The following is a 72,089-nucleotide window of genomic DNA, read 5'->3' on the forward strand; positions in this document are numbered from 1 at the left end:
TAAATAAATAAATATAAATATATATAATAAGGCCATAGGCCAGTCCAAATAGACAAGTACAAATTGCACATATGGCAATTGTAAGTGCCCCAATTTGACTCCTGACTGTTGTGATTCGCTCACCTATCTGCTCCTTGTATTGTGAAATAAACTACCACTGGTTTGTTGGCTTGATCATGTTCAGTTGGGGTAGTTAAGTTAAGGTGTAATGTTTACAGTTATTTGGCCAAAGCTTGTTGCCTTGTAGATTGAAGAGCATGTACACTATGTTTTTACAAAGGCTTGTTTACCTAGTGTTGCTTGATTTTATCAAGGCTTGTTTACTCAACCTCCACAAGGCTTTTTGGACCATCTGCTGGGTTAATTAGAAACACCATTGTTGGACAGCTGCCTTCTTTTATTGTTAGGCAGCCCTTGTGTTTTCAAGAGCCAGTACTAATCATGACTCATCACTCATCACTCGGATTTCCAGAGCCATGTGCTAATCAGGACTCCTCACTCATGACTCATTACTGCAAAAAATATGAAAAGCCTCACAGGTATTAGTCAGTGCTGGGCTTTGTTCTGATTCTTCTTGAAGCTGACATTGAGAGCCTGCTCCTGGGAATTCCCGGCAAAACTTCTGTATCATTACTGGGAACAAAAAAAGGAAACATCTTCTTCAGCCTCTGCATGCTGGCAGTTGTTTACTTAAGCTAAGTGGAGGAAGCACGCTCTGTTGAGCGAATGTTTTTTGGGGGACTAAGAACTTCAGTGTGTAACTAAGTTACTTTATTTTCAAGAAAGAAAAAAAAGTTATGTGGTCGATTGGGAATGTGTCCGGAAATGGTTAAAGCTTTGACATTTATTGTGCATCTGTACCATGCTTTGTTGATTCCTTTTAAAGTAGGAAAAGATATCAGCACGCAAAGAGAGTGTTGTGAGATGAACAACCTTCATATGTGCGTGACTATGCTGATTACGTGTGTGTCGCTTCTTATGATAACGATCCTCATTTTGCAGGAACTCTTTTAGTATTGTTGAGAATTGATATTAGTGATTCCTCAAAACAGAAAAAGCAGACTTTCACTTGACTATATAAATCAGTAAACATTCATTCCTTTTTGGAAAGAGTTTTTGTTGTGTGTTCGTGTGCAATAAGTTTTCAGTGTGAACAACTACACCAAGAGTGATTACTCAAAGCAGTGTGAGACAGAGAGAAGATCCAGTCAATGATGGTGCATTCCTGTAAGCCCATTTGGGTGGACAGGAAGTGCGAGGAACGTGTTGAGTGACAGCTCAGGACGCTCAACAACTAATGTTGACAGCGATTACCTGCACCCCAAAGCATCGGGAGCCCGGCTGGACCAGGCAGCAGAGACAGTATCTTTCTTCTCTCTCTCTCATCCAATCTCCCCACCCTTTTGGGGACACTTGCTGGGACTCCTGTATTACGTCAACAGTGCTGAGAGGTGTCCTGGAAGGATGGGGATACAGATATAACTCCTGCAAATGATCTGTCTTTCAGGTGAGTGGTCAAACTCTTACACTGACTGTCATGTAACCTCCACAGGTCGGGGCATCAAGGAAGCAGGCAGGTACCTCAGGGATTGGGGGCTGGAGGAGGAGTTGGGGCTTAGGGTTGGAGGGGACCTTTGGGTGGCGGAAGGGCTGGACTTGGCGAGGGACACAGAGTGTTTGGGGTCACACAGGGTGGGAGAAGAGAAGGGAAAAGGTTCAACTCTGAGAGGAAACATTTTTTAGAAACATGGTAATGGCAAAAAGGTTTGGGTGTGGATGGAGAGGGAAGAGGTTGTCTGAGGTGGTTTGGAGGATGTCTTGGGTGCATGTGTGAGCAAAATATGGTTTTGGGTGCTGGGTGTCTGTTGGGTGGTTGAGTGTGGGTGTTTATGTGTCTTGGGAGGAGGGGTGGCATGCTGGGAGTTGCCACAGTGGATGGGTGACTGTCTGTTGGGGTGGTGACTGTAGGCATGGTGGATGTGCTGCATGTAGGTGTGTCTGTGGTAGATGCAGATGTGGTATCTGGGGTGGATGTCTGAGGGTTGGTGTAGTGACTGCAGGTGTGTGTGATGCTGGGGGTGGTAGGGGTGTCAGTGCAGGTAGTGACTGTTAATGTGTCTTCAGATGGATGTTGCTTGTGTGCATGCCAGTCGTGGGTCTTGTGGTGCTTGTGCTTTGGCTGGCTCGGGGAAGAGGGGTTTTGGATTGGGAAGAGGAAGGTAGAGGGGGGATGGAAGACAAAAGATGACTGTCTGCCATCAGTGTGGAGGGCAGAACCTGAAAGAATATCTATAGCCAGCCAGTTCCCTGTGAATGCCCTTCAAGAATGCATTACTCTGCTGGACTTGAGTTGCCAGTCCCTGGATGGCATTCATGATGGTCGACTGGCCCACAGAGATCGACCTCAATAGATCACTAGCTCCTCACTTAGGACAGCAGGGCTGACAGGGGCAGGGACAGAGTTGCCTATGGCAAAGGGGAGGCCTACCCTCTTGGGTGAGTGGGTACGGACAACTGGGATTGGTGCTACAGGGAGGGCAGTGATGGTAAGTGAGGTGATGGACAAAGATGGTGCTGGGGTGGTCCCAGATGTGTCCACCACTACCAGGGAGTGTCCACTGGAGGAGGATTCTGAAGATGATGTGCTGAATCCAGTCTCCCCCATAGCACTCCCCTCGCCCTCCAGGCCAGTGGGTCCCTCTTTGTCAGTGGTATCAGCTTTCCGGGTCCCGTGGCCAGCAGCATCCCCACTCACCTGTGCCCCGTCGCCTTTGCCTACCAATGCTGATGCACACAAACAGAGAGAGAGGGAGGAAGTGTTAGAGAGGGAGATAGTGGGTCATCACATTCTTCACCTACACACATTTCAACATGCACAACTGTAGGTATACTTCTCCTGGATAGGGAATCCCATATAGAAAACCACAGATCCTACATCATGTCAAAACATATTACTACTTTCCACCCCTTATTGTCATCTCCCTCACTAACATCATTACCCATGTAAGGTAGCACAACTGGAACATTCCAAAAAATCACCTGTAAACCTTTGTTAGCATGCTCATCATGCCCTGGCTAAAGCTGATATTCTGTCTAAATCCAGGTCCTTACTCTACATAATCTTATCACCTTTAAGAAATGCAGTTGACTGATAACACCATATAATGCATGCTCTGAATCAACACCTTACCAGTCCATGTCCATAAGTCATGTTCCATACAAGTAAAGACACCTCTATTCACACACGACACAGCACCCCTGCCATTGCAATCATATGACTAGCTGATCCCTCTGTACATATATGACACAATGGTTACAATCTCTGATGAAGACACAACATGTGGCAGTCCCATACAGGTGCCATCACATTTTTATATTCCATGTCTGGAGCACAGCTATGTCACAACATGCACTGAAGCTTAGAGGATTAGCTGCAGTCACTATTCACAGATACTCCATATCACACCATACATGCATGTACAGCTACAGTGGCCGACCTAGAACACATGAGACATCCACTGATTATCCTAGAGAGCAGGTTTACAACAACTAAACAAAGGACAGCCTACTAATTCCTAATAGGGCACATTACATTTCCCAAAAACAAAAAGAGGGACTGAGTAGTGGGAGGTTTTTGGGAAAAGAGAAAGAATGGTCTTGTGAATAATACTCCCATATACATTGCACAACACTGAATGCACAGTTACATACAAAATAGAATGAAAAATTATCCCAGTATGGGAGAGAAGAGCAGGTCCCAGTGAAGATCCTAAATCAGGAACTAGAGCCCTCACTCACGTAATGGTGACATGCTTCATCATCGGGCTTTGCTCCTCGTCAGGCCGGCGCTGCAATGCCCGACGGGCCCCTCAAGGGGGTTCTTTGCCAGAGATCTTTTATTAAGGATATTAGCCGGTGGGTGAATGCAATTATGTGGGATTGGTAAAAAATGCTGTTGAAAATGATTAGTCAGTCATGAGAGGCCCTTCGGGCATTGCAACGTGTACCAGGACAAAAGGAAACTAGGCCCTGTATCAAATATGTCAGGCACTATGTAGCAAATACAGCTGATCTTCATAGATGGGAGTGGTCAAACACCTTAGAGATACATATGTATGTACTCAGAATAACAGACTTGGAAATACTAGATGGGTAGGATGATACAGCTGCTTTATACATATGTATGGCTGGGTAGGGTCACACATGTGGCACTGTCAATTGTGCATCTCATAGAAATTCCTTGACAAAAGTACACATGCACAACCCTAAGGCCAGATCTCCATCTTTTAGTCAGGCAACTGGAGTACTATGTATTCCAAGTAGTCAACATACGTGTAGCACCTACTACAGTGTCACAGCAGCTGCTACAGTGTGACAGCAAACAACTAACTACTAGAGTGAAGTACATGCAGTCAGTCGGTACTTACCCCCTTGTGGCTGCTGTACTGCCCTCAAATGGCCATCCACCTTGGGGTATACCAAAATGCGGGCCATTAGTGGGGTCAGAGTCTAAGGGGTATCCTTGCCTCAGTGGAAGGATATTCGCACAGGACCTCAGCGATCTTCTGGGCCCAGCATCTCAGGTCCTCCCACTGCTTTCTGCAATGGGTGCTCCACTGGCTGTGGACCCCCAGGGTCCCCACTTGCTTGGTGATGGCACGCCAAATCCCCTTCTTCTCATGGGCGTTGACCTACATGGATGACACAGACAATAGGAGAAAGCCATGTACACATAAGCCATACCAATAGGAGTGGTCAGTACATATTAGTCACAGCAAGTAGGCACAAGTACCCAACGTCCCTGCACACACACCTTCACATTATGCCATCTACATGCATCCACTCTCTCAGAAGTTCACATGCCCGACGCAACATCACACAGAACACCTAACATACATGGCTAGGTCATTGGACTCACCTGCTCCTCTGGTGCCCCAATCTGCTGTTCATACAGGGGTAGGACCTCCTCCACCAGCCTCTCAAATACTCCTGGGGTGAAGGCAGGGGCCCTATCACCTGAAGGATGTGGCATGATGCTCCCAGAGGCAGTACACAGCAGCTCATATCTTGGAGGTCTTCATGGCATCAGTGTTAGGAATCAAGTAAGCAACAGTGCAGAAGATGGCAGTCACGGCCACCACGTACATGACCATCACAACTGGCGGACATCACCACTGGCCCAAGTCTGCCAAAGGCAGCAATGTTTACCAATGGCAAGTTACATGGTGGTTGCGACGCCCTACTGCCCTGACGACTTCGACCAGCGGATTTCCAACTGTCAAGTACAGTAGGTCAGGTGCCTGCCATTGTGTGCACTTTTCATAGATGGAAGTGTATACTAATCTGCGTCATTCACTTACTTCCCTAAAATGCTGTATTTCTGTATGTACTGCCATCGTGTTTGTGTAACATATTGTGCAAATGTGAAGTAAAAGTTGTGCTGAGTGAGTATATATGGTAATAACTTTGTACAGCTGCCTAGAAGTTCATATTCCACGGGAAGATATTGATCTATTCCAAGACATATGTGTGGTAACTGCAGGACAGCTAAGTCGTACACACATATCCTCGAACATTAGTATCATATGTATAATCCCAATCTTATATTTATCAGCGTGCACCAAGGAGGGTAAAATCAGTGCATATCTATGGGCTGTACTAAATATGTCAGGTGTGCTAGGCATCCTCTACAGATGTTAGGTGTGAGGTAATAAAGTGTACATGATGTGTGCATACTGCATAACTCATTGTATTTTCATTTCTCCCAACATAGTTATGCTGCAATGCGGAGAGTGAGACAACCACCAGTGAACCGTCCACTAGTAAACCTGGACACCATGGAGGAAAGTCATGTCATCCAAACATATGGTCTTAATTGTCATACCATCATGGATCTTTGTACTCAGTTGGAGCCAGATCTGATGCCTGCCATTCGCAATCCCTATAGCATACCTCCTATCATTCAGGTCTTGCCAGTGCCACACTTCCTGGCCACAGGCTCCTTTCAGAATACAGTGATTTTAACAGAAGGGATGTCTCAGCCCATGTTTAGTCCGGTTTTGAAGGTTGTACTGTGTGCATTGTTGAGACACCTTGACAGCTACATCAGGTTTCCCCACCGAGTGGATTTGGCCTATGTGAAGGCAGACATTTATGAGATGGGACACATTCCACATGTGGTAGGAGCCATTGATGGCACCCATGTAGCCTTGGTCCCTCCCAGTGCCAATGAACAGGTGTATAGGAACTGGAAGAACTACCACTCAATAAACGTTCATTTGGTGTGTCTGGCAGACCAGTACATTTCACAAGTCACAGCCAAGTATCCAGGATCTGTGCGTGATTCCTACATCATGTGAAAAAGCAATGTAGTACAGCTAAAGGCATGATTTCAAATAGAGAGGACTTGGCTCGTCTGCATGTTAACACTGTAGTGTGTATTTCTGAGTTATGTCTCCTGTCATCACAATATAGCCAGTACCACATATATTTTTGAGTTGTTCAACCATTGTGTTCACAAGGAACTCAGGCTATCCAAACAGTCCTTGGCTGTTGAGACCAGTGAGGTACCCAACCGCGCCTGGGGAACTCCGTTACAATGAGGCCCACAGTAGGACAAGGTATGTGATCGAGCGAACATTTGGGCTCCTCCAGGCCATATTCAGGTGTCCACAAGTTAAGCCAAATTTTTGTTGCCTGCTGCGTGCTCTACAATCTAGCCCTGAAACATCAGATACCATTGATAGCAGATGAAGGGGAGGCAGCAGGGCCAGTGGATGAAAATGCTGATATGGAAAGTGATGAAGAGGCTGAGGAAGAAGGAGCAGGTGACTCTAGGGCAGATCTCATCAATCAATATTTCAACTGACGTACAGGTATGTGAAGTTGTCCCTTTGTTGTGATGAATGTGCACAGCTTGAAGTAGATGGCTGCTATCACACCTCCTTTCTTGCCTCATCAGTGGGGGTGCCATGAATTGCAATGCCTATGTGTGCATTGTGGCTGCAGACTGATAGATTGTAATGTAAACAGGATAGCATGCTCTGCTCTTTCATGTACTGTTACAGAAGATGCTAACATACACTTCTGGTAAAGATTTCTTAGATTTGAGGTATGTTTTGTGCATTCACCTATCCTCTTTTCCTTCCACTTACTGATTTAGCTATGTCATGTTTGGCCCTGCAACCTAGGCTTGTGGTATTCATTGTCAGTAGCCAATGGTAATTGCTGACAGACATGAGCGCTGTACCTGACAGATAGCTGGTTAAATGAATGTAGTTTCAGTGGGGTGGTACCTTGGTAGTTTATCAAGTGGGGTGGTAAATGGGTAGTCCTTTTCTTTTACCTGTGGGATTCAGGAGAATGTAATATGGTGTATGACATGTCAAGTGAAGTTTGTGGCACATGTATGAGTTGAGCAATGGCCTCTCGCTTCACAATGGGTGGAGTACTTTGTGATGACCATGGAACCCAGCTGTGTTTGTGTTCTAACTTTGCTGTCCAAGGTGCATGTATCTGTATACTGACATAGGTGACTGACAATCCTACAGGTATGGGGCCTATGTTTGTGTATGTTTTGAGTACTGGGTTCCTCTGTCGTGCTTTTTGTGGGTTCCATGGGATATGTAAATTTGTAGCTATAGAATGGGTATGTGAATAGCCTCTACCTGGTGATATAGAGGACCTATCTGTGTGCCCCTGCTTTGCAGGTAGTATACCATGAGCCTGACTTCTATAACATGTATATGTGCATTGTATGACACAACAGAATATATTCTGATGGTACTCTGTGTCATGCTCTATTTGCAGATTGGAATACTGACTAGGCAATTGTGTTGTCCTGGATTTCAACCTCTCTGACATCTGTGCTGTGACATTTCTGTGGTGATGTGTCTCTTGCTTAGGGAGCCTCCATCTGATGACCATTACACTGGCTGTTAGACATGGGTGGCATGACCAGACCACAGTTGGCAAGCATAACTATTGTATATGTATTATAAAGGATGCATACACAGTAGCTGTGTTTAAGTGTGGTTTATTGTGCACATCGAAAGACTATCAGTAACAATTAAAGTGCATAAATGAAAGTAAAGGTGATGAGTGAAGTCATGGTTGATGTATTCATAAGGGTAGCTGCTACACCAGTTGGTTACACAAGTCCTGTGTCCTCCTACCATGGGAAAATAGAGTTTTCTTTTTGAACAGTCAACAGGATATCTCTTTGGCACACAAGGGTGACAAATCATGAGATGTTCACTTCCTGGCACTGGGTTTGGTCTTGGCATCTGCTCCAGCTGTATGTCTGGTTGGATGTCCACATTTGCTTTGGGGGGGGGGTGGATCTTCAGCTACAGAGGGAAGGGTAGGGTTCCTCAGGCAGGGGCTCCATTCCACTAGCTGCTGCTGATGTATAGGGTCAGATGTAACATTCCTAGTGGAAGGGGCCTGATGTTGTGTGGAGAAGGTCATCAGGGTGGTATTGATGTCCCTCAGCACCCCTGCAATGGTAGCCATGTGGACATTTTGTGCCTGCCACTGCTGCATGACTTCCTGGTGGTGTTCCCTCTGTAGCCTTTGATTTTGGTGAAGATTTGGCCCATCCTGTCTTGGGAACTTTCGTATGCTCCCAAGACTTGGTAGATGGGTTCCTGGTCAGTTGTGTCCCTTTGAGGCCCCATACTCTGGCCCACAGTGAAAGCTGCATTGTCTCTGCTAGGGGGCGGTGTCTCCTGGGCAACCTCTGCTGGAGGTGAAGTCTGCTGTGTCCCAGCTGGAGGTGAGGGCTTCTTGCCTGTCATTGGTGGTTGAGTGGGAACCTTTTCTTGCATTGGTGGTTGAGTGGAAACCTTTTCTTGCATTGGTGGTTGAGTGGGAACCTTTTCGTGCATTGGTGGTTGAGTGGGAACCTTTTATTGCATTGGTGGTTGAGTGGGAACCTTACCCCTCCTGCCTGGTGGAGTTGGATCTTTCCCTTTCCTGGCTGGTGGAGTGGGATCCTGCCCTTTCCTGAATGGTAGAGAGGGATCCTTCCCTTTCCTGGCTGGAGGAGTGGGATCCTTCCCTTTTCTGGCTAGTGGAGTGGAATCCTTCCCTTTCCTGGATGGTGGAGTGGGATCCTTCCCATTCCTGGCTGGTGGGGTGGGATCCTTCCCTTTCCTGGCTGGTGGAGTGGGATCCTTTCCTTTCCTGGCTGGTGTAGTGGGATCCAACACTGTCTTGCCTCCACAACTAGTAGGTGCCTCCATTGTCCCCGTGGACTGTTTGGCTGAGGTGCTGGGCTGGGTCATTGGGACCCTGCTCTTACGGGCTGGATGGGGAGGAGGGGCAGGGAAGAGGTCAAGACATGCAAGGAAAAGCTTCTTAGGGGTATTGGGGCGGGATGTGGGAGGAGGAATGGGAGGGGAGGTTGAGGGAGTGGTTGTTGGAAGAGTACGTCTGCTGGAATTGGGTGCAGGTGCATGGGCAGTGTGCTGATGTGAGGTGGATGGCTGTTGGGTGTCTGAGTGCCTGCGTTTGTGTCATTTAGGAGGGGGGACAGACAGGGTGGGAGAGGTCACAGGGGACACATGGATGGATGTTTTGGAGGTGTCTGCTAGTGAGGTGTGTGTGCTGCTTGGTGTGGTGATGCTGGTGGTGGCTATTGAAGCTGTGCATGCAGGTGTGAGTATGGATGTGACTGTGAGGGAGGTGGAGGAAGAGGAGGGGGAGACAGCGGAGGCAGTGGATGTAGATGTGTGTGCAACTGTCTGGTGTTTGTGTGAGTGCTTTTGTCCTTTTACAGATGTTAGTGATATGACAACAGTGTCCTGATGTGTTTACTGCAGACAGCTATAGGTCATTATTTATATGCTATCACAGTGTTCAGATCATTTGCACTAGATGTGACTATTCCCATAAATGCACATTTTCAACACATAAAACAGTGTCACTCAAATTGTGTTTAAGGGTGTTTATTATAGTGTAAATAATTGACTGAAAAGTGCAATTGAATGGGGTGATGGTAGAGGAAAGTCCAGGGTATTGTTCCAGTCTGTTTGTAGCACAGGTCCAGTGTCCAAGGGGCCACCGGAAGGGGAGCAAAGACAGTTTAAAGTGGACAGGGTGACAGGGTGGGACACAAGGGGGACAATTGGGAGAGTCTCATTTCCAGGTTGTGGTCTTGGTCTTGGCAAGTGTCTCTGGCTTCTTTCTGGGTCACAGGGAACGTTTGTGGGGTGGTTCACCTTCTGCAGGGGGAAGGGTGCTGGTGGCCTGTGGGTCCTGTGTTGGGGCCTCCTGCCCACTAGCTGCAGCGGAAGTGGAGGGCTGGTGAAGAGACTGGCTAGTAGAAGGGGCCCACTGGTGTGCTATCTGTTTCCTCATGAAGTTGGCCATGTCTGCCAGCACCCCTGCTATGAAGATCATGGTGGTTTTGAGAGCCTGCAAGTCCTCCCTGATCTCCTGATGGTGTTCCTCCTGCAACCGCTTAATCTCCTGCATGTTTTTAAGGATCTGACCCATCGTGTCCTGGGATTGTTGGTAGTCCCCAGGACATTGGTGAGTGCCTCCTGGAGAGTCGGTTCCCTGGGCCTGTCCTCCCCCTGGTGCAAAGCGGTCCTCCAAGTGTCCCTGTTGCCCTGTGCCTGTGTCCCCTGAATGGTCTGCCCACTGCCACTGACCCCAGGTCCCCGATTGTCTTGGGTGTGAGGTGTGGACTGGGGTCCCTGTAAAGGTGGGCACACTGCTGATTGACTTGTCCTGGGAACAGAGGTGTGGGTACGCTTAGTGGGTGCTGTGGTGTTGGATACTGATGGGGGAGGCTTTGTGGTTGACTGGGAGTGAGCTGGGGTGACCGACTGACCAGTGGTCCCTGATGGGCCAGGTAGTTCATCCAGAAGCTGGAGTCCAGAGTTACTGTCACTGGGCGCATCTTCTGTTGGGGGGCTGGTTAGTCGTGGCACCTCCTCTCCGCTGAGATTGGCTGGGTCACCTCTGGGGATGTAAGAGATGTATTATGCTTCATGTCTGTGATATATTGTACATCCCTAGCTTCCCCTCTATCGTTGCTGTTGCCCTGCCACCTTTGTTTGTGTATGGTGATGTATTATGGGATTGTAAGTTCTCCATGCTGTCCTCTGGCAATTCCAGTGAGTCCCTCAGGATGCAGTAATGCCAAGACTTGCTCCTTCCATGCTGTGAGCTGTGGAGGAGGAGGAGGTGTGGGTCCACAGCTAGTCGTCTGGATGGCAAGCTGGTGCCTTGCTGCCATGGAACGTACCTTCCCCTGTAGGTCGTTCCATCTCTTCCTGATGTCGTCCCTTGTTCTTGGATGCTGTCCCACGACATTCACCCTATCCACGATTCTCTGCCATAGCTCCATCTTCCTGCGAATGGATATTTGCTGTACCTGTGCTCCAAACAGCTGTGGCTCTACCCTGACTATTTCTTCCACCATGACCCGCAACTCCTCATCTGTGAAACAGGGGTGCCTTTGTGGAGACGTGGGTGCTGTGTGGTGTGTGTAAGTGTGTGGGTGTTGGGAACTGTGGTTGGGTGTGTGAAGAGGGGTGCGTGAGGGATATATGGGTGTATGTGATGTGTGTGTCTTTAATCGCAGTGGTCTTGGTGTCAGTCTGGTGGCAATAATTTGTATACATAAATGGTTGTGCTGTGGGTAGGTGGGTGTGGTGTGTGTATCAGTGCCAGGTGTGGTATTTGGTATTGGCCAATGCTGCGTAGTTTAGTATTTGGGTGGCCATTCTGAGCGTGCCAGTGTGTACCGCCAATGGTTTACCACCATTGAATATCTGCCATGCTGATTCGTGGGTCATGATGTGGTAGGCGTTGTTCTGTTGGCGTAACGGTATGGGTGTTGGTACTGCCACTTTAGCACTGACCTTTGGGCTGACAGATTTGTGTATGTGGCAGTATTCTGTCAGATTGGTGTGTTTGTGTGACAGAATATGGAGAACGAATATCTGCCACCAAGGCGGTATGTTGGCGGCAGTCACTGCAGTGGTAAGTGGGATTTACCGCCAATGTCGTAATGAGGGCCAAAATATCCACACATTTATCCAATAATAAATCTACACCTCAATTCAATTTTTTAAAAAAAATTAATTCATTAAATATAATAAATGCACATCCAAAAATAAACACTGATACATATATTTTTTAAAATACTCCTTACCCTTAAACCAAACATACCTCTCCCATTTTTAAAAACACACAAAAAAATAAACATGAACATATATACAATAATTTGTATTTTTAAAATACTTCCCACCCGCTTCTAAAAAATATAATTTTACTGAACAAAAAAAAACTAATAAATTACCAAAAAATCCTTAGGAAAAAAATACAAAAAATTTAAATAATTACTATAAATAAAACAAAACATAAAAATAAAAATACAATATATTATACACTATCACTACAAAAATTATATTACAAGCAACAATATTAACAACATCAATATTAAAAACATTTGATATTAAATTCAACACCTAAAATCGATATTTTTGACAATATTATAGACAACAATATTTACTTGTCACAATATTCTTGACTCATTGTTTATGTTACACAATATTTAATTCAATATTTTGTCTGAACACCGATGATATAGACGGATGGTTAGAGACCTATGAGATTGCTTTACAGATGCACAATGTTTCTGAGGAGGATTTGGGAGATAGCCTGTGGAGGCCCAGTCCTAGTCAGGGAAGGGACACTCTACTGGCTCTAGAAGGGAGGGACAAGATGAGGTATCCCCCCATAAATCTGACCCTAGAAAAGTACAAACAGATGTTCTGGTACATTCAGAAGTTACCCCAACAGACCTGGGTGGATTGTGTGGATTCCTTTTGCAAGGCACTGGATAGTTGGGTGAAGGTTAGTGAGGTTAAGGATTACCAGGGGTGTTATAACTTGATTGCAAAAGAGCACATGCTCAGTCTTAGTATTCCGGATCTGTGCAAACACCTTGTTGACAGTAAGCTCTCTGTCCCCAGGGAGCTTGCTAAGGAGGTGGACCAAAACTCATCTTGATAGTACTAATGTCAATTGCAGGTGTTCCAGTAACCCTGTATATAAGTTGAACAGATTATGGGAGCTAGTGGGCCTACTGTTGCACCACCTGAAGAAGTAACAGGATACTAAACTGTAGTTCCCACCTCTAAGGACCAGCTACCAATTGGTCACATATTAGAGTCATTTAAATAATAACAAGAGGCAACATAACACAGTGCATACAAAGACAGTTGTACAAAGCAGCAAACAAACACAAGACAAAAGGGTCCGTTGTTTTTTCTTTTTTAATCTTGTTCTGTCTTCAAAATATGTAAACAAGCATAGCCAATGTATGTCGCCTTGTGACAGGCTTCCTCAGGGCTGCAAACATAGAAGGAACACAGATGTAAGCATGTTCTTACTAAAATACACAAACTATCACATACATAATGGCATCTAGCCTTCTGACCTTCTGTTTGTTGACTTAGTTTTTGCTGGCTTTAGGACCCTGGGCACTTTACCACTGCTGACCAGTTCTAAAGTGCATGTGCTCTTTCCCTAAAACATGTTACCATTGGCTTATCCACAATTGGCATATTTAATTTGCTTATAAGTCCCTAGTAAACTGCACTAACTGTGCCCAGGGCCTGTACATTAAATGATTCTAGTAGGCCTGCAGCACTGGTTTTGCCACCCTCTTAAGTATCCCTTTAAACATAACTCAGGCCTACCATTGTATAGCTTGTGTGTGCAGTTTTAAACTACCATGTTGACCTGGCAACATAACCCTCTTGCCAAGCCCAAACCTTCCTTTTCAATACATATGTCACCCCTAAGGTAGTCCCTGGAGAGCCCCAAGGGCAGGGTGCAGTGCATTTAAGACGTTGGACATGTACTAAGTTTTACATGCCCAGGTAGGGAAAGGCTCTTAAATTCATTTTTCATTGTACTGCAAGGTCTATCTCTCCCATATGTTAACATTGGGATTGCCTTATTAGAAGTGCAATTTCCAATAGGGAAGAGATGGAATACCCAAGTTTGGTTCCTCTGGACTCACACTTTAAACACAACTGATTGTGAAGTCTGATTATAACTTGTAATTCTGAAAATGCCACTTTTAGAAAGTTGACATTTTCTTACTTTACATCATCTAAGGCCAGATGTACAAAGAGTAGGAATAGCGATTTCCAAATAGTAATTTTATCAGAATCGCTATGTGGAAATCGCTATTCCTTATTTATGAAACTTTTTGTTCCTTACATATGATTCCTAGTGGGTCGTAAATCAACCTACCTAATAAATATTAATTAGGCAGGTCGCAGTTGGTGACCCATTTGGAATGCCTGCCATCACATCGATGGTGGCCTGCTGAGGTCAGTAGACCACCATGTCTGTGATTGCCTTTGAAAAAAGGTTTTTGATTTTTGTTGAAATGCAACCCATTTTCCTAAAGTAACACAGGATGCGTTGCAATAATAAAAAATGAAACATTTTGTTTACATTCTTTAAGCGCAAGCAGGCGTCTATGCCTGCTCTTAAAAATTGTTTTTCCAAAATTCACAAAGGAGAAGGGGACCCATGGGCACCCCTCCCAAATTGCAAAGGCATTACCACCAACTTGGAGTTGGTGGTAAAATATCAAGGTTTGTGATCACATTTCAGTTGCATAAGCTTGATACATAACATTGGAAATTACTATTTGGAAAAATGCCCGAAACATCCCCCTTCCAAATAGTGATTTCTCCACTCAAACTGCAATTGTGGAGAATCAACGCATTTCCTGTATAGCATAGGGTTCCACACTGCACCCCTGCTTGAGGACATTGCATCGGCGACTGTGCAGCTTGATGACAGCGCTTTCCTGACTGCACAGATTGGAACCAAGGCATTGCCTTGTTCCCGCTGCTCCTTGCATCGGATCTTTGATATCAATGCAACCCTCCACACAAATAACTTATTCAGCGGACAAGGTTGGTCCCTGTAGCCAGTGCACGCTCCATTGTGTTCAGTCTGAACTTTTTGATTTACTCTGATCTAGCGCTACCAGTTTCTAAGCTCTACATTTGCCGATTTTCTTTAAAAATTAATATCTCAACTTCTACTTTTTGGATATTTGTAATTTTGGTCCTGTTTTATTCATTAAATTAAGCTCTGTTTTTCTAACCCAGTATGGATTACTTTGTGTAGTGTTTTCACTGTGTTACTGTTTTAAGTGTTGCAGAAATACTTTATACCTTTCCTGCTTAGTTAAGCCTGCCTGCACTGTGTCAAGCTGCCAGAGGGTGAGCACAGGAATTTATGGCGTATAACTATCTTGACTAGGATTGTGGTTGCTGCTTAGACAGGGTGCATACCTCTGCCAACCAGAAACCCAATTTCCAACAATGCAACTATAGCATGCCTGGCAATTTGGGGGTGACTCCTTCGAGTCAGTGGGACCATTTGCAGTCATATATTAGACCGTGAGGCATTTTATTGTAGCAAATAAAGGGGCCACTCATGTTGGGTAAATGCTGTTTTTCCCCACAAGGTCGTTAAAACAATACCAGAGAAAAAGGAATACAAGGACTAATAGTTGTTGTAAGCAGATTTTACTGTCCCTGTTTCATTCTGGGACATATGTCTTGATACTACAAACTAATTTGGTTTTACCCATTCAGAAGAGGCAAAACAATCATACTGGTTGAAAATCGAGCAGCAGTGATTCACCGAGTCACCATCAACTATGCGCCCATTTCAGATAACAAAAAGAGCGAGCGTAGGGCACTAGGTATGAATCTTTGAAGTGCAGGATTGACTAGTCTCTATATCACAGACAGGGTAGTGGGCTACATACTTTAATGGGAAAAATAGGCAATTGTGATAGGATCAGTACATAAAGTAGTATGATCGCAAACAAAAAGACCACAAACAATAGCATTCTGCAGCACACATAGAAAGAAGGAAAAAGGAGGAGAAATAAACATTTTTCTCCTTGTTACACCTCCTCATTGAAGGCATAGCCTTTTTATGCATTCCCAAGTTTGCCAATGTTGTAACTCTAGCAATGCGCCAAAATCCATGGGCCATTCCATGGGAAAACACCCATGCTCCTCCCATGGAACACCTCACCCGGGCAGAGTAAAACAGTGCAGCAATTTGCACAGCATTGCATTAGTCTGCATTTATCAAGCCAGACGGAGCTACGCAAGGGGGTGCAAGGGTGACTTAAAACCTTCATAAGAATGCGCCTAAGTTAATGGGCTGATATTATTATGGATATTAACAGGATATTGTCTAATAGGGTTCTTTTCATTTTTAACCAGTATGGCTGCATAGTGCTATTCTGACGTTAGCCAAAGAAAACTTTGTTTTAATAGGCAGGCTGATGGGCATGATTTGAAATCATTTACATTTACACATTACTGTTCATGTGTCTTAGGGCCTGCTTTAGAACTTGGTGAATGGGTTACTCTGTCACAAAGGTGATAGATATCCTGTCTAACGAAATCTAAATCCCTTTTATGTCCTATGAGATTTAGATTTCGTCAGACGGGATATCCTTCACTGTTGTGATGAAGTAACCGGCCTGCGGAGTTCTATATCAGGCCCTTAGTTTTTTCTGTTACATGCCGTTGTTTGACCCATTCAAGAAGACGTTATTAATTAGATCATTTAAAAATGTTTTTGGAAATCCTAATATGAACTGTGGCGACAACATAACTAATTATGTGTGGTATTATCATTTTAACTATTTCTACTCTTCCCCAACTTGAGAGAAACTTGGCAGACCAACTTTCCAGAAGTCCTGAACTTTTCTTTAGTGTTCTACTTTCAATTTTTGTGTCAGTTCAATTGAATTTTCAAGACTTAGGGCCTAATTACTACATTGGCGATCTAAGTACCTGCAATGGTGCAGTGGCGGTCGAACCACTGCGCTCCAGGTGGTCTGTCAGCCACATTACGACCCTGGGGGTCGAACCGCCAGGGGACCACTGTCCCCACCAGGAACTTGGTTCCTGATGAGCCGATGGCAGTCAGCGATGCTGAGTTCAGTGCTGCTGCACTGATCACAAGTCCAGCTTCTGCCAGCCTTTTGATGGTGGGGATGCCACCATGAAAAGGCTGGCAGAAACACAGTGAGGGGTCATGGTGGGCCTGCACTGATCATGACCATGATGTGTTTCCAGGGCAGTAATTTAATAAGAACCTTTCTCCAGAGAAAGAAAAGATTACTGATACATTAGTGTAATTTATTTCAATTTTTAATAGTTGAATCCCAAAGTTACTCAGCAGTAAATATTGAAAATAGGTGCTCCTATATAGTGATGGCACAGTGCAAACTGACAATGTGAATAGAAAGTGCACTGGTGTAATATACAAGTAACATGTAACTGTAAGGAATGGAATAATGTTATCCGTGGGAGACTCGCTCCTTGGGCATCCCAATTCATATTCAAACTTAAAAACAGTTCACATAGGTAATTTTTGTTGATGTTTTGACTTTAAATGTCAGATACAGATACAAGGAGACATCATATCATATTGTAATGGACTCCACATCTCCTCAAGGATAGTTCGAGATTATGCAAACGTTCATCGAGCAACAAAACAGGACCGCTATTCAATCTGCTTATGTCAAATAAAAAAATGATTTATTTATTGTGTCTCCTTGAAATTGGATGTCCTGATGATGACCCTATTATGATTTATGAGGGGGCCCATCATTGACTGGAGGAGGCTGGCCCACCTTCTTTGTCTCTGTCTACAGTCTTTGTGCTTCCATAGGGAGAGTGGTCTTCTCCAGATAGCTTCACACACATACAGGCGGTTATTATAACTTTGGCAGTAAAAACTGTCTACTGCTGCCGTTATGTCCGTCAACATACCGTGACGGCAGCTACCATCCATCTGCCAGATTATGAGCACTGCATGACTTATGCCACAATAAGGGTGGAAATCCGGCATTGCTCATGCTGGCGGACAGTGGTAAGCTGGCACTGCTACTACCTGCACCACCCAACCAGTAGAACTCCATCAGCTGTATTATGACCAAAAATACGGCCTGACAGTGTTCTGCTAGTGGGACGTTGCTGGCAGTAGCAGCGCCCCTTCCTGTTCCCTGCTGGATGACCTCCTCGCTGGATGACCTCCTCGCCGGACAAGGTAAGTCGGGTGTCCGACAGGGGAGGTGGGTGGGAGGGTGGGGGTGTTGTGGGGGTGTTTCTGAATGTGTGAGTGCATGTGTGAATGTGTATGTGTGTGTAGTTTTGTTTGCGTGTGAGTGAATGCATGTATGAATGGTGAAGTGAGTGTGTGTCTGCATGTCAGTGTGAATGTGTGAAAGAATGTGTGTGAGTATGTCTGGATGTATGCGTATTTGAATGCGTGTATGGCAGTGTGTGTATGAATGCTTGCATGCCAGTGTGTGTATGAATGCGTATATGCCAGTGTGTATGAATGTGTGTTTGCCAGTGTTAGTGAATGGGTGTATGCGTGGTGCGTGTGGGTGTCTGTGTGCGTGTCTGTGGGTGTGTGCGTGTACAGGGGTGGGTGTGTGTGTGAATGTATCGGAGGGTTGGGGTGAGTGGACCAGAGGGGTGTGGGGTGTTCGTTTGTGTATCGGGGGTGGGGGTGTTTGCATGTATCGGAGGATGTGGGGGGGTGTGTATTTGGATCGGGTGGGTGGGGGGGTGGATTTGAATGTGAGGGGGTAGGCGGGTTAATGTGTGTATGGGGGTGAGTGAGGGGTTGAGTTTGGATGGAGGCGGGGTGGGGGGCATCAGGTGAATGGTAGGGCCTACCGCCATGGTTTTCGTGGCGTTGCTAACACCACGAAAACCATGGCGGTAGGCTGGCTCATAATGCCGGTACTCTGTCGGCTGCCGGGTTGGTGATTGACATCTCCAGCCCGGCGGCTCATACCGCCATGGCAGTATGAGTGATAAATTGGTGCAGCCAACCCGCCAATCTCATAATGTGGCGGTATTTACCGCCAGCCTGTTGGTGGTACTAATGCCACATTAGCCCTGGCAGTCAGAAGACCACCAGGGTCATAATGGGGGACACAGTAATTTAAAACCATTTATCATAGACTGTAACTGTTTGGCAACACGCTTGCCCTCTAGTCTCATTGTCCTATTTTGTGTCCATAAGCAACTAAGCACCTATTTTCTGATTCTTCCATTTTTCTCTAAAAATGGTTAAAAGGAAGCACATGGGGGTTAAGGACACTGTTGGTCCCTCCCGGAGCCCACACAGTACTACCTTAGACTCTTTCTTGGCCAGGGCAGTTGGGGTGGTCACAAAAGATACGGACCTAGCCAAGGTGCCATTAGTTGCTTGAAGTTTGTGAGCATCAAATTAGCCCAACGTCAACTGCACCAATTGATTAGATTCTGGGGAGGATCCAGGAAATGGGGGCACCTAGAAGGGTCACAGACTCTGGCTTTATTTAGCTGGAAGATCAGTTGGAAGATCAGCCTCAGAGCCAGTTTAATGAAGGGACGTTTTTCACCAGAAAAAGCAGTTAAACCCCCTACCAAAAGAAAGCAACAATCTAAAAGGCCTTCTGTGAGGGACCCCTGTGCCCTGATTCTGATGGCCTACTGGAGCCATAAGCTAGAAGCAATATCTCCAGGATGGATCTTACTGAGCTTATAAAATCTGCCCTGTGTGACTTTTTAGTGCAAGTTAAAGAGACCGTTAAAGCCTGTCTGACCCTCCAAAAGACAAATTGCAGACCCTGGAGGCAAAGGTCACAGATTTAATTAACTTGCACACACCGGCCCCAGCAATTGGCCATGATGTGACATTGAGTTCTACCAAAAGGGATGCATGTAGTCAATCGACTGCAGACTCTAGGGCAAATGGACCCTTATCTCCTCAACCCTCTGGTGCTATCAGATGTACATGATGATCCAGGAAGAGACATGTGCCAAAATCACTCTTGGCTTTTTGTTGAGAGCAGAAATCATTGCAACCTCCTGCAAGATCCTTGTTCAGCCCCGGCAGGAAGGTTTGATCGCCATGAAAGGAAGGGGAGTATTACCCGTTTAAATCTTCCCCCTGAGCGCTGTCCATATGTTGTTATACTTATTAATGTTCCATGTTTGCCATTCCCTGTTGAGGAATCCACAGGCCAGCTTAAGAACAAGGTCTGCTATTGTTTATCTCGGAGTTTGTATTTTTGCTTAACAGAGTTTAATGAAATCTTATCTCAATGAGCCTGTTATGTGGTCTGCTGTTGGCGCCTTTTGAAAAAATGCACTATGATGGCGCACTTTTGCAAACTTTTTGTTTTAAAGATTTGAGGTTGTTCATTGTTGGTTTTGTGAAATGTGTGTTTTATTATCTTTTCTGATTAAAATTGTTTCATTCAAATAAAGGAAAGTTTGAATTATGTCTCCTTCTAGTCTGAATACATACTCATATATGTGCCTTGTCTATACTGGGTGGTTAATATCCGTAGCATTCTGAGAGATGATTTTAATAGTAGTATTCATTGCATTGCTATTATTTAATAATTCAAAATGGTCAATTGCATTGCAGCTGTAGTGATGAAAGGCCTTGGTAAAGATTCTCTGAGGTGACACCATTGTTAAAGGTGTTAAAGATTGGGGCTATCTAGGCAATATAGAACTGTGTATGACACACAAACTTTGAGAAATTAAGTAGCCATATTTAAGATGCTAGCAAAAGAAGAAACAGAAAAAAAGAACAAGGAACATCTTAAGCAATGAAAGTAGCTAAACTGGCAAACCTACAGTGGCCTCAAACCTCTCTCACTCACCCCCATTAAATGTTAAGTAGAGCATGTATAGTGCAAACATTGTAAAGCTACTACACACAGCAAATTATACAGCAAAACTGATTTAACAATAGGTGGTACTCTACTGGATCACCAATTCATTAGAACCACAACCTCTTATACCCAAAATACTCTCAATTGTAACCTGCGAGAATACTTAAGGCAACTTCAGTAGAGATACACTTACAATGGGATACATTCTGCAGCGTAGGTCCTTTTATTGTTGGGCCTGTATATAATATCAACAGTGGTGGTATTTCTGTAGAATCATAATCAGAACATAGAGAAAATAATTGACTTTGGTTTGTGTGAGCTTGTTTCCATTTCATATTTGTTTCCTAGAAAGGTAGAAAGGATGTTGTAATCCTGAAAGACCTGTAATTTCACTTTGAAAGTGATTTTAAATTTCCAGAGCCTACAAAAGAGACCAGTATGTTCATGCTATTGAGTTTTTCTATAAGGGCTAACAAACCTTTTGGAGTGTGGACCATATCTTTAAATCCTATGAAATATTGATAAGGGCTCTTCCCCACAGAATATTATTGTGAAGCCATATATAATCTAGAATGGCTTCACTGTGTTGGTATTGTAGTGGTTTGCAAACGCTGGGTTTTGGGTTCTTGAGTTTTTGATTTGCTTGGGTTGGTACTCTGTGAGCTCCTTCTAGTTCAAAGTCTTTTTTGAAGTTAAGCCCTAGTAATTTCTACAGGAAACCTTCTAGAAACTTTGTTCATGATCTGGTTCTATCATCAAGTCCTTCAGGGAGACTAAGGATCCTCCACTTTCCCCTAGGTCTATAATCTTCCAATTCAGCTATTTCCTTTTGGAGAGATATAGATTTTGATTTTATGTACAGAGACCTTTATTTAATTTTCACTTATGTATCTCCAAGGTGGTTGATTCTAAAGTCTGCTTCTGCGATTCTTTCTGTGATTTGTTTGAGGTTGTTGCAAATGCCTGCTATTTTAATTTGCATCATAACCATATTCATCTTGGTACTCTAGGCAAGAGCACATATTTCAGAAGCTTTGTAAGGATTGTTTGCATAGTGAAGTTGTTTTAACTTTTTATCATGGGGTTAAATTGAGAGGGTCTGCATTGTTAAATTTGGTATTTCTATTCTTTTTTAGCCATATTATAATTGTAGCTTCACTGCAATTTAGATGTACAATGACTGATTATCCTCCTTTTGAAGTCTTGCTTGTTATGAAGATCGGGTAGTTCACTGGTCATGCTAAGTGGTTTCTTCGTCGTCAGTGAGAAGGTTGTCCGAGCTAATGATGAGTTTGAATACACAGCTGAAGGATAATAGTATGATGGTGTATCCCTGGTCCAGTCATTCCAGATCTGATTTACCAGTTAAATATTATAATAATTGTTTGGATTGCAGTGTACAGTATTAATCCTGAAGCATACTTGTAGTGTCTAGCACTGATGTGGCCACAGGTTTCAGGGTGCATAGACCAGCCCATGCATATAGTGGCAAAGCTCTTGTAGTGATATCAGGTGTCCCTACAATTCAGACGAGGACCTAACAGCATACCCATAGATTGTAGCTGAATTTCTATGTGTTATTAGAAGTAGGAGATCTCCTTGTATCATATGTAGGCTTTCATATTTCAATATGGTATGTTATGTGTATTTTCATAGTGCACTTGTGAGGGTATCCTAGCACTTTTCAGATGAATGAGGCTAGCCATGTGCAACCTTACTCAAAAAGCCAAGCCTTCAGCTTCTTTTGGAATTCAAGAAGAGAGGAGGAGGCTCGAATGTGGTGTGGGAGGCCATTCCATGCTTTAGGAGAGATGTAGAAGAATGCTTTACCTCCTGATCTGTTTTTGTATATGCGTAGGACTGTGCGAGTCTGGCTGCATGGAGGTGCCTGTAGGTTTTGTGGTAGTGTTGTGGCTGTTCAGGTAGGCTGGACCTGTATTGTGCAGTGCTTTGTATGTATAGGTGATGAGCCTGAACCTTGTGTGCTTCTGAATGGGAAGCCAGTGGAGGTCCTTCAGGTGAGGTGTGATGTGGGACCAGTGTGGAAGTTGGAGGACAAGTCTGGCTGGTGCGGTCTGTATGGTCTGTAGTCGTAAGTTAGTTGCTTGGTGATTGCTGTGCAGAGCAAGTTCCTGTATGCTTGTCTGGTGGTGAGGGTTTGGGTGATGGTCTTTCTAGTGTTGGTTGGTAGCCAATTACAAATTTTGCTCAACATCCTCAGAGTGTAGAAGCAGGATGTGGTGACAAAGTTGACCTGGACTGACATATCTAGCTTGTTTTTGATGATGATCCTAAGGTTTCATGCTAGTGAACTGGGGGAGGGATTTGGTCCTAGGTCTGTAGACCACCAGACTGAGTCTCACAACAAGGCATCTTTAAAAAACATCACAACTCTATTTTGTCAGTGCTCAGCTTGAGGCAGTTGGACTTCATTCAGGTGGCCACTTCAGTCATGCAGATATTGAAGTCTTTGTGCTGGGTGGTTTATCCGAGAACAGTATCAGTTGCGTGAAATAGTCATAGGGGAGGATATTGATGTTGTTTGCTTAGATGTTGTTGGCCAGTGGGGTCATGTAGATGTTGAAAACAGTCAGGCAGAGCAAGGAGCTCGGAGGAGCTCCTCAAATTAGATCTTGGCTTTCAAAGAATAAGGTAGCATGTTTATTTGGGTTCATCTGGTAAGCAATGTGCAGATTCATTGGAGAATGGGTACTTGAATGCCAGTCTTGTGTAGTTGTTTTGTCAAGATAAGGTGGGAGATTGTGTTGAAGGCTGCTGAGGGATCAAGTAGGATGAGGGCCATTGTTTCTCCTTTATCCAGGATCATCCAGATGTCGACTGTTGCTGTGATGAATGCTGTCTTGAAACTGTGGTTGGATATAATCATGACTGTTTCCTTTTCTGTTTCTATTTGTTGTGATATTTGGTGGGTATTTTCAGCATTTTCCAGTGTTTCCAAAACTTGCAAATATCAGTGATTATCAGTGTTTACAGTTTCTTTCAGTGGAAATAATGCCAGAAACACTGTTTTTTCACTGTTTACATGTGTTTAATTTTATTGTTTCTTGCTTTCAGCAGTGACATTGCATGATATATACACTATAGATAGTGTATATGCATTTTTACAAATCAAACTTATTGGTATATCATACAGTACTTCAACAGTCACAAGCAAAGCAAGGCATGCCCCTTCCTCCCCAAGATCAGATTGTTGGTATCTTATGTATCATCCTTCGAACTGAAACATGGCACCTGCAGCTTCTACACATATCTGCATAGCAAGGTCATTAACATGCTAAACATAAGACCTATATATTTCTACACATATATCTACCATAGGTGCATCAGCCTACTGAGCAGCGTTATTAAACTGAAATGTTTGTGGCCTATATATTAGGCAGAACAGATCTCTAAAGCACAGTTTTAATAATATTAGCCTTTATGACATAACAACTTGATTTGTATTTAGTGCTGCATATCACGTCTACTGTTTTTAAATGCCATAAAGAGAAATTACTTTAACCAAATTTATGGTACCCATATGTGAAAACTCTGGAGATTAGAGAATCTCACGTGTAATCATACCCACCTATTGCTCCTAGCCTACTTCCTCACTCTGTTTGAATCTCTCTTTTTCTTCATCTTCCTGTCCCTCCTCACTCTCTGCCCTTCTAGATGCTTGTCATTTTTTTAAATTCAAAATCACATCTTTAGTTTCCTTTCCCCTGTATTTTTCCTCCAAAACTTTTATTTCTTCTATTTCTCTTTTTCTATCTTCTCTTTTCTTGATTTTTGCTTCCCTGCCTCTTTCTTTCTACCTCCTTCTCCTCTTTCCCATTCTCTTGCTTGAGCTCCTCTGCTTCCTTGCCTTTTCTCCTACACTTTGCTGTCAGCAGCATGTCTTTCAACCTATCTGTTTTCTTCACTCTTTCCTGGTGATTTTTCCTTCTCTCTCATATCTTCAGCTTCTGCATTCCTCTATCCATCAATCAGTTTTCTTCCTTACTTACCCTTTCGGTGTCAATGAGCATGATTACTGCTTTCAGCCAGGAACCACAGTGATCTGTGATCATCGGGCTGAGGAAATAAAGGGTTTTACATTTTTTCTTTTTCTATCAAGAAATGTGTTGTTACCTATGGGTCATGTCTAGCTATTAAGAAGACTGCATAACACACTCACCATTGCTTATGTTCATTTTAGACTGGTAATGTCCATAGATGAGCCCTCTACTGGGTAAATGATGATTGCAAGTGGTTATTTGTTGGTCAAGTGCAGGCAGAGAAACAGTTTTTACTAGGCAGAACCCCAAATGTTCTCAGAATCAAAAGTAAAGTAAAAGCTTCCCGTCTAGTATCACAGATTTTTTTCTATTTTCATACATAAACATGGAGTATCTTTTGCAAGTAAATGTCATGGTGTTGGTCACAGTTGCGGCTGGCGACTGGGCAAAGTGGCGGGACGGCGGCAGGGGGAATACAGTAAAAAAATTTAAAAAAATAAAACGTACTTTAAGTGGATGTCTGTGCTGCTGCTCTCTGCCCAGTGCAGGCACAGGGTCCCAGCCTGCCCTGCGGCCAATCATGTTGCTGCTCAGAGCAGCGTTATGACTGTCTGGAGCGCACAGGCTGGGCACTCCAAGGCAGACTAGAGGCCTGGGCCTGCTCTCTCCAATCCGGCAACACAGTGCTGGGCTGGAGAGAGCCCTTGTGCGCATGTGTGTTTGGCCGGCCCAAGACGGCTGGCCAAACATACATGCACTCTGAGGGGAGTTTTCTGTACATTCCCCTCAGTGCTCATCACCCCCATGGCCCGCCACTTTAAAAATAAAATGATTGTTTATTATTGTTTTATTTTTAAAGGTTTGCAGCTGATGCTGGCGGGAGAGAAATGCTCCTCTGCCATATGCGAGGAGTCACTCCTGGTTGGTCATTTATGTACTATAGACCACACATATGTCTCCTGCTAATTCAATAACATCTGTTGTTATTGCCCAACTCAATTAGAATGATTTAATGAACAGCAGACAGGTAACATGCTGACCCACTCTTGCCAGAAGTTGCATATGTGGCCTACAGACTGCAGATAGATCTCCGGAGTGGAGGGTAAAACCTATGGCCTATCTCAGTGCTATATGACCACATATAATAAAAGGTTTGCATCATATTTATTTGTTTTTGTAGCCCAAATATTATTCCAGACCGGTTGCCTCCGAAAACATTAGAACACTTCTCACATAGGGAGTTGTACATTAACATACGTTTTACACGAAGACTAGTATATATTCATATATCAAGGTGGATTACTGTTCACATCAGTTGGATTGATAAAGAATAAGAGCATGCTATGCTCCTGTGTTTTTGACCTGCATTATTGCAATGTTTTATTAGTGTTTTGTATGCTGATTGTTATACTGTGTTCAGCTTTGGATGTTTTGTTGTGTAGTGTCCTAATATGTTTTTGTGTTTTTTGTATTAGTATATATGATGTTATAGCGTTTTATTGTGTTCTGTGATTACTTTAGCAATGTCAACAAATGCTGCTATAGCTCCAGGAATAAAGGCCTTATTTAAATTCCAGTGACAAACTGTAATTTACACTGTCTAAAATGGTAAAATTACCTTCAGCTCTTCAACCATTTAAGACACCAGTCAACCCAAATCTGTTTGAGAGCATGTGTTAACTTAGCTCTCCTAGCACTTTCTTCAAGTGGTATGGCGCTGTATCTATCATCCATTTCATGTACCTTCCTTAGGACACCACCTTCTGCTTCACCCTCATGGACGTCTTTTAGGGGTTACCAGAGGTCGCAGCTGCTGCCTCTGGATTGTCCCTTGTGAACCCTAGCACTACTTTTGTGACCCCCTGCCCTCACAGGTGGCAAAATCAGTGTCTGGAACACAGGGGCAGCTCGATGAACATTGGTTGGGGCTTCACTTTCACAGTTTTCTGTCATTTTTTCTATTACACAAACAGCGTATTATAGTAGTAATTATTAGTGTAATAGAAATGGAGTACAATTAGCTGGGATATGACACTATCTGGATGATAAGAGAGGTAAAAATTATTTTAAATGTATGTTGTATGCCTGCTTGCGGTTGAGAGTGTGATCATGTGAGAAGGAATATATGAATGTGTGTGTATGTGTAACCATGTGTATGGGAGTCAAAGTAAAAGTCAAATGGCGTTTGATGTCACTTCCTGCTACTCATGGCATTTTGGTGAATTATTGTCGATGGTCCCATGGCCTGTTTCTGAAGCACATAGACATGGAAGAACTGAGAGTGTGTGTAATATACTTGGATTAAATAAATTATGGACCTTAAGGCGTTCCGACTTCAACAGGAAATAATCAATTTAGATGATTTAAAATAAACAATGTTGAATAGCTTAGCATGTCCGTTATTTTCTGTTGGCATTCAATACTAGAGTCATGTAAATACATTTTCTGAAGGCCAAATTGTGAAATATGCACGATCTCCGAACCGTTTTTCCCAATGACATTCTTTGTCCTATGAAAAGTTACTCAGCTAAGTAGCTTGCATTGCAGGAAGAAAATATTTATTTGAACAGAAAGGACTTCGCCCCCCTCAAAAGCCATATTGTGAATTTGAAGGTAACTGGCTTTTCAAAGATTCATTTCAGCCAAAGCAATAATCATTATTTACCAGTGTTTGACATTTTTATTACTCATCATATTACCAGATTTCCATTGAAAATGCTAAAATGGTTTGTCATATGGCACATAACTGCTTTAGCTGTAAAAATGACCAACACAAGTGCCTGTACTCAAACATTAAATTATACTGTAATTAATAAAGACAGTTAAACTGTCTACTTGCAACAGCAATTTAGGTAGCCACATTTGATCGGCTATAAATTGTAACTACATTAAAATTCCAGAAATATTAGCAATATGGATTTTCTGATGGAAATAGGTGCTGATCACCAACACTCCTTTTTTTATTCGTACAGCGGAAACCCGGGTCATGTTGGCCACAAAACCGTGGGCGAAGATCACGCTTGAGCACTTTTAATCTTGTGAAACAAGCAATTACAAATAGTTGCATCGATTTGTTAAAAAGCTTTGGGTGACATAAATTGCTTCCTGTTTAGCTTATTGGTCTGATGCATAAATGTCACTGCGTGTAACATTCATCCGGGTCATGGAACAACAAGGGTTACGTAATAAAGCAGGCGATCAAGGATATGTCATTGGTTATGTGTGTAATATGGAGGGGCAGAACCTACCTGTAAGAGCACGCTTGGCTTCACTATGATCTGACAAAGGGAACAAGGGAAGATGGCTGAGGTGGCAAATGATGTTTTCAAAAATGTCCATTCACAAGATAAATTGCATAGCAAAATAATTGCATACCAAATGTTTTGTTTAATCTGTTTCATGGCTTTGTAGAGCTATGTTGCAGTTGTAGACACGTGCAAGAGGGACAAGTGAGTTGATTTTCTGAAAGGCCTGAAGAATACTCCCAAGGGAGTGTAAAACGAAGTACACGTTCTCCCGTGGGTTGAGATGGAGTTATGCTGGTCTGTTTGTGGATCAGTGGAGATCAGTCACTCTTCCCTCTGTTATTGGCTCTGCATTTCTTAAGGTAACCTTTGTAAGGCTTGAGATGTTCCCTCATTGTGCCATATTGTGGATCACATTCAACAGACAACGGGCCTGATTACGATCTTGGCAAATGGGGTTACTCCATGATGGATATTCCGTCCCCCGTATTCCGATTCCATTATATCCTATGGAGATTGTAATAGAGTGGACGGAATATCTGTCACGTTTGTGATGAAATATTCCATCCGCCAAGATCGTAATCAGGCCCAATATTCTACACTTTGGGCCTGATTAGGAATCTGGCGGTTGGACTGCCAGACCTCTGATAAGGTGGTGGGGAGTCCGCCACCAAGCCGGATGTTGCCACTGGCCCAGCTAACTGAAACAGGGAGACGGCATTGGCCTCAGCTCTCAGGGAGAGTTGTGGCCAATACCACTGCACAGACAGCGGCCCCAACACCCTTGGTATGTACACTGTCTGCCATGGGCCCAAGGGGGCCCATGCAGTGCCCATGACATGGTCATGGGCAGTGCAGGAATCCCTCTGTGGCCCCGTCTCTGCCTTTCTGCAAGCCTTTTCATGGCAGTACCACCATCATGAAAAGGTTTGCAGAAAGGCAAGTCGTGATCAGCACGGCGGTGCTGACAGCAACACTGCCATGCTTGACCATTACTTGCACCACAGCCAACCCATCAGGATCCTTGATCCTGGTGGTGGCAGCAGTCTCCTGGCGGTCCGACCGTCAGCATCCTGGTCTATCGGTCGGAGTTCCAAGGATGCGGCGGTCGGACAAGCACAGCAGGTACAACAGTCCTATGGACTGCTGTACTCGTAATCAGTCCCTTTATGGCTGCTTTTCAAAAGATTCCTCTTTTAAAGCAGTTCACCATAATGTTGTTTCTACCAAAAACAAGCTCACTAGCATGAACCCTTCCTGCACTGGTGGTGAGGCTAAGTAGTGGCAGAGTTTTGCAATGAGTGAGAGGGAGAATGCCAAGCATCCCCGTCAGTCTGCGTGCATGAGTATAATATCTTCCTTTTGGTATGTAGGATGAGCTGCTCGCTTCTTATTGCTTTGTGTCTATAAATATATCAATGTTTCAGTGTGTCAGTGCAGAGGATGTCAGCTGTCCTGAATTAATTGTTTGATATTTTGCTGAGGTTGACAGGATAAATGAGCCTCATTCGTTAGAACATTTTTGGATGGAGAAATCAAGTGCAATAGTACGTAATTTGAGATTTTCAAAATGACTTTGCTATTTGTCTTCATCATCAAAACCTGTTTTAACTTACAAAATAATGTGCACACCTATGCACAGTTATGACCTTTGAGTGGTAATGTGCCTTCCGGTAAGACACTCCTGAAGGACAATACTCTCTTTAAAGACACCAGAAGCACTAGTGATAAATGATACTTTAAAGACTGATATTGTTATACACCTGCAGAAATAGATAAACCATCTTTTAAAGAATTTGTATCATTTGGCAGTAGGAGAATTCCTTATAGTTGCTGAAAAAGAAATATTGATGATGCCTTAAGTGGCATCCAGATAGAGGGTGGGCCTCAAGTAGAAGATGCACCCAATCTGTGGGTGAAGTAGAAGTGGGATAATGGTTGGTGTGGGAGGAACATAGAAGGTGGAGCATCATATGGAGTGTGGTGGCAAGGGAGATAAAATGCCATGCTGAGAAATCTATTTCAAGCATGTAGAATGTTATAAGATTTGAAAGGAAGTATGTTTGATTTATTGCTTAAGTGTATAGGATAATGATAATATGATATGTAAAGTGGCTATATTACATGTGCAAGAGGACCAGTGTAATGAGTTGGGTAGGTGAAAATTAGCCAGCCCATATTCTGCCCACATTTTACACAGGGTAGCTACTGAAAGCTGGATGAGAAGTGGTAGGGTTTACATATTTGACCTCAGCTCATCAATGCAGTGTTCCAGTCCTGTTTAGTAGTCATTATAAAAGACCAGATATCTGGAAGGCCACTGGGTAAAACTCTTATTTAGTGTTAGTGTTCAAAATTATTTTAGCTAGCAGCCTTTACTAACCTGCAGCCATTACATGCATCAGTTTGGCAGCTAAATGCACCAGTTGGCTCTATAATATTGAGAGATGGATTTTACAATTCTCTAATCAATCATGTTAGTTTCATGAGATCTTCATCACCCTCAAAATAAATCCATGTCAGCAAAAGCATTGACACAAGGAAGCACAGCAACAATGGTTACTTTGCTGCACTTAATCAAATATTAGTTAATTTCGGGTGTGATATCTCATTTGGGCTAATTCATATTTATTTTCAATCCAATGCTTTGCTTTGCTTGATTTTATGTTGCAATTGCAGAAAGTGGATTTATGATCCATGATTCTTGTTTTCAGTTTACGCATTGGTCGTCTTTGAGCAGGGCCATTTTTTAAAGTATATTATGGCTTCTATATCACATGTGTGTGCATAGGCTTAGCATAGTTTTCCTGACATTGGATGATGAACATTTGGACTTTTTATTACTTCATTGTAATTTGTAGAGTGTAAGAATGTTTTCTATAATCATTTTGGGTCCTTTCTTTCTCTTTTTTGAATGTAAGCTCTAATTAGATAATGCCTCAAGTTCATCTTGCACCTATATGCAAACAGTGGTCTTTGAGAACTAATAGTTCACAACATTGGATCATTTATCAATATTTTCCAATTGTTTTCAATGCGTTTTTTAAATACAACTCACTTATGGTGTTGATTAAATATTACATTTCTTTCAAATATTAGTTTTTTGTTTTTTTAGGCATTTCTTTTTTTGCTTGTTGTAAGACTTCTGAACATTCTCGATCCAAACGTTTTTGGCATGTTCCATCCCCTCTTTTTTATTTATCATTTCAACATATACTAGTCTATGTGTGCATAATAATTGGCTGTCTGGCAAACTTTTGAATTAAGCTCTTGGGTGGATAGTAAACTGTTTTGATTGGTGTTTTTCACATCCTTTCTCTTGCCACAAAACGGCATCCAAGAAGCTAAGAGAAGATTGCTACATAGATTAATTATACACCATATTCTCCTTAAGAAGCACGTAGCTTGAAAACATTGCAAATGTTCCAAGGTATGTTGAAGATTGATGATTTACCGAAAGAATGATGAATAATAAACAAAATGAAACGTGATAATTTTAAAATTCCATTGTATGAAATAGAGTTGATCTCCCTTTATTAAGTGCATACCAGTACCATGAAAGAATACCTTGGATTTTGAGACTTAAGGGATAAAGTACCCCCTGCCATACATTAGAAGGATAGTGCAGATTATCAGGGAGTTCCATAACATGCAGAGGAGCAAGGCTGAAGGCTAAGTTCCTTTATAAGATTATGGAACTCTGATGTGACTCTCAATTTCCTTGTACAACAGGTGTTACTTTATCCCATATAATACATGGTCACACCATCACATTTCCCACAAACCACTTACATCCTTGGTGTGTAACTATTTCATATGAAAGAGAGAGCATGTTTGCAAATATGAATAACATTTGAACATCCAGTGTCAAGTTAAACACATCAAAAACCAGTTATAAAACCTGTTAGATAGTTGTTGCAATTAGATATTAAAAACAGTTCAACACAAATCATTTTTTTTTAAACTGCAGTAACCCAGAATGTGTAGAGACAAGCAGAAATATTCTAATCTTTCTATAATTACCTAAGGGGTTCAAAAAGTAACGACAATCTTTCTGCTTGTCACTTTAAGCTAGAAAACTACAGCAGAGGAAACAAATTCAATGTTTCATTTTCATTGCTTTAAAGAGCTGCTCCACTTCGGCTGCTGTCTTTGACAGCTGGCAGTGTGATATCAGAACTTGACCGCAATTACTTACTACAGTTGAGTTCTGATGTCTTTTCTTTACAATGAAAGACTGGGTGCATAACAAATCGCTGATTATAAATGAATTGGAGATGGACATTTATACAGAGATTGCAGAATCCCATGTATTATAGAGTGTTTACAACCTGAGCAATAGAAGGTCACTAGTGGTAGCACATTAATAGTGTTGAAGAATCAGAGTGCAGCTTCATAAACAAAATAGAACTTAGAATCCAGATTCTTGCCATCATTCCTGATTTCAAAAGACCTTATTATAAGATCCTATTGCACTCACTAGTCCCATTTAAAGCATACACAGAAAACCGAGGCACAAGGAGAACTTGAAGGAAGTGAAGCAGCATATTACAGCATTGAAGTTGATACACTGTGACTGCATTGAAAGAAGGCCACACCTGATCTAGCCAACTGATACCTCTAATGTGAGGTGGTTAAGTCCAACATAATAAGCCAAAAGTTATTTGAAGTTAGTGAGTGGGTAGGATCCCTTCTTGCTCAGTTTGCTAAAAAGAAGACTATTTCAAGGTTAATTTAAAGCATTAGGGACAGTAAAAAGACATTGACCTGATAATTATTTTTAACTGGCAAAGTATCTGTGATGCATTACCCAAAGAAATATCAAGTTAGCAGCTTGTTTTGTGAATGTAACCTTTAGGAGGTTTTATATAACCTACTGATACCAATGCTTGTTAACACTCTAGCTTCAATCTTAGCCTGTCCCTTCTCAGCATGCACTGTTAATAATTCAGTTATACACCCATCTTGCTCCAAAACAATTGGAAAAGACAGTCTTGCAGCTGAGCCATCTATTGCTTTGAAAGCTGTATTAGGAGCTTGGTTAGTAATATTGTTTAACAATATCTTAGAAAGTAATAAAATACCTCTGCCTTTCTATATTGGAGCTTTAAATATTGTTATGGAACCAGGAAAGCCTCCAGCCGAACCAGGACCATGCAGGCTGCTAACTTTACAGAATGTAAAATCTTGGTCCAGCTAAATTAATCAAGATCATAATGATTTTATTCTTTGTTTTCAACTATTAACAAACATTATGGGCCTTATTACGAATTTGGCAGTCTGACCATTGGACCTCCAATACAGCAGTCAGGAGGGCGCCACTGACCTGGCAGTCTCCTGACCACCATATTAGGATGTTCCAGTGGGGACGGATGGCGGAGACAGTGTGGCGGCATTAGCTCCAGCTCTAAGGGAGAGCCGAGGCCAACGCCGCCACACTGTCTGCACCGCCAGCACAGTCGGAATGCACACTGTTGCCATGCAGACAGTGCACATTCCTACTGTGTTGACAGAGGGCCTCTGCACTGCCCACAAAATGGGCATGGGGGAGTAGGCTCCCTGTGGCCCCGTCTCTGTCTTTCCACCAGACTTTTCATGGTGGTGTCCTTGCCATAAGGCTTGCAGAAGGGCAGGTTGTGATCAGCACGGCAGTGCCAACATCAGCAACGCCATGCTTGACCATGGCTTTTCCCACCACCGCTGCTGCAGGATCCAAGATCCTTGCAGTGGCAGCTGTGTTGTGGTCATCTGATGACCAGTTTCGTAATCTGGCAGTTGGACCGCCACGAATGTGGCCATTGAACCACCTCCATGGATACAGTGGTCCAAGGACCAGTGTACCTGTAATCAAACCCTATGTTCTGGAAGCTATGGACTTGTTACCTACATTGCAACTCCCACCTGCAGTAGTACTATTAGGTGCAGAGAATTCATCCAACCACAAAAGCTGGGGTTTTGTATTGTAATAATTATAAGTCCCCCAATAGCTATGACTTGGTTCACCCTAACCCTTCTTAAAAATAGCTGCATCCCCAATTATTGAATACATTTTTGGAGAACACATTTTTAGACATTGCTTCTGTAAATTTTACTTTCTAATGGAGCAATTTGGATTTATATGTTAGGTAAAATGTGGTGGTCAAACTGCCAGAGCCACAAGAGCTACCAGCTAACAATGCTTCAATTTCATTTATTATTTGGTTCAAAGTAACTCTTTGAGCTTGAGTATTTGGAGTCTGCATAAAGATCAGAACTGACAAATTTCTTTTTTTATACACATTCAATAGCATAGTCTTTTTGGATTCATTTTGAGGAAATGTATCACTGTACTAATGCTGGAACGTGTTAACATTAGTAATTTGTAGTGAAACTGTTATATTGTCCCTAATATGATTAGAAGACTGAGGCCCATATTTATACTTTTTTTGCGTCACATTTGCGTCACTTTTTGACATAAAAGCGGTGAAAACTTACACAATACAATTGTATTTTGTAAGTTAGTGCTGCTTTTGCGTCAAAAAATGATGCAAATGCGGCGCAAAAAAAGTATAAATATGGGCCTGAGTGCTTAGGGCGACACCACCACCGAGTGTGGGAGACTAGGTTGACTCCACACCGTTTGGAAGCTGTCGGTCTGATTCCTGGCCAACCCACAGTGCCTCACCCTACGCTAGAAAAGAGAGGGTGATGTGTGGAAACCTAAACCTGACACAGATTCGTCAGGGAAGTTGTGGAAACAGATCAAACCCCTTTTGCTCAGTTTCTCATTGATTCACACATGCCAAGGCAGAACAAAAGAAGCAAACTGGATTTCAGTACATTTATTGAAGGAATTGCATCCTAGTATAAAAAGCATGTGATGAAATAATGAGGCAGATGAAAGATAATACAGGATATCATTATTGCAGCCAGTGTAAAGGACATAAATGACCCATCCATTATGTATCATTCTAGAGAGCATAGAGAGCCTAGAGATTCATTCCTACCGCCTAAATCTAGATATGAGAGCATAGCGGTGGTAACCCTTCTGCCTGTCCTGATCTAAGAGAGTAACCCCTACCCTATACCTGAGTAGTATGGCAAGGGTCTGTCTGTTGTCTGGATGGCAATCCTCTTGAGGAACTGAAGAATCAGCATCAAGATCAGCAAAGCTGTCTGTGGGTTGGTGTGCGTCCCAAAACCGCCATTACTGCAATGCCCTCTGCTCCCCTTAGGCCTATGTGTTGTTTATATAATAACCCATACAGAGTTCTAAGAAATTGTTTGGTGTACTGATGTGTCTAGAAAATGGGAAGTGACTGCTAAGCTCCTGGAGTGGCAATATGAGTTTGTATATCATGTACCAAACATAACAGCCTTGAACCGGGCACAAAGTGCATTGTGTACAAATGGCTGATAAAATGTGCAGCGCAAACAACTATGGGCTCAAGACCGCCAGACTCGCATTGAGGGTCTGACTACCACATTACAAGTTTGGCAGTTGGACCGCCAAAAGACTGCCGTCTCTGCCAGGATCTCTGTTGGAAAATGGGTTATTGGTAAGGGCAGGTAAGTACCTACACTTAGCAATCGGCCACTAACCTCCACTTAGGTCCAGTTAGGTCTCAGTAAATTAAACTCAGCTCAACCCTTGTTAGCTTGGCAACGAGCGACGAGGCTTAACTTAGGAGACAGAGTGTAAAGCATTCAAATATCACAAAACAATTATTAAATAAAACACAGGAAACAGTTTAAAAATCCTAAATCAATTTATAAAAATAGATTATATTTTTATCTTTAAAATTACACCAAAATGAATAAAATCGGATAAGGGGAAGCGGAGATATGAATTCTTAAAGAATTAATGTTTTCTAGTGCCTAGAAGCAACAAGCGCTCAAAGGGTTAAAAAAGGTCACACTGGAAAGGAACAAAGTCCAGAGTTCAGGCCACCGATGAGGTAACACTGTCACACTTACTTTCTGAAGTGTTTGATTCAGGAAAGTGGTCTGTCGCACCAGCCAAGGGTTCTGAGTCTCTGGTGTGCCTCTTGGGGTCTGGGACTACAACTCCTACAATGCACCTCTTCAACTTATGGAGTTGCTCCAAACATCTGCAAACTTATGGATCTTCTTCCAAAGGTCCTTTTTGTGTCCTTGAAGTGTCCACAACTTGATCCAAGGTTCCAGAAGCTCTGAGTTGCTCCTTGGGAGTTGGGACTACAATTCCCAGAATGCACCTGGTCAGAATCCTCAAATGGCCACTGGACGCTGGTCAGCTGGGCTCTGCTTGCAGGACTTGATGCAATGGACTCTGGGCAGCTCCTTTGTACCTGTAGCAAACAGGGAGTCCCTTCTTGAAGCAGTAGAAGACAGGTAAAGTCCTTTTAGTGGTGAAGCCCAATTGTGCAGCTGGTGTACTTCTCCAGAGTGCAGTGTCCAGGTGCAGGTCAGGGGTCCAGCAAGGCAGTCCTTCTTCTCCTGTAGTTCTTCCTTGTTGGAATCTGATAGGGATCTGGTAGGGAACTGAGGTGTGGGTGCATGTCTGCCAGTTTTATCCCTGCTCCTGGGTGAAAAACAGGGGGGTCCTGGTTCTCCAGTCAGGTGCAGGGTCCTTTCCCCTGTGATGACGACTTCCTGGGAAGTGTGGCAAAAATCAATCCCAGGGAGCAACACTCCTCAAAAATCCATCATGGCTGAAAGTGATTTTTGGAGGCTACATCTGGCTGAGCCCGCCCACTGGTGTGGCTAAAAATCCTAAACACACCCCTCTCCTGCCCTCTCCTAATCTAATCAAGGGGGCACCTAATTGTCAGGGTTTGCAGGATGGGGGGGTGTTGCTCCAAATGTCCTTCTCTGCCTTTGAAGACCAGTTTGGCAGCCCTCCCCCTTGCTGCCTCACCATCTGCTGAGGGGAGATCTCCTCCCAAAGGCACATCTTTTTTTGTGAAGCCAGGCCACTTCATACCTCATTAAGGCAGCCTGGCCAGGCTGCCATAGGCTGGCCAATCAGAGCACAGCAGCAGAAACACTGCAGGGCTGAAGTTGGCAACTTTTCAGGTAAAGTTTAAAACTCTTTACCTGAACAAGGTATATTAAATCCAACAACTGGATGTTGTGGGATTTATTATAACAATTAATTTGATACCAAACTTCTGGTATCTGTTACTCAAGGGGACATTGAAAATTAAAATAAAGTCTCCCCATTCTAGCCTATGGAGGCCAGTCACTACAATGAGGGAAAAACTAATTTGACTGTTTTTACCTCACCAGGGCTTATAAAACGATTTTTATAAGGGCCCTGCTTACAGTTACATGGCACCCAGCCCTAGGGGCACATAGGGCACACCTTAGCGGTACTTATATGTAAAAATAAGGTAGTTTAAGACTTTGGAACTACTTTTAATTCCAAAGTCGAATTTGCATATAACTTTAATTTAAAAGCAGCCAGCAAGGCAGGCCTGCCTTTAAAATGACACTGGGCACCTCAGCAGTGCACCTATGGGCGCGCTACCTATGCTGGGGTCCCTAAACCTACATACCCTACCATATACTAGGGACTTATAGGTAGGTTGACTTAGCCAGTTATAATTACCTTAATTTGCATACTGATTTTACACAGAGCACAGGCCCTGGGACTGGTTAGTAGCACCCAGGGCACCATCAGAGTCAGGAAAACACCAGCAAAAAGTGGAAAATGGGGGCAAAAAGTTAGGGGGCCTCTGCAATCAGTCCTGTTCTCTCACACAAGCCCCCCCCCCACCAGCCCGCATGCCCAGGAGACTCAGCCCAACCCTGGGAGATTCTTCCTGGCCTGTCAGGCGAGGAAGACAGTGAAGAGAACAGGCTGTCCCTTTGCAGGGCCTACTCTGCCTTACATCCTCCTGCCATGGTCACTCCCTCTGGGTAGTGAATCCATCCCAACAGTGAAAGGACCCATCTCAAACTGAAACTTCCCTCCAGGGGGGTCTTCCTCCTCTCTCTCTGCCAACTTGGGTAGCGAGGTGCCCACCTCCCCTACTCCTAACTTTGCTAGGGCAACACCTAGCTTACCCAAAGAGGTCACCCAACACTTGAGCAACCTCACCATGACCAACAGGGTCAGGGGGCCTACTTTGCTTTTGGCCCTGGGGTCTGCCTCCCAGGCCAAGTACAGTGCTGCCAGGAAGGCTAGCACCCAGCAGAGGCTTCTGACAGCTGTTAGTACCCAGAACCACATCCTAAGCTATCCACTGACAGGTGGCTGAGCTGCTTTAGGGGCAACTGTGGGGTCCTGTCACCCTTCTTGCTGTCTAGAGTGGGGGGCTACCACCTCCTGTGGCAGACACCCTCCTTCCACTCTCCCTTCTGTCAGTGCAGGGGCAACACCCTGCATCTGGACAGCTGCCTGACTACTCAGGACTTCCTTGGGGTGAGGTGAGGCCTCACCAGTGCCAACTCTGGGCTCCCCCTCTACTGGGACAGAAGGCCTTTTTCTCCCTGGAACTCTCTTTAAGAGTGGCCCACCCTTCCTTTTCTTCTTTCCTTTTCTTGGGGACCCCTGTCTCCTAACTGTAGGGACTGACTCCCCAGGACTTTGGGTTGGGGAGGCGCCCTGGGCGACCGCCCCATCTGGGACCAGACTCACCTCTGGGAGGTCATTGCCCAGGATACAATCTAGGGGGAGGTCAGCACTGACTACCACCCTAAACCAGCCAAGGATACCCTCCCTCTCTAGGGGCACTATGGCTACAGGTTTGGAGGTGACCTCCCCTGTGGCTATCCTGACTTTCCTGGTCTCTCCTGGGACATACATGTCTGGGGTCACTAACCGGTCACACACTATAGTGTGACTGGCACAAGTGTCTCTCAGGCCAGTGGTAGTGATCCCATTCACCTGAATGGGGTGAAAGTGCCTACTCCCACCATTAAGGATCACCAGCTTACCATCTGGTCCTGTCTCCTAGACCAATGCTAGGAAGACTTCCTCATCTGAGGAGTCCTCCTCCGTGGCTACACTGGACAGCCCAGTGCTAACCACCTTCTTTGGACAGGCTGCATCTCCTCTGAAACGACCTGTCTGCTGACAGTCAAAGCAAGCCTTACTGTCCAAGAGCTTTTTTAACCCTGGGTCTCCCTGTCTCTGCTTGTCAGAGGGGGAGTGGGATTTACTCTCCTCCTTCTTAGGGTTCTGGGGTACAGAGGGAGTCTCTGTGGTGGGCTTACCACCTCCCTCCTTAGGTTTTTGGGGACCTGACCCCCCCCCCCCTTGGAGTCTCCCTCCTGGGACTTGACAACCACCATGGTTCTCAACCACTCATCAGCTGCCTCCCCCAGCTCTCTAGGGTTGGTCTGCTTAGAGTCCACTAGATGCTGGCGTAACCTTTCTTGGATACAATTGGTCAAGATGTGCTCTCTCATGATCAGATTTTATAACCCCTCATAAGTATTTACTTTGTTACCATGAATCCAGCCCTCTAGTGCCTTAAGTGAGGCATCTACAAAGTCAACCCAAGACTGGGTGTTGACCTTCTGGGTGTCCCCGAGCTTCATCCTATACTGCTCTGGGGTCAGACCAAACTTCTTGGTTAAGCACTTCTTCATACTAGGGTATGAATCTGCCTCTTCCCCACTTAAAGTCAGTAGCCTATCCCTTCCTGAGTTGGGGACCAACTCCCATAAAAGTGAACCCCAGTGTTGAGGCCTAACCCTTCTCATTTGGAGTGCCCTCTCAAAGGCCTCCAACCACTTGTCTATGTCATCCCCCTCTACATAAGCAGGAACCACCCCCTTGGGTAATCTGGGGCAAAAAAAAACACCCGCGGACACCTCAGCTTCTCTGTCGCTGCCACCATCTCTTTTCTCTTTCTTTGCCCACTTTTTCTTTTCTAGGGCGAGCTTCTCTGCCTCTTAGCTATAAATGCTAGCTGGGCCTCCAGCTCTCTTTCCCTGAGGGACAGGTTGTCTCCTCCTGAAGGGACCCCCTTTCCCCAACTTGCTTTGGGAATGACCCTAGTGACTGTGTGTAGTGAGGACCGGTCTTCCTCATCCTCACTTAGGCTCAGATGCCCTCCCTCCCCTGAGTGGTTGGAGCTAGCATCCTCCCCTACTTCTTCCTCCTCTGGAGCTTCCTCTGGGCCTACTTCTTGGGCCTCAGCCCATGCTGTCAGGGATTTAATCAGGACATGCTTTCTGAGGTCAGTGGTTGCAGGCAACCCCCTTGCAGTACACAACCCCCTAAGCTGGACTACTGTCAGTGTGGGTAGGCTAGCCAGATCAAGCTCCATGGTTCCCTAGTTTTGTGTCAACAAAACATTTTGCAAAAATTGGAAACAAGAATTTAGAAAAATCACAAAAATTCAATAATTGACATTAATCCAAATTAAAAATTAAAAACCATTTTTGCACTAGGACAATTTGAAGGATTTTTAATTTGTTTTACTTAAAACTATAATGTGATACTGAACACAAGTACAGGATCCCACCGCTGCCGCCAAAAATGTTGGAAAATAGGTTATTGGTAGGGGCAGGTGAGTACCTATACTTAGCAATAGGCCACAAACCTCTACTTAGGTCCAATTAGGTCTCAGTAAATTAAACCCAGCTCAACCCTTGGTGGCTTGGCAACGAGCGACAAGGCTTAACTTAGGAAACAGAGTGTAAAGCATTCAAATATCACAAAACAATAATTAAATAAAACACAGGAAACAGTTTAAAAATCCTAAATCAATTTATAAAAACTGATTATATTTTTATCTTTAAAATGACACCAAAACTAATAGAATCGGATAAGGGGAACCGGAGATATGAATTTCTTAAGAATTAATGCTTTCTAGCGCCTAGAAGCAACTAGCGCTCAAAGGGTTAAAAAAGGTCACACTGGAAAGGAACAAAGTCCAGAGTTCAGGCCACCCACGTGGTGACACTGTCACACTTACTTCCAGAAGTGTTTGATTCAGAAAAGTGGTCCACAGCACCAGCCAAGGGTTCTGAGGCTCTGGTGTGCCTCTTGGGGTCTGGGACTACAACTCCTACAATGCACCTCTTCAACTTATGGAGTTGCTCCATACATCTGCAAACTTCTGGATCTTCTTCCAGAGGTCCTTTTTGTGTCCTTGAAGTGTCCACACTTTGATCCAAGGTTCCAGAAGCTCTGAGTTGCTCCTTGGGAGTTGGGACTACAATTCCCAGAATGCACCTGGTCAGAATCCTCAAATGGCCACTGGACGCTGGTCAGCTGGGCTCTGGTTGCAGAACTTGATGCAGGGGACTCTGGGCAGCTCCTTTGTACCTGTAGCAAACAGGGAGTCCCTTCTTGAAGCAGTAGAAGACAGGTAAAGTCCTTTTAGTGGTGAAGCCCAATTGTGCAGCTGGTGCAGTCCTCCAGAGTGCAGTGTCCAGGTGCAGGTCAGGGGTCCAGCAGGGCAGTCCTTCTTCTCATGTAGTTCTTCCTTGTTGGAATCTGATAGGGATCTGGTAGGGAACTGAGGTGTGGGTGCATGTCTGCCAGTTTTATCCCTGCTCCTGGGTGAAAAACAGGGGGGTCCTGGTTCTCCAATTAGGTGCAGGGTCCTTCCCCCTGTGATGACCACTTCCTGGGAAGTGTGGCAAAAATCAGTCTCAGGGAGCAACATTCCTCAAAAATCCATCATGGCTGAAAGTGATTTATGGAGGTTACATCTGGCTGAGCCCACCCACTGGTGTGGCTAAAAATCCTAAACACACCCCTCTCCTGCCCTCTCCTAATCTAATCAAGGGGGCACCTAATTGTCAGGGTTTGCAGGATGTGGGGGTGTTGCTGGGTTGCTCCAAATATCCTTCTCTGCCTTTGAAGACCAGTTTGGCAGCCCTCCCCCTTCCTGCCTCACCATCTGCTGAGGGGAGATCTCCTCCCACAGGCACATCTCTTTGTGTGAAGCCAGAGGCTGGCCAATCAGAGCACAGCAGCAAAAACACTGCAGGGCTGAAGTTGGCAACTTTTAAAAAAACTCTTTACCTGAACAAGTTATGTTAAATCCCACAACTGGAAGTTGTGGGATTTATTATAACAATTAATTTGATACCAAACTTCTTGTATCTGTTACTCAAGGGGACTTTTAAAATTAAAATAAAGTCTCCCCATTCTAGCCTATGGAGGCCAGTCACTACAATGAGGGAAAAGGGAGTTTGGCTGTTTTTACCTCACCAGGGCTTATAAAACTATTTTTATAAGGGCCCTGCTTATAGTTACATAGCACCCAGCCCTAGGGGCACATAGAGCACACCTTAGGGGTGACTTATATGTAAAGATAAGGTTGTTTAAGACTTTGGAACTACTTTTAATTCCAAAGTCAAATTTGCATATAACTTTAATTTAAAAGCAGCCAGCAAGGCAGGCCTGCCTTTAAAATGACACTGGGCACCTCAGCACTGCACCTATGGGTGCACTATCTATGCTGGGGTCCCTAGACCTACATACCCTACCATATACTAGGGACTTATAGGTAGGTTGACTTAGCCAATTATAATTAACCTAATATGCATACTGATTTTACACAGAGCACAGGCCCTGGGACTGGTTAGCAGTACCCAGGGCACCATCAGAGTCAGGAAAACACCAGCAAAAAGTGGAAAATGGGGGCAAAAAGTTAGGGGGCCTCTGCAATCAGCCCTGTTCTCTCACAATCTCTGATCCAGACGGGCTGGTGGCAGTCTTGGTTGTGATCAGCGAGGGCAGTGCTGAAGTCAGTGCTGCCCTGCTAATTACAACCATGTTCTCTGCCAGCCTTTTCATGGTAGTTCAATTTGCAATGAAAAGGCTGGAAGAGAACAAGTGCTGGGGGCCACAATGCCCATGACATTGTTGTGTGCAGTGCAGGAGCCCTCCTCCCCAGCACAGTTGGAAGGGCACTGTCGGCTCTGCAGACAGTGCACATTGCAGGAGTGCTGGGGGAGGGGCAACTGTTCAACAGCATTGGCCTCGGCCGCATGTGGACCCGAGTCCAATGCCTCTGCACATTTTCCACTGGGCGACTGGTGGAAACCTTAGTTTCCACCAGTTGCCCGTGGAAAACTCCTAATAGGGTAGGTGGGAAGGCTGCCAGGTCCGTGGCAGTCTCCTCATTACGGGTCTGGTGGTCGGGTTTTCCGACCTTCAAACTTGTAATCAGGCCCTATGTATTCTAGGAAAGAAGAAGTTGATTAAAATATAGAAACAACGCGCTAAAAGCTGGCTGTACTAAAAAATATGAAATTAATAAAATGCATACAAATATAAAAAAGACACAGGCTCCAGGCCAAATGCAAAAAAAAGGATGCCCATTCTAGGTGCCAGGGGTGACCCACAAAAAAACAATAGTACTTTATTCATCCCAAAAACTAGAACTTAATTTAACTTCTGTTGAGTATGGAGTTTCCGTACAAGTCGCTTCTGATCTGTATATAATGTAAACATTTTCAGGAAGGGAGCAACATGTCTGAAATTCTTGTTTGAACAACCGTAGTATTGCAGTTTAACATGATCACCCCCATTTTTCGCTAACTGGTATTGTTGTTTTTTTGACTCAGTGGGAGGCAGCTGTCAGGGGGGTGTTCTCTGTATGGAAAAGTATAGGAAAATAAAAAAGCTTATTAAATTTGGAAAAATTAGAAAATAGATTTATGTTCAATATCATTTCAAATTAGCTTTATATATTTGTTTTATATGTAGAACAAAAGATAAAAATGCTACTAACAATTTAAAATTAAATTTATAATTAATTGTAATATATCAGACTAAATAAACATTATTTTGCTGATGTTGAAATTAAAACGAATTTCTCATCTGAAGTAAAACAATTAAACATTTTTTACAATGCATTAATGATTATTAAACGTGATGTATAGAATTAATTAAAATTAATTTAACTATATTTTGATAAATGTTGTTACATTCACTTTTATATTCAAAAAGATTGTTGGAATATTTTATAAATAAACAATAAATATGTTTTATTTTTATATATTCCCTACATTAAGTTACATGTATTCATAGGTTTAACAACTTCGAAGAATCTAATGTAATTTAATATAACATTCTTTCTGATAGGGTTTTATTTAGGGCCTTAGTATGAGTTTGGCGGTCTTGCAACCGCCAAACTCATGGTTGTGGTTGGACCACTACACTCCTGGCAGTCCGACCACCAGATTATGTCCCTGGTGGTTGGACCGCCAGGGGACTGCCACCAGCACCAGGATCATGGATCCCTATGGGTTGGTGATGGTCGAAGTCATGGTCAGCCATGGCAACACGGAGTTGAGCACCGCCGAGCTGATCATGACTCCCTTTCTGCCAGCCTTTTCATGTTGGGGTCTCTGCCATGAAAAGGGTGGCAGAAAGGCAGTGCTGGGGGCCACAGGGGGCCCCTGTACTGCCCACAACCATGTCATGGGCAGTGCAGGGACCCCCCTGCCCAGCACCCTCGGAATGCACACTGTCTGCTACAGCAAACATTGAACATTCCCAGGATGCTGATGGCACCCTATGTGTGATGGCATTGGCCTTGCTCCCTTAATGCCGCCACACAGTTTCTACCGAGCTGAACGGTGGAATCCTCCTAATTCAGAGGTGTTCGCCAGTCAGCCAGGTAGAAACATTGTAATTGGGCTGGGGGTGAAAACTCCAGCTCCGCGACGGTGTCCTCCCAAGGGTCTGGCAGGCCAACGGCCGACCCACGAAACTCATGATGGGGCCCTTAATAGCCCTTTCTTTATGTTTTTTGCTATGGTAAGTATTATTGGCTGGCTATCAGTGGGGCTGGACTGACTACTAGTCCTTTTTGCCAGTAGTAACATACATTTATAAATTTTGCTCCACCATCTTTTAGATGGCTGGATAAAGCTTGATAAGATGCATAAACAAACAGAATCATCAGAGCAGCGTGAAGGACAAACACTTTCTCTGTGGAAGCAAATAGGGGGTGATTTTAACCTTGGCGGACGGCGGAGGCCGTCCGCCAAGGTACTGCCGTGAAATGACCGCACCGCGGTCAAAAGACCGCGGCGGCCATTTAAACATTTCCGCTGGGCCGGCGGGCGCTCTCCGAAAGAGCGCCCGCCGGCCCAGCAGAAATGCCCCTGCAACGAGGACGCCGGCTCAGAATGGAGCCGGCGTAGTTGCAGGGGTGCGACGGGTGCAGTTGCACCCGTCGCGTATTTCAGTGTCTGCAAAGCAGACACTGAAATACTTTGCGGGGCCCTCTTACGGGGGCCCCTGCAGTGCCCATGCCATAGGCATGGGCACTGCAGGGGCCCCCAGGTGCCCCGCGGCACCCCCTACCGCCATCCTGTTCATGGCGGGTTTCCCGCCATGAACAGGATGGCGGTAGGGGGTGTCTGAATCCCCATGGCGGCGGAGCGCGCTCCGCCGCCATGGAGGATTCAATGGGGCAGCGGTAAACCGGCGGGAGACCGCTGGTTTACCCTTTCTGACCGCGGCTGAACCGCAGCGGTCAGAATGCCCTCGGTAGCACCGCCAGCCTGTTGGCGGTGCTCCCGTGGTCGGTGACCCTGGCGGTCACCGGCCGCCAGGGTCAGAATGACCCCCAAAATTTCTGCCCAATCAAAACATGTAGTAAAACCCCGTTTTTTGTAGTACTCCTGAAATCTATTTTCTTAGGTTAATCCCATAATGCATGGCAACAGCTCCACTGTCATGCCAGATCTAAAAAGTGGGATCTTCCAGGCAAGCATTTACCATGGAACAACAAAAGAGGATGGGAAAAACCTCAGGCAGGATGGTAGAACTTATGTATACACACATGTTTGCAGCACACTACATGAGACAAACAACTCTGAGTGATAATGTGAACTGCCAGTCCACCGACAGAAATCTTTTTAATGATCAGGCTTCTGAACCATTCTACTATTTATGGAGAAAAGATGTTTCTAAATCTAAGATGGTTTTATTGGTGCTCATGAAATCATAAAGCACATTCCGTAATTTGGACCTTCTATCGTAATTCTTGTGCCCTCCTTTAATATTAGATTCTTCTAGGTAGGTCACACAAAAAAGAGTTCTACATCAGTGGTTCTTAGACTGTGGTGCGGGGACCTCTCAGGGTCCATGAAGCCTCCTCAGTGGGTTCATGACTGCTTAGAAAATGAAATATTATTAACAGATTAATAAAGTGTATATAAATAAAGTGGCTCAGTGTACAATTAAAATGTTAAAACATACTGTACTGTCAAGGAATTTGAAATCGAAGGAGAAAAATAAAATTTGTATCCTCAGATTGATTCGTGGGAGCAGTGCAGGTGCATGAAACAGAACAGAATATAATGTGGATGATGTGTGGCTTTAGCTGAATTTAGAAAAGCTCCAGCTTTGTTCATTTTTTTACCTCATTTTTTTCAAATTAAATAAAATGTGTTATTATTTCTGTATGTGTTTGATGAATGCTTGTCTCTGTATTTTTGTGTGTATTGTTTTGCAGTTCAAATCATCAACAATGTTTAGGCCGGGGTCCCCGGGTTCCAGTAATGACTCAATGGGGGGTTCCCGGATTCCAATAATGATCTAGTGGGGGAACCCCAGGTTCCAGTGTTGATAAAGTGGGGGTCCACAGGAGTACAAAGGTCAAAAACCACTGTTGTAAATTTTAAACTCACCTTTAACAGAAAAGGGGGTGCATGGGCTCAGAAGAAATTCCCTTTTCTAAGGCCAACAAACAGTTGCAGCCCAGTAGTCTGCTCCTTTTGTTGTGTGCTATATGCCTTATTGAAAGACCTAGGTACAAAATATTGTTGAAGTGCAAACTACAGTTTACTACTATGCCCACCAATATTCTGTGTATTGTTTTAGGAACAGAGAAAAAAATCAGAAAGAAATATTATTTTTTAACCTTAGCATATTTTTTTTTAAGGTAAGGATAAAATACTTTTTCTGTCATAACTATTCCCAAGGAAAGTACATTTTTTAGGGCTTAAAAATGGGTTTGAAGATGTGGGCAAATGAGCGCAACAAGTTAGAATTCTGTCTTAGTCTTACTGGCTCAACACTTGCCATCCGGTGTCCGATTAGAGAAAAGCAGTTGTAGAAGTCACATTTTGTCTAGGTACTGTCCTTAGACAGATATATTTGGATTGGATTATTACTTCTGTTATGTTGTATGCTGGATGAAAGGATGCTTTTAAATGTAGTTAGGTAAATAAAATGTCCATTTAGATTGTATGCATGCCATGAAGTTACATGAGAATTTAACCACAATAAATATTGAAGAGTGTGAAAAATCATTACTACTTCAATCAATTTGCACCCTCTTTTCCTCATTCCTCGATCCCAATCAAATTACTTTCTAGTACTAACATAATATTTAGGATTTGTTAATGAAGTTCAATAAGTAATTAAAACACAGACAAATCATTCTCCAGACCAAGTCAAAGTATATTTTATTAAATAGAGACAGGGGTTCTGCTTGCACCTCCTATTGATATTTAACAATATTTAGAGAGGTGTGGGGTTATGCCTAAGGTAACCTATACATGTGAGTAAGTTAGAGTGTGCACATTTTGAGTACCTTTACTACTTTTGGCTGTTCACAAAACAGAATGTAAAGTTACCCAAAAGTGGGGATTAAATTTATCCACTCCCTGAAGAGGGGGAGGAGACAGAATTAAAATTGTAAATTATTACTGTTGACAAAGAAACAGTAGTAAGTTTAGCACCACACACGGCCAACACTAAAACCCACCCATAGAAAATAATGAAGGTAAGGACCCCAATAATAATAGTGTTACAAATAAGTTTATTTTAAATAGTTACAAATATAAGTAAATATAGTTTAACGTTAAACAGATCTAAAATAGAACATAATTAGTATTCAATTATAAAAATGTAAGTAATTGTTTTCACTTACATATGTAATGTACCAATAATGATTATTATCATTTAATTAAATTACTTTTAATAAATTCTATATATCACTTTCAATTACTATTAATGCATACAGTAAATACCTCTTGTGGGAGTTTGCTTTTTAATTTACACTTTAGATAATTACTTTTTTTAATGTAATTTATTCAAATTAATTAAATACTATGATCAGAATTAGGTTAAGAATGGTGTAGGAATTGTTCTTTTGGTCTACATTTACAAAATATGTAAAATTAATTTACAATAATATTTGACAAAATATTTTTACTTACCATTTTTTACATAAAAGTAAATATTTTTATTTAACTAAAAAAATGTAAAACTATTTTTTTATGTTGTGATGATATAAATTAACTTTATGTATATATTTTAAATGGAGAACACAAAAATACTAAAGCACTATTAATTTAATTTAGAATTCAATTTTGCATCAATTTAACTATATTAAGTTTTTTTCTGAAGCTCAAATTAAAAAAATTAATTTCCACCAGACCTATTTTTTATTATTAATTCATATTTAATAAAAGTGATGTATAGAATTAATTAAAATTAATTTAATTATATTTGAGTACAAACTAATTTTACATTACTTTATACATTTATGAAAGATTGTTAAAATATGATATAATTAATTAGGAGTTTGGTGGTGGAACAAGCCGACGACCAAACTTGCGGGGAGAACGTCACTGTCATACCGGTGGCACCCCTCCCCCAATTGTATTACAATGTTCCCACCGGGCTGACTGGTTGTAACATTGTATTGCACATTCCCACCAGGCTGGCAGTGTAAACAGTGCTACGATATTGGCTTAAGGGAGCCCAGGCCAATACCACAGCACACCAGCACCATTGGAATGTGCAGTCTGCATTGCAGACAGTGTGCATATCAATGGTGCTGGGAATGGGGCCCCTACACTGCCCATGCCCGTGCCCCCTGTGGCCCCCTGCACTGGCTTTCCACCAGCCTTTTCATAGCACGGTCACCACGAAGGAAAGGCTGGAGGAAAGTTGAGTTGTAATCAGCCGTGCTGCGCTGAGTTCAGCGTTGCCCTGCATGACTACAACTCCGTCCATCGTCACCCCGTTGGGAACCATGTTCCTGGCAGGGATGCCCACCAGCGTTGTGATGTGGTGGTCGGACCACCACAGTTGCGGTGGTCAGAACTGGCAGCCTCGTAATAGGGCCCTCAAACTATATTTATTTATACTTTTTAACTATTTTAAATAATGTAATTAATTTTATTAATGTAACATTAATTCCTGTGCGATCATATTTTAAGCACCTGCTTCCATCATTTTCTATTAGATGGTATTGCAGTACCAGTCGTGCTGGACTTACTCCGGTTCTGAGCTGGAGTAATTTACTAATATTGTGGGTCCCATTTTGACTGCGGTGACTTTGGAAGTGCAGTTTGTGAATAGCATTGACCTTACTCTTTGTGGGTGGATGCATGTCCCAGCCTAAACCTCTCCCATTTAGTAGTAAGAATGTTCCTTTATTCATCCACTCCTTCTGATCTCTTCCACATTTACTACTAAGTAGTAGTCTTACATATGTGAGGATCTCCCCATAGAAAAGGTGAGAGAGGAGGAGATTTACACTCCTGGGTTTGTGAATAGCATAATGTAGTACCTTAGCAAAGCTATTGAAATACTATAAATGAAGTATGTGAATAGGCCCCTGTGACTGGCATTAAAAGTTTTCAAAAATCACTTTGATTATGTTTTCTTAACTCACATTCTTAGTTCCAACAGTTCTTTAAGCATATTTTTCATATTTGAATTTGTACTTAATTGCCGTTCACATAACAATCTCATGGGCACTGTTTCATTTCTAGAGCTGTTGCTTAGATTTTAATTTCGTATTCCAATTTAACTGCTAGTTACTGTTACATCAGTCGTGTTGTGGCAGACTGGAAGATGGTTCAGTTATCGTGCTTTTCAAGTTTATCTATTTATTTATTTGTTTTATGCTCATTTTAACCATACAATAGTTGCCTTGATATGCAAAAACATCTCAAAACAAAGAATATCTAACAAAAAAAAACCATCTTATAAATAAAAAACAATCCCTTTAAACAAACCCTATTAAAAACAATATCCCCACAATTCATTATAAAAGATATAGGCCCTCATCACAACGTATTTCGGTATCCGCGGCTTCGACGATCTTTGGAAAAGACCGCAAAGCTGCGGATGCCGAACTACCGCCAGTGCTGGCGGTCTTAAGACTGCCCTAATATGACTGATCTCTGACATCCCCCGAAATTGGGTGGAATTCCGAGACCATTCATGCTGGCAGTCGACGGTGCAGAGGCTGTACTGCAATGGCAAAAATATGACCCCACACCATATTACAACCCGTAATATGATGTGGCGGTGTCCAGATAGTGAGGCCCTACTGGCGGTGGAAGTGCCAGGGCCAGTCCCCTCGCGACTACCTTCTCGACAAACGAGGTAAGTGGATCGTCTGACAGGGGAGGGTGTGTGTGGGTGTGTGTGTGTGTGAGAGTGTGTGAGTGTGTGTGTGAATGTCATGAATGCAGGGGGAGTGTTTGTGGGTGCATGTCTGCAAGTGTGAGTGATTGTGTGTCGACGGGGGAGGGGATGAGTATGTGAGTGGATGGGGGAGAGCGGTGAGTGTGTGTATGCGGTACAAGTGTGTGTGTGAATGTATGTATGTGCATGGGGAAGAGGAGTAAATGTGTGTGTGAGTGTGGTGTTTGTGTATGTTTGTCAAAGTGAATGGGTGTGTATCTCATATTTGTGTGGGTGAGTGGGGGTGTGTTTGTGTGTATAAGTTTGTGAGTGCAGGTATGTGGACGCATGTGCGAGTGTATCCTGGTGACAGGAATGCTTTATCCTGTCACCAGGGTGCAAGACTGCGAGCTTTTTCTGGCGATGCAACAGCCAGAAAAATGCTGGTGGTCTCCCGCCTCGTAATACCGCTAGTGGTATCACTCCATCCGCTGTGCTGGAGGTGCTCACCTCCAGCCCGGCAGAACGCAGTAATGTGCAGGGACGGGTGGAGGCTCAGTGGTTTGGCTTCGGCCAAACTCCTAATTTGGCTGTATTCACTGCCGGCCCGTCAGCAGTGACCCTGCCACAGCGGCCCTGGCGTTCTTCAGGCCACCAGGGTCGTGATGAGGGCCAAAGCCTCCTAAAACTTTCAAATATATAATTAACATTGATATTAGCAGGATTATTTGGTGTTCTGTCAAAGATTCACATAGTAAAATCATTTAAGTCATACTAACCAAACCATAACAGTTTGTTCCACTTTCAGCAACGTTTAACAGGTATCCCAGAATTTCCAATGCAGACAGTTCGAGTTTTGTTACTCAGAGCCCTTTCAAACTGAAAATTAAAATTTGGAAAAAATACATTGATGGTAATGTCCTCACATGGGAAGGCAACAATCTAAAAGCCCATAGTTTTATTAACTGAATCAAATTGAATGATCCATATCTACAGTTCAATTGTCACCTGAGCTCAATGCAATTGTCCTTCTTGGATTGACTTATCATAGCTAAAGAGGGAAAACAAATCACAGAACATTTCATAATTCAACAGACTGCAATCTCCTCTTAAGATATAGGGGATCATGATGAGTTTGGTGGATGGAAAAGGCCGTCTGCCAAACTCCTGAGGTCAGGTTGCCACCAGTGCAGCCGCCTTCCTGCGGGCCCCATTACAAGTTTTCTGCTGGGTCAGCAAGCATAAATGGTGTTCCTACCCACCGGCCCATCAGGGAATAGCCCACAACATTGACACCGGCTCATAATTGAGTCGGTGGCAATGCTGCAATGCGTAGGTACACCAGCACCCGTTGCGCTGTTCACTGTCTGCAATGCAGACAGTGTCCAGCGTGACTGGATTGGCCTTGGGGGCCCCTGCACTGCCCAAGCCAAGTGTATGGGAGGTGCAGGGGCCCCCTGGGGCCCCCGGCCCTGTGTCCACCAGCCTTTACATGGCAGTGCTACTGCCATGTAAAAGCTGACGGAGAGGGGGGGGTCGTAATTCCCAGAGTGGCGCTGCTTGCAGTGCTGCCTAGAGAATTAGGACTGCCAGCACCGCCAGTCCTTCCTGTGGAGGAGAACTGGCAGTGCTGGCGGTCTGACCCTTGCACAACCGCTAGGCTCGTAATGTGGCAGTCAGACCGCCAACAAAGTGGTCACACCACCGCTTTGGCAGCGGTCATACCTACACTGTGACCCTGGCGGTCTTTGCCAGGGTAGTAATGACCCCATAATATTCAGCCCTGAGGTCTCCCAGAGATAATTTACAACATGGTCAGTTCCTAAGAATCAGAAGGAACTGCACAGGCACTACCAGAAACTATGAACAAGCGAAGGTGTTGTTTGAAAAACTGACCCATGGGGCTATTTCTTGCACTTGATATGTTTTTACAAAAAACAAGCTCTCAACAACAACAGAGACTCTGCTGCAAATTCATGAAAAACCTGAAAGTAAGAGAACCAAAGGTGTCACCACTTTTTCTTCTCTATTAAATATTAAAATAAATTAACAAAGATTATTAATACCTACTGGGACAAGTGCAATATAGGGGAAACTCAATATGCAAAACATCTGTTTCTGTTCAAGAAGGGCCAGAGTTTACGTGACACTCTGATGCATACATGCCTTGGATTACACAGCTGTGTTAACCAACCATGGCTTTGGAACCTTCCAGCAGTTAAAAGACATTGTTCATGTGGAAATTATGACACAGGCTAAAAGGACTCCACAAACTGGATTTGGCTCTTCGTATCCTTGGTAGTTACTTGTACACAACTATTGAACTAGTGAAAATGTATCCATCAAATCTCATGTCCATATAATCTACAATGCATAATCATGACATGGACAAAAATAAGAACACTGACACTGGATCACAAGAGCAACTGACTGCACAGTTTGTTGAAATAGGGTACTCACAGAATGACATACGTTGGGTCATACTAAAGAAAGTAATACCTGATCCTGAACCAACAAGAGCACATATGCACTTTTTAATAAGGAAAAAAATGTATTTACAGGCTGAGAACACCTCTTACAAGTTCGAACAATGACATTCTGTGTGACCAGATTGACTAGAGTAGAGCACAAAATATTGCATTTAGTCCAGAAAAGGCTATCACTGCTTTAAAATGCTTGAACCCACTCAACATACCCAAGATATTGACTGTATTGAGCTTTGTCATTGGTCTATTTTTTATAGATACTGTGCACTCACATCTACACACTTAAAGCAACATGACCACTCTTTTACATGCTAAGGGGTAAATTGTGTCCTTTTTTTATAACTTGCAGGCTGCTGGTCCTTTGCTACCAACCAGGAGAGTAGTAATTTGAAGTGAGAGTGCATTTTCTACCACCAGGACGGCTAGACTACTTTCCTCTCAATTCTTTAAATTAATTCCAAGAAATGTTTTCATTTTACAGTACTCTTAATGCAAGGAGAAAACTGTTCCACCTTGGACTCTAACAGGATAAGCTATGGTACTTTTGTCACTAAATAATGTGCAATGAGAAGTGTGACCATTATTGGCATAGTTAAAAGGATACATTTGAGAACTCCACATTTGGTGAACCACATTGCACATTTAAGGGCATATTCACAAAATTACATTTACACATGAATACATCTCTATGTATACATTTAATCTGACATTTTGTTGTAATCTTACTATTTTCAGCTATTCACCATTTCCCAGTTTAGGGGGTAGTCTTAATAAATGTAATTTGCGACCATAGGTTTACTATTAGTAATGTCACAAATGTATTTTACATTCTGCACTTTTAGCAGAGACTTTGCAACTGGGGTGGAAAACTCTTCATGGAAAGCAATGGAATTATATACACCTAAACCAAATCATACACACCTGATACACACACTGCCCACACAGAGTATCTACTTTTTTCCTCTTCAACTTTTAACTCCTGCAGTCACCACATTCTCCCTGACCAATGCAGACCCAACTTCTCTAGAAGAAAAGAAATTCCACTGAGGAGACAGCCCTTCTTGTTAAATTTGTGGTAAACATTACAAAAACCTACACAGGCGGCCTCCATTCTCACTCAGTGAAACATGGAAGGCAAAATTATAGCAGGGGTTGAAGGATAGACTCTGTTAATGCTTTTTGAATGAGGCATGCACTGCGAGGTATATTAAAAGAATGGCAAGTTAAGAGGAGATTGGTGCAGGAGAAGTTCTCCAGGATTCAACTGGCACAAGCTATGCCTGAAAGGGGCCCCTGGGTCCTGTCTCTGTCTCACCCCCCAAGGCGCTTGTCCTTAGTAATGCACCCTAACCTGCCATATGGGCCGCCTCTTTCAGACAACATTACTGTGGTGCATGGATAAGGCTCTAAACCCCTCACTCTCTCACTCAAAACAAACCTAGAATCACCTCCATATCTGTCCTTCCCTCATACCTATTTTGCTAGGCACACATCACATACATAACCCTAAAAATAAAGCTGTAACACACACCCTACAAACCCATACATGTTTTGATTACATTTCTCATATTTGTATTCTTTTCATACAGAGTCTCTTCTGTGTAGATTGGTTGCTTCAACTGGAGTAGTAGCAGGAGTCGTTGCAGGTGTGATAGTACAACACGCAGAGCAGGTCTCGAAACACAACACATCTAGATACACAGGTATGTCCTGATGCTAAGAATGTCATAAAGACACTATAGGAGGGTTTACATCACTTGCTTGGTGAAACCCTAACACCGTATTTTACAATATGCTTTATAATGGCTTACACAAATAGTCCAACACCACCTTGACATTTGTACTTGTATCCTATTTCATACACATAAACATTTAAAAAATCATTAAGGCCCTCTGTTATTGTCCTATCCACCATCTGCCATGTCGACTTCTGTTCCTAGCACTGACTAAAACCTGGACTGGCATCATACAGTACTTCGATGGTAGACACTGCTATGACAAATATCTTCTCTTTTGGTTTTGGGTCTAACCTTTTTATTTGTTACTGACAGAGTAGCTGTATGTCTTTTGTGACACATCTGTAATAGCACCCCGGACCATATGTACTGCAGTTGTTTAATGAATTGTATATAGTTTTATACAATTGACCTTATATTTGGCATTGTAAGGGAGGCACTTTAAGATAACTTTGAGACTGTGATATAACGCACCATAACATGCCATGATGGGCTAGAGAGGAATCTTTGGGGTTTTAAAGTGAGTATTAAAACCATCTAAATTGAATCTTCTTGTATGATTTAAGGTGGCTTACTTCCCAAGTTTCTCTCTCTACTCTCAGCTTCTTTCACTTAACAGCTACTCATGTCCACCTTATGAACATCACCACCAATTACACTAGGGACATCCTGGCAGCAGCTATTATATCCTCTACCATCTGAAAATTCGGGGCAGTCTGGGAACTTGTGATCTTGACTTCTGAATGTCATCATTAGTCCTTTCAATAACCTATTTATGTTGTTTTTTTCTGAAAGTCTTTATTGGTGAGTCAAGACTGATTTGTACAGGGCTGGGTACAAACCTAGGTGGCATGGTGCGGAAAATGATGGACTGGGATGTGTGACCTAGTAATTACCAGGGGCTGAGATTGATTCAAGCATTTCATCCATCACTTTTTATGTATACTTAACTGTCATGAAGTCATAAAATATAAAACTTTAGAAGCATTTACATTGTGTCAAGATTAGAGCAGTATTCAGACAACCAAAACTTCAAAAGCCAAAACTATTGCTAGGAGCACAGAACTAATAACAGGGATTGTTTTTGTACCTAATGTAAAGAAAGGGTTTTAGAATGTTTGTGAAAAAAACGTGAGGCCACTAGATGGTCCTTAACTATTGTTAATGGAAAGTGTTTGAATATTACAAAAAATAAAGATGCAATTTATTTTTTGCCAGACCATAGCATATTTGTTTTTAACATTATGTTAATTAAACAGAATTGACTCAGAATATTATATATATAGATAGTGTGGTAGAAGTCCATCATTCATCATTGACAAGATTGTCCTGCCACATAAATTCAGCAACCAAGCTAGCAGCCCAAGAAAAAATAAGTTAACAGTTGATCCCACATCTGAATAGCCTGAAGTCTATTCTATACCCCACACCAAGTGTCTGAATGTGGGCATAGATCAGGGACAAGATCTATATGTGAGCCCCATCTCAAGGTGATGTGCATCACACAAATGATACAACAATCTTGCACACAGCTTCTGAGGAGCACGCCAGTATCCCCCTCTGTATAGTCAAGATATCTAAAGCACGACTTAAGGATCCTAAATATGTATTCAATAATGACTCAAGTCCATTTGTGGCCCTATTGTAGCTCTGTTGAGGTGGTGTGTTTGGATGTTTGTTCGTGTTGGCAGATGTGGAGACAGAGCATACACTGCATCATCTGCTAGTCTACTGTATATGTTATACATCATACCCACATACATGCAGTAGGTGTAAGGTTAGTGTGTATAATATGTTGTAGGGGTTAATGAGTGTGAGTGAGATGCCACCCCCACAATGCACATGTAGCCAAGTGTGTGCTTCAAGAAAGGCAGTATCCATCAGTTAAACAGCCCTTGACATTGCAGGCAGCTTGCACGTTGAGGAAGTATCAGGGGTGTCTGTTAAGGAAAAGGTGTGATGTTTGGCGAGTTGGCTGAAGTGCTATGTGGGTACAATAAATTGTACCTACCACATGAGGGAAATAGACAAAGGCATACAATTCCCTTGCCACTCTTTGCCTATCCACCAATGACTGGTGCATAGCAATAAACGGGTGCACGCTTCTGTTCATGCATCTTTGTACTGATGCAAGCATTGAGACTGGATTGCCTGTGAGATGCCAATGTTGCCAGTGAAAGTGCACTTCGAGAGACTCATGGCGGTCCAGGGTGCGAAGTAGGCCCAATGATAAAGCATGATACCATGCGGGTCAAGACTCAGCACCCTTTTTAGTCAACACGTTGAGTGACGATTGGGTAGTACAAGAGTGGATTTCTTATGGTCAAATACAACCCTCCTTGTTCTTTTTCAAATCAAGGTCACTCTTTCATTGGTTATGTATATGGGAGGAAGATAGGATGCTGACCTGAATGTATTTTAATCACTCTCTTCTTGCTTTACTCAGAAACCAGCCTTAAGTTCAACATTTGTTGCCTAAAATCTTGAGACTGGATATTTCTGGGATTTCACTGTTGGTTTGCTGTTGAATATGTGCTTATAATTTGAGTGTCATATTCATTCTTGTTGATCTGATCAATAACTTGGTAAAATCATCGTATATTTCCCATTTAAGTAGTACTCATTAGTTTACTATATTCATTCATTTAACTGCATGTTGTTTTCATTATAAATGCACAGTAGTCGATAATTATTATTGTATTGCAGTGTGACTATTCAGTTGGCTTGAATTTATTGTTTAAAGTTTGTTTCAATATATCTGGTATCTTGATTTATGCATTATTTTATCTAAAGAGTAAAGAGGTTTTCAATGGAACATAAGTATGTGAAAGGGCATTGGGGCTCTTATATTGATTTTTTATTTCAATAACATTCAACAAAGCAGGTAGAGTATATAAGCTGCATTTTAATGTTATTGGGGGGGGACACAGGAATCTTCACTCCCACAGGACAACAAGCTGAAGGCGGTGCAGACAAAAGCTTTAAACAATTCTTCCTTTCTGAAGGCTAAATGACAGCACATCCAGCTCCTGACTGACTTATCACCCTCCCTGGAGACATCATAGCAGCTATGGGGGTAAGTGCAAGGCCATCTAGCAAACATACACAGAATTCTTTTAGTGCTGAGAGTACCTGAGTTGGAGATAAGAAGGAAAGGACTGGAGACACTTTTTGAATTACTCTATTAATGTTGCAATATTTTTTACTTTTCCGTTTGTTCACCAGTTTTGTTTCCACTATCTTGTTGGTCTTCATAGTTTATCCTCATAGTAACCACTATATATATTGTGTGTACTAGGATAGGTTTTTGATTTTATTAAAATCATAAAGTGCACTCCTACTGTGAATTGTTGAGTGTGATAATTCATGGGGAAACAGGTTTGAGGCCCACAAATACTCCTATGAGTCTCACAGGACTGGTCATTGCCTAATATACACCTTTCATGTGGCATGATCAGTGGATTGCGTGAGTTACAGTCCACGGGGTTCTCTGTCTCACGATGGTATGCAGACTGAATCGCTCATTATGACCTTGGCGGTTTTTGGGCAAGACCGCCACGTGAAATGTCGCCACCATACCGCCACCACTGTATTACGAATCACAAAGAATAAACTGCCCAATATAGTCACAAAACCAACACTACCAGGCTGTCCGACAGCAAAAATCCTGCCACGACAAGCCCATTCTGACCGTCCTTTTATGAGTCATTTTCCAGCACAGCGGTAAATGCACGGCGGTTCCCCACACCTGAAACACATACACACACCACACACACCTGCTCACGGCACCATATAACACCCCCCCACACCAACAATCTGTGCGATTACAACTACCAGCCAGAAAGACACTAGCCACGAAGGACACCCCATATACACCCGGACATTGCACACTTTGCATGCACCACCACCACAATGCACCAGCACCCACAACCAAACACCCCTACAGCACTGCACCCTACCTGCACAACAAACCCCCCCAACATGTCACGCCAGAAGCATCCACAGTTCACAATGAGTTGTGGGTCATGGTGGACGAGATCATCAGAGCTGAGCCACAACTGATGGGAGTCCAGGTCCAGCAAACATCACTGGTCAGGAAAACGGAGTTATGGCAGAGGATCGTCGACAGGGTCAATTCAGTTGGCGCTTATCCACACACAAGGGAGGATATTAGGAAGAGGTGGAATGACCTCAGGGGAAAAGTCCCTTCTATGGCTGCCAGGCACAGGATTGCCCTGAGCAAGTCTGGCAGTGGGCCCCCACCTCTACCACTTAACTTAACATCCTGGGAGGAGAAGGTCTTGGATATCATGCATCCGGAGGGACTTACTGGAATTGACAGAGGGCTTGACACTGGTAAGGCAACAGTACCCCTCAGACAACAACCACTCCTAACCAGCATGCCTACCCACCACCCACCAATTGCCTATCCACCCCATCCAACGCTACTGCCACCCACAATCATCCCTCACCCCTCCCCTGCATGCCACACCACCCCTCTTCCAACATACCCACACACTCCCCCAATGTATGAATAACGAACACAATGTGAAGAACCACAACTCCCACAATGCATCACACCCCACACAGCTAAAATTCACTGTACCACTTCACAGTGGGTCACCTGCATAATCAACCCTATCACAGCCCACACCTACTCTTTGCTCTGATTGTCTCCCAACACATGGCAATGTCAGCAATTCCAACCACTACCCACAACCCACCAGGACACATGGAAACCACAGCAGAGTACCCTTTACCAAATCAATGTCTGCAGTGCTGCAGCCATCACTGCCATCGCTGGGAAGTAAATTAAGCCACTGCATTCACCGCAGAATGTAAATGGCAACTACACATCCACCTACACACTCTCCCTTTTTCCATCCACAGGTAACCCTGCCTACCCGCAGAGGATGCCAGGCTCTGACAGTCACCCCCGTGATGAAGACCCCAGTGGATGTCAGGATAGGGACGTGTTGCCTGGGCCACCTGGGGTGACTGGACAGTCTACTCCCAGCAGCCCCACCCTGGACACACCAGACTCTCCATCCTATGTGGCTGCAATACCTCAGCCAGCCCCTCTACCCCAAACCTGTGCCACAGGGACATCTCAAACAGAAGTGTTCCCCACAGTCCAGGGGCTAGAGTCAAGGGCACACACCCCAGACAATGAAAGGCCAGGTGCTACTGGGAGTGGGCACACTGTGCCGGGGAACGGCAACAGGGGGCTAGTGGCAGTGGGAGGGGATCAGTGGCCCAAAGAATATGGCAGCCACAACAAGTGACTGCCCAGGAGGCCCTCACCCAAATCCTGGGTGCATACCACCAAACCCAGGACACCATGGGCCAGATCATTGCCACTGTGAAGGAGAGCCAGAGGCTGCAGAGTGAATACCATCAGAAAGCTATGCAGCATTGGCAGACCCACAATACCACCATGGCCTCCATGGCAGGGGTGCTGAAGGAACTCACCACCATCCTGCGGGAGTCCATCCCCCACCAGCAGGCCCCTTACATGACCCACATCACTTCTGAGCCCTCCACGTCATTGGTAGCTAGTGGAATGGAGGCCCTGCCACAGGACCCACAAGACACCAGCACCCCTACCCCGGTAGCCGACGAGCCCCCACGCAAGCAAGGACGTACAACCAGACATCTTGCCGGAACTGATGCCAAGACCAAGACCACCGCCAGGAAGTGATCCTCACCTGAACATTCTCCCTTATGTGTCTCTGAGGCACCCTGTTGACTGTCCCCTGTCATGTTTTTGTACTCCCATGGCCACCATACTGGACCTCGACTACCCACAGCTGATCTAAGTACTTTGTTGAGCCCACCCACCATGACCCCACTCATCAACCCTTGCACTTGTACATCCAAAATAAACACCATTGTCCACATTACTGCCTATGTCTTTATTGTCATGAGAACAAAAGATACAGCCATTACGTGTGCAGCAGTTAACCCATGGTCCTGGCAATGTATGTGAGGGTGACAGAGGGGCAGCGATATGTCGCAAGGATCACAGTGGAGCAGGCAGTGGATGGAGAGATGGTTTAAGAGAGGCAATAGGTGAGGCAGGCCCCAGAGTGCACCCCAACAGTGTCCTAAAAGTAGAGCAAGACACGAGAATCAATCACTATAGGCGTCACATATGCCAAATCAACAAACATGCACTGTGTGTACAGGAAGCCAAGGTAGAAGTGGAAAGTCAAGTCCACAAACATGTGGCCATTACAAACCAACATTCACAAGACATACCTACCACACGGTCCCACCCTCACAGCAAACAAATTCACACGTTACGGAGTTCACACTGCTATGAACAGTAATGTTGCACCAACTCCCAATGTCGAATCCCAGTACAGGATGCAAAATTACATAGCACACAGATTGCACTGAATCTGCCAGTTCAGGAAACTATGGTCCTGCACATAGATGTCACAAGTGCAGCAACACAACAGCAGGATAAGAATAGCACTGACCTGTGCACATGAACCACCAAGTTCATACCCACATGTAACCCGCCCAAACCCCCTAGAGTCAGATCTCCAAAATCTCTAGTTAACACAGACAGCAGGTGGTAACATGGCACAAGGTAGACAGTGGAATTGGACATATCCCATACATATGACACATACATGTATCTCAGTGGAAGTATTGCTGTATCAGCTCTGCTTTAGAGTCAGCTGCTTCCTCATCTTCACTCCCCATGCCCCCTTCATCAGCCCCTGCTACAGCTGCCACCTCCTCTGCATCCAGCAATGGGATGTGATGTCTCAGGGCCAGAATGTGTAGCATGCAGCAAGCAACAATGATCTGGCACACTTTCTGTGGTGTGTAGAGTAGGGCACCTCCAGAGATGTGCAGACACTGGAATTTGGCCTTGAGCAGGCCAATGGTCGGCTCAGTCACTCATCTTGTACTACCGTGGGCCTCATTGAACCTGTTTTCTGCAGCTGTAGTCAGATGCCTCACGGGTGTCAGTAACCAGGTAAGGTTGGGATAGCCAGAGTCACCTGTGTGCACAGAGGTAACAGCCATGTCAGGACCAGGAGAGTGTAGTGCAGGTTGTGAAGAGTGTTCATTGTAGAGGGGCACACATGTGTGGGGATACATACCGATTCACAATCCCGGTCCCTCCTTAGTGGTGCCATCATATGTGGGATGGTGCTGTTCTGCAGAATGTAGGACTCATGCACAGAACCAGGGAACCTGGCCGTCACTCTCGGATGTATCGGTCAGCCAAACACACCACTTGCACATTTGTGGAATAGAAGCTTTTACAGTCCCTGTACACTTGTTCAGTCCTCCTGGGTGGCACCAGGACAATGTGGGTGCCATCTATGGTCCCTATTACATGAGGGACATGTGCCAGATTGTTGAAGGTAGCCTTCACAGAGAGCTAATCAGCATGATGTGGGAACCTGAGGTATCTGGCCATATGTTGTAGCAGGGCACATAGGATGTCCTTCAGGACGTTGCTGAACATGGACTGTGACAAGTAATTGCGGTACACGGTCTAAACCATAGTGTAACTCCTCATTGGTTAACATGGTTGCCTATGGCAGACAGCAGCCAATGGTGATCAGATCACCGCCGGCATTGACAGTGATGTCTGCCGCAGCTGTGACCGCCATTTAATGTGTCAATGCTCACTTGACTCCTCACTGGTGTGCACAGAAGACCTCCACTGCATGTGGTGTTGTGTTCTGATTCAGGTCGCAAAGTTGTGATATCCTGCAGAAGACAGGGCCCCAGCCTTCACCCAGGAGGAAGAGTAGCGGGTGAGGCCTATGTGACTGTCTTGTCTTGAGTGGTGCGATTGGGAATGGGGGCTTCGGGATGTGTCAGTGTGACCGGAGAATGGACATGGGTGAGGAGTCTGAGCCTACGCGGATTGGTGACATGTGGTTGTGGTCGTGAGATGTGTGCTGTCCAGTGTTGTCCCTGTGATGCCACTCTACATTAATGTGTCCTTCTGTCTGTGTCACCCATGCAGGTCAGCGCCCATTAGAAGAAGGGGATATGGCGTGCCATCGTCAAGCAAGTGTGGACCCTGGGGGTCAATGCCTGGCGGAGCACCCACTGCAGAAAGAGGTGGGACGACCTGAGATGCTGGGCCCGGAAGACTGCGGAGGCCCAGCTGGGGATGTCCTCCCAACGTGGGAGCGGTGCCTGATGGACCCTGACCCCTCTAATGGCCCGCATTTTGGCAGTGGCCTATCCTGAGGTGGATGGGTGCTTAAGGACAGCACAGAAGCCACGAGGGGGTGAGTACACACTATGACTTACGATGTATGTTACCATTGTAGCTCTGGTGTGCACTATTGTGAAGCTGTGGCGTGGGTACTAGGTGGATTAATTTCTACTATGGGTATTGACCAGCTGGGCAGGATACGCTTCATGGATGTGTGGCCATGCAGTCTGTGAATGGATGCGCAGTGAGCTCCAATTTGGTAGCTGTGTTGTCACCTACTACCTGAATGTGCTAGGTAGCAATGCCACTAGGATCATAGCATCTGTGGTGTCAAGCCATTGTAATTAGCTGATGCCAACCACTGTGCCAGGGATGTCTGTTGAGTCTTCAATCTGCTTCTAGGTACTGTATGTGTAGTGAGGTAGGGTGGGCCAAGATGTCATTGTGCTACGGGCATATGAAGAGTGCGGGTCCTGGGCAGGTGTGGCGGGTAGGCCTCTCATCATGTACATAATTGCATCTGTATCAGCGTCAGCAGTGTACATGTGCATTGCGTTGTTCCCCCATGGTGTTCCATTGTTGTGGCATGTGTAGGTGAGGGATTGGCGTGGCATGGCATCAGAAGATCTTGTAGTTACTCTGTGTAACTGTTGTGCTGACATTGACCGATTGCACCCTGTTTCTCTCTCTCTCTCCCAACCACCCTCCCTTCCTTTCTTCCTCTATCTTTGTGTGCATCAGCATCATCTGGTAAAGGAGATGGGGTACCGGCGATTGGGGATGCTGCAGCCCACGGGACCCAGGAGGCTGATTCCAGCGGAGCCAAGTGGACCAGTGGGACAGAGGGTGAGGGGAGAGCCATGGGGAGACAGGATCGATCACTACATCTTCAGATTCCTTCTCTGATGGACGCTCCCTGGTGGTGGTGGAGCCATCTAGGACCATCCCAGCATCATCCTTGTCCATCACCCCCTTACCAGCACCGCCCTCCCAGTTGCTCCCCACCCAGTTGCCCGTGCCCTCTTACCCAGGAGGGTAGACGTCTCCTTTGCCACACGCATGTTTGCCGTCGCCTCAATCAGCCCTACTGCCCTCAATGAAGAGGCTATTGACCTCCTGAGGTCCATCTCTGTGGGGCAAACAACCATCATGAATGCCATCCAGGTACTGTCATCCCAGATGCAGCAGACCAATGCGTTCCTGGAAGGTCTGACTGCCACTTTCACTGCAGCGGTCCACTGGCCGCCAAAGTCATAATGAGGGCCTGAGTGTATGCTCCCAGAGGGTGTAAAGAATCTAAAGCTTGGTTTGTTTCCTGGAGAGGTGCCAGAAAATGTATCAAACTTTCCTGTATCAAACTTCATGCTTTACTAAACTCTTGATTCTTGTCTGACCCTTGGAGTTATACCATTCTTCTAAACTTATGCTCAACCATGTAAATATTGAGCTCTCATTTGTATACTGTTAGAAATGGGGTATTTGGTTGGTAACCCCTTCGATCTAGTCAGGGCAAGTCACCCACAATCCAAATTATCCTGTGCCCACCCTCTGGTGGCTTGGCACTGAGCAGTCAGGCTTATCTTAGAAGGCAATGGGTAATGTATTTGTGCAATACATCATGCAATAACACAGCATAACACCACAAAAATACACCACACAGTGTTTAGAAAAATATAGAATATTTATCTGATTAAATGCAGGTCAAAACAATCAAGATTTGATAAGTACATATTGAGATATCACTTTAGAAAATGATAAAAACAGTCTTTAGTCTTTAAAAAGCAACAAGTGTCTCTTGCAAGCACGAAGTACCTGGTTTGCGTTCAAATTCTCTGCAAGGGACCGCAGAGGAGGAGATGCCCGGAAAACAGGGAGGTGGGCGTTGGTTTCTCCGGGCACACACAGACACAGACGATGCGTCGATAACTTTCCATGCAGGGAAGGCTTTGCATTGATTTCTGACACGTTGACATGGATCCTCTTCGGATTGTTGGGTATTCAGATGCCCCCAGGATGATGCGGAGAAAACCTGGGCTTGCAGGACGAACACAGGAGCTGCGTCGATCCGGTGGGCGGGGCAGGGAAATTTCTGTTGCACAGCAGGTGCTGTGTCGATTATTCTTGCAGGAAGTCAGGCTGCGATGTTCTGGCTCGGCTATGCATCGATCCAGTGGGCTGTGCGTCAGAGTTCCGGTCACAACGCTGGTGCTGCGTTGATCTCCGGGCTGCATTATTCCGGTTCGGCGTGTGGTGATTTTCTCACCGCAATGCAGCCCGTGTGTCGTTTCTGGCAGGCTGTGCATTGAATTTGCGCCCCACAAGGAGTTTGTTGCAGGATGAAGTGTTTTTGGTCCTGAGACTTCAAGGAACAGGGGGCAAGCTCTATCCAAGCCCTTGGAGAGCACTTCTCAGAAGAGCTATAGGGCAGCCATGCAGCAGGGAAACAGCAGGGCAGAAGTCCCTTGCAGAAAAGCAGTAAGGTGAGTCCTTTGGGCAGCCAGGCAGTTCCTCTTGGCAGGTTGCAGGTTCTGGTTCAGAGTTTCTTCACCAGTGGTATCTTGTCCGGAAGTGTCTGAGTTGGTAGGGTCAGAGGCCCTGTTTAAATACCCTTGTGCCTTTGAAGTGGGGGAGACTTCAAAGAATGGCTTAGAAGTGCTTAAGGTCCCCTTTCAGTTCCATCCTGTCTGCCAGGGTCTCAGTACAGGGTTTGGCAGTCCAGTGTGTGAGGGCAGGCCACTGTCCTTTCAAATGTAAGTGTCAGGCCCTCCACCCTCCCAGCCCGGGAGGACCCATTCAGTATGCAGATGTGTGCAGGTGGGACTGAGCATCCTGTGTTTAGGGTTGTTTGAGTAAAATGCACAAGGGAGCTGTCAAATAACCTAGCCAGACGTGGTTTGTAAGCACAGAAGGATTTAAGTGCAGAGAAATGCACACAGTATATGAGGGTAGCCCTAATGTTATCCTATGAAAGGAGCAGGCCTCATAGCAGTGTAAAATGAATGTAGGAGTTCTACACTACCAGGACATATAAACTACACAGGTACATGTCCTGCCTTTTATCTACATAGCACACTTCCCCTATGGGTTACCTAGGGCCTACCTTAGGGGTGACTTATATGTAGAAAAAGGGGTGTTTAGGGCTTGGCAAGTACTTTTAAATGCCAAGTTGAATTGAGAGTGAAACTGCACACATAGGCCTTTCAATGGCAGGCCTGATGCATGGTTAAGGGGCTACTGATGTGGGTGGCACAATCAGTGCTGCAGGCCCACTAACAGCATTTAATCTACAGTCCCTGGGCACATGTAGTGCACTTTACTGGGAACTTACAAGTAGATTAAATAAGCCAATTGGGTATGAACCAATGACACCGTGTTTTAAGGGAGAGAGTAGATGTACTTTAGCACTGGTTAGCAGTGGTAAAGTGCGCAGAGTCCTAAAACCAGCAACAACAGTGTCCAAAAAGTGGAGGGAGGCAGGCAAAAAAGTTTTGGGTGACCACCCTAAGGCTGTCAGGTCTAACATGTGTCCCTCCAGCTGAAAGTGGGGAGAGCTACCCAACCTCCTGGGAGCTCTCACCGCTAAGGCGGAAGTATCTGGAGTGACCATCAAAGTTGGGGTGGTCAATCCCCGGGCGATGCTCCTCCGTAAAGTCCATCCCCTGTAGGAAAATGGACTACCTCAAGAGTTTAGAATTCTCGCCCCTCATCTGCATGAGCCATCTGAGGGGCCTATGGTCTGTCTGAACCCGGAAGTGAGTCCCAAACAGGTATGGTCTCAGCTCCTTCAGTGCCAGACCACAGCAAATGCTTCTCTCTCAATAGCACTCCACCTCTGTTCCTGTGGTAATAGCCTTCTGCTAATAAAGACTACCGGTTGGTCTAGGCCCTCTTCATTTAGCTGTGCTAGAACCACCCCTATGCCATGCTCTGAAGCATCCGTCTGCACAATAAATTCCTGGGAGTAGTCAGGTGCCTTGATCACGGGGGCCGTGCACATGGCTTCCTTCAGGGAGTCAAAGGCTTTCTGACAAGCCTCTGTCCAATTTACCAACCTAGGTTGTTTCTTGCATGTCAGTTCTGTTAAGGGGGCTACTATGGTGCCATATCCCTTAACGAATCTGCGGTAATACCTGGAGAGGCCTAAGAAGGCTCTCACCTCTGTTTGGGTTCTAGGTGGTTGCTAGGCCTTGATAGTTTCAATATTGGCATGGAGAGGCTGCACCTTGTCACCAACTACTAGGTATCCCAAGTACACCACAGACCCCTGCCCAATCTGGCACTTACTGGCCTTGATGGTCAGGTCTGCCTGTTGCAGGGCCTGAAGCACTTCCTTGAGGTGGAGCAGGTGTTCCTCCCAGCTGGACTATAGACGGCAATGTCATCTTGGTAGGCTGTGCAAAAGGCATCCTTTCTAGCTAGGACCCTGTTAACCAACCTTTGGAACGTAGCAGGGGCATTTTTCAATCCAAAGGGCATTACTCTGAACTGGTAATGGCCCACAGGAGTAGAGAAAGCAGATATCTCCTGAGCCCCTTTAGTCAAGGTTATCTGCCAGTACCCTGACCTGAGGTCAAAGATACTGAGGAACTTGGCAGCGCTGAGCCTGTCTACGACCTCATCAGTTTGGGGGATGGGGTGAGCATCTGTCTTTGTGACAGAGTTGAGACCCCGGTAGTCCACGCAGAACCTAAGTTCAGGTTTGGCACCAGGAGCAGCAGCCTTGGGAAACAGCACCAATGGGCTAGACTAGGGACTACTGGACTTCTTTATCATCCCAAGAGCCAGCATCTTGGAAACTTCATCCTTGATGTTGGACCTCACTTTGTCTGACTCCCTGTAAATTTTGTTCTGCACAGCTGGACTTTCTCCTGTGTCAATATCGTGGACACACAAGTGTATGAGCCCAGGAGTGAGGAAGAACAGGGAAGAGAACTGCTCCAACAACTCGTAGCAGTCTTCCCTCTGATCTAGGGTCAGGGAGTCAGATGGATTAACACCCTCCACTGACCCATCACCTTCCTTGGCAGAGAGGAGGTCAGGGAGAGGTTCACTCTCCTCTTCCATGCCCTCATCTGTCACAAGAAGCATAGTGACGTCAGACCTCTCAAAATGAGGCTTCAGTCTGTTGTGGTGGAAAACCGTTAGGGGGTTTCTAGGGGTCTTGAGGTCAACTAGGTAAGTGGCCTCCCCCGTTCGCTCCTTGACTTCGAATGGGCAAGTCCAGTGGTCCTGGAGAGCTCTAGGCTCTACTGGCTCTATCACCCATACCTTGTCTCCAGGTGAGAATTCTACCAAAGTGGCCTTCTGGTCATACCACACCTTCATCACCTCTTGACTGGCTTCAATGTTGCTCCTGGCCTGTTTCCAGAAACGCTGTGTCTGGTTGTGGAGGGCCAGCATGTAACTGACCACATCCTGGGGAGGTTTCTTGGGAGCTTTCTCCCATTCCTCCTTTACTACGCTTAGGGGTCCCCTGACAGGGTAACCATAGAGAAGTTCGAAGGGGCTGAACCCCCACCCCTTTCTGGGCACCTCCCTATAAGCAAAGAGAAGGCATGGCAAGAGGACGTTCCACTTATGCCTCATGGCCTCAGGTAGGCCAGTGCTCATGCCTTTATAGGGTCTTGTTGAATCTCTCAACAAGCCCATTGGTTTGAGGATGGTAAGGGGTGGTAAACCGGTAGGTTTACATGACATGAAGTTTGTGCCTCTGTCAGACACAGCCTCCTTTGGGAATCCCACACTGGTAAATATCCCCATCAGAGTTCTGGTCACCACTGGTGCAGTCACTGTCCTTGGAGGGATTGCCTCTGGATAGCGCGTGGCATGGTCCACCAAAACCAGGAGGAACCTGTTGCCTAGGGCGGTTTTGGGGTTCAAGGGACCAATGACATCAATGCCCACCTTTTCAAAGGGGTGCTAACAACGGGGAGTGGGATCAGGGAGGCCTTGAGCCTTTTCTCTGTCTTCCCAGTAGCCTGGGAGGTTGGGCAGGACCTACAGAATGCATCTGAGGCTACCCGCATTTGAGGCCAATAAAAGTGGTTGACAAACCTGACAAAGGTCTTGTCTTGCCCCAAATGCCCTGCCAGTGGGATGTTGTTAGCCAGGCCCTGTAGGAAGGCCTGGTAACACTGGGGGACCACCAGCATACTTGCTGACCCAGCAGCCGGTTCCTTAGGCTCACTGTAGAGGTGATCATTCTCCCAATATATGTGGTGATCGCCAGAGGCTTCACCTGCTGCTTGGGCTGAGGCCTGTTGCATCAGACCCTCAAGAGTGGGGCACTCCTTCTGCGCTTAGCAAAATTCCTCCCTGGTTGGTCCACTTTCCACTTGCCAGCCAGCAAGCTCAGGCAGGTTACCCAGGGCGGTAATATCTTCCCCAGTTGGCTGAGGGGCCTCCCTTCTGGGACCCTATCACCCACTGCGGGAATATCTGGGGATGGTTTCCTGTGCCCCTTGCCCTTCCTCTGTGCAGCTGTCTGGGCCATTGTTCCAGGCTCCAGACGCCCTTGACTCCCTTCCCGGGCAGCCATGGACCCTGTGGTCATGCAGACCCTCTCAGGCAAACCTAACATCTCCAGGTGGGATCTGAGCTCTACCTCTTTCCAGGCAGTGTGCTCAAGATCATTGCATAACAGACAATCTACATGTAGGGCAGGACTCACGGCTACTTTTTGAGTACCAGAGACCCCCCACTCAAAGGGATCCTGAGTTAGAATCCAATGCAAGGAGTGTGTCCCTCCCCACTACTGGTACATACCACCACAAGGCCACCCCCCATTGCTCCTCAGAGACCCCATGAGCCCTTAGTGCAACTTCATAAGCAGCCAACCACTTATCAATGTCCCATGCCTTTCCCCCCACATAACTTGGCACTACATTTTTGGGTATACAAACCTTCCTTTCCCCAGCAGGTCCTGCATGAATGCTGCCACCATCACTGCTGGACTCAGACTGCCTTGCCTTGCTCTCCAGCTCTTTGAGACTCAGTTCATGAGCTAACAAAAGTTTATTTTCAGCCAAGGCTCCATCAGGTTCAGCTTGTTTGGTTGCTCTTTCAGCCTCTCTCTCTGCATTCCTCTCCTCTGCCTTCATGTTTAACTTTGCCATTTGTAGTTGAAATTCTCTCTCCTCCCTCATTTCCTCTGCGGTCAGACCACGGCTAGAGACACTGCTCCCTTGTTTACTAGGGGGCACAATTCCAGAGGTAACATCCCCCACTACTGGCAAGAAATCCTCTGATGGGCCATCCTCTGGACCCTCCTCCTCAACATTCTCATCTGAATGGGCTTCTGCCCAGGCACTCAGAGCGTTTTGGTATTCCTCCTTTCTGGAGGCACCCTGGGTAGATACTCCCATCGAGTTGCAGAACCCCTTCAGCTGGTTAACAGTGTATGCCTCCAGCTTGGCTAGGTCAAAATCTTCAGCTCCTGCCTGAGACCCAGCCAGAGACATGTTGAATGAGGATTTAGTTAAAAATGTCAGGCAGGAAATGAAATTGCAGAAAAAGTTAAAAAAACAAGCTGACGTTCAACTGTGGGTAAGTAGTGTAGACGTAGCTATTGTATCACTGCACAAATAAAAGTCCTATCCTCATCGCTGATCACCAATGTTAGAATTGGGGTCCTTGGTTGGCAGTCAGGTTACCCCTGTCCAAGCAAGGACCCTCACTCTAGTCAGGGCAAGTCACACACAATCCAAATTATCCTGTGCCCACCCTCTGGTAGCTTGGCACTGAGCAGTCAGGCTTAACTTAGAAAGCAATGTGTAAAGTATTTGTGCAATAAATAAAGCAATAACACAGAATAACACCACAAAAATACACCACACAGTGTTTAAAAAAATAGAGAATATTTCTCTGATTAAATGCAGGTCAAAACGATCAAGATTTGATGAGTAGACATTGAGATATCACTTTAGAAAATGATAAAAAGGGTCTTTAGTCTTTAAAAAGCAACAAGTGTCTCTTGCAAGCACAAAGGACCTGGTTTGTGTTCAAATTCTCCTCAAGGAACTGCAGAGGAGGAGATGCGTGGAGAACCGGGAGATGTGCATCGGTTTCTTCAGGTGCACACAGACGATATGTCGATAAGTTTAATCGCAGGGAAGACTCTGTTGATTTTCTCTGTGTTGACTTGGATCCTCTTTGGATTGCAGGGTATTTGTACACCCCGGGGATGATACGGAGAAATCCTAGGTGTGCAGGAAAAAGTCACAGGAGCTGCGTCGATCCAGTGAGCGATGCAGGGAAATTTCTGTCGCACTGCAGGCGCTGCGTCGATTCTTCTAGCAGGAAGTCGGGCTGCATTGTTCTGGCTCGGCTATGTGTTGATCCAGTGGGCTGTTCTTCAGCGTTCCGGTCGCAACGTTGGCACTGCGTCGATCTACTCTCTGGGAGCTGGGCTGCGTTGTTCCAGTTCAGCGTGCTGTGATTTTCTAACTGCAATGCAGGCCTTGCGTCATTTCTGGCAGGCTGTCCATCTAATTTTCACTGCACAAGGAGTTTTTGCAGGATTAAGGCGGTCATTCTGACCGCGGCGGTCGGCGGTCGCCGCCCGCCAAGCGGTTCCCGCCGAAAGACCGCTCCGCGGTCAAAGGACCGCAGCGGCCATTCCGGCTTTCCCGCTGGGCCGGCGGGCGACCGACAGAAGACCGCCGGCCGGCCCAGCGGGAAAGCCCCTTCAACAATGAAGCCGGCTCGGAATGGAGCCGGCGGAGTTGCAGGGTTGCGACGGGTGCAGTGGCACCCGTCGCGATTTTCACTGTCTGCACAGCTACCTCATTCCAGAACCGAAGTGACTCCAAGGGTTTGCTGGTTTGCCTCCTATTCTGAAGTCTCCGGGACATCAAATATTTTCCTTCCATCTACAAACAGCAACTGGACTTTACCTGCTGTAAGTCTTGCTCCTCCAAGAGGTGCCAACCCAGTCCAGGGCCCCTGGAAGTGAGTGTAAAGTGCTGCAACTGCCAGAACCTGTGCATCGCTGCCGTTGCACCAATCAGAACTTTTTGCATTGCCTGCAATGAGATTGCGATCGGCGCATCACTGCTGCTGCAGGAACTGGACCAGCGTATCGCACTCAGAACCGCTGCATTGCCCCGAAACCAGTTTCACAACTAATACTTCGCCACCACTGCGTGGAGTAGAATGACACACCACCACTCTAATGTGGACTAACCCAATGCATTGTATTCAGAACTGCCACACCTGTAACCAGCGCATTGCACTCAGACCCAACACGTGGTCTCCGTTGTATGGAGAATTCTGGCACAACACCCCAATTGCGTGGTGGTCAACAACACATCTTTTGCTGCGACA

Source organism: Pleurodeles waltl, chromosome 9 (genome assembly GCF_031143425.1).
Source record: "Pleurodeles waltl isolate 20211129_DDA chromosome 9, aPleWal1.hap1.20221129, whole genome shotgun sequence".
Lineage (NCBI taxonomy): Eukaryota > Metazoa > Chordata > Amphibia > Caudata > Salamandridae > Pleurodeles > Pleurodeles waltl.